This window comes from Canis lupus, unplaced genomic scaffold (assembly GCF_011100685.1).
Source record: "Canis lupus familiaris isolate Mischka breed German Shepherd unplaced genomic scaffold, alternate assembly UU_Cfam_GSD_1.0 chrUn_S1566H1755, whole genome shotgun sequence".
Taxonomy (NCBI): Eukaryota; Metazoa; Chordata; class Mammalia; order Carnivora; family Canidae; genus Canis; species Canis lupus.
Genome location: NW_023330406.1, coordinates 65,351 through 135,758, shown reverse-complemented (window position 1 = coordinate 135,758; position 70,408 = coordinate 65,351). Strand labels below are relative to the sequence as shown.

Sequence of the window (70,408 nt, the reverse complement as noted above, 5' to 3'; positions counted from 1 at the left end):
GGAACTTGAGGGTATTATGCTGAGTGAAGTAAGTCAGTCGGAGAAGGACTAACATTATTTTCTCATTCATTTGGGGAATATAAATAATAGTGAAAGGAATATAAGGGAAGGGAGAAGAAATGTGTGGGAAATATCAGAAGGGAGACAGAACGTAAAGACTGCTAACTCTGGGAAACGAACTAGGGGTGGTAGAAGGGGAGGAGGGTGGGGGGGGAGTGAATGGGTGACGGGCACTGGGGGTTATTCTGTATGTTAGTAAATTGAACACCAATAAAAAATAAATTAAAAAAAATTACTCAGCCATCAAAAAGAATAAAATATTGCCATTTGTGACAACATGGATGGAGCTAGGAATATTATGCTAAGAGAAATAAATCAGAGAAGGACAAATACCATATGATTTCACTCATGTGTAATTTAAGAAACAAAACAAATGAGCAAAAGGGGAAAAGAGAGGCAGATTAAGAAACGACTCAACTATAGAGAAGAACTAATGGTTTGGTGGGGGGAATAGGGGGATGGGTGAAAGATGATGGGGATTAAGGCGTGCACTTATTGTGACGAGCACCTGGTGTTGTATGGAACTGTTGAACCACTATATTGTACACCTGAAACTAACATTACACTGTGTTAACTAATTGGAATTTAAATTAAAACTTAAAAAATAAAAAATAAATTAATTAATTAATTAATTAATTAATGGACTACAAACTTCACTCCTCCCTATATAGACCCTATGTGTATGTATGTACGTATGTATATATGTATATATATACACACACACTCACCCACAATATATTGTATTCTTTTAAAATCCTCTGTACTTACCATAATGTACAGGGTTGGTTTTTTAGAAATATCACATGCATGAGAAAAATAATAATTCCAAAAATAAAATATACATACGTACAAATACATACACACGTACTTCAAAATAACTAAAGAAAATACCTCAGAATTCATTTAGTATGAGACATTTCTGTCTCATTTCGTTTGCAAAGGTGATTGTTTAGAATTCCATCTTGGGTGGGATGGGGGCAAGGTGAGGGAGGAGTAGGGATCCTCAAGCACCTGGCCCCACCAACTTACCTTGATAACTTTTTTTTTTTTTTAAGATTTTATTTATTTATTCATGATAGTCACAGAGGAGAGAGAGAGAGGCAGAGACACAGGCAGAGGGAGAAGCAGGCTCCATGCACCAGAGCCCGACATGGGATTCGGCCCCGGTCTCCAGGATCGCGCCCTGGGCCAAAAGGCAGCGCCAAAACCGCTGCCGCCACCCAGGGTTCCCCCTTGATAACTTTCAAATCATCCTGAACACCTACGAATTCGACCCTGAGATTGATTGATGATTGATTTTTATTTACTTTTTTTACTGGAGCTTCGATTTGCCAACATATAGTATAACACCCAGTGCTCATCCCGTCAAGTGCCCCCCCTCCCCCGGCAAGTGTCCGACCTGAGATTTTTTTTTTTAAAGATTTATTTATTTATTTATGATAGAGAAAGAGAGAGAGAGAGGCAGAGACACAGGAGGAGGGAGAAGCAGGCTCCATGCTGGGAGCCCCACGTGGGACTTGATCCCGGGACTCAGCCCTGGTCAGCCCTGGGTCAAAGGCAGGCGCCAAACCGCTGAGCCACCCCAGGGATCCCCCAAACTGAGATTTAAAGAGAGAACAGTCAGAACGCTACAGAGAGGAAGGGTTTTCGCTCCTAACAAGGTAGGGAGGTGGAAAAAAATAAAAAAGAATCATGTGGGGAGGGGCACCGGAGGAGCCGGGCTGAGGCCTGCAGCGGGGAAAGCCTCCCAGGCGGAAAGCACAGCCCCGGAGAAGCGGACAAGTGGGAGCTTTAAAATCCGCCCCGGATTCCTCCGGGATGGAAAGGCACTCAGCTGGGAACTCCGCCAGGACGTGGGGGGTGGGGACCTCCAGTCTCCGGGGTCACTGACAGAGGAAGTGTGCAGGGTCGAGTGCCCCCCACACCGGCCCAGCTCCGTAAAGGGCTGGAGCGCGCTGCGTGGGGCCTCGGGGAGAAGCCGGTGTGTCGGGAGGGGCTCCGGGAGCCAGAACTCCAGCAGCGCAGGCCCCGGACCCAGGGGACACAGCCGGGATCCTGCTCCCCCCGGGACAGGCCGAGGCGGAGAGGGCCCAGGACAGCAGAGGACACTCCTGCCCCTCCTGCCCCGGGAGCATCCAGGCCCCTGTGGACTGGGAGATGGCGGGAGTCACTGCAGGGGGCGCCCTCCAGGGCCAGGGAGACCTGGCCGCCGCCGGTGTGTTGTCCCTCCTGGTGTCACCCGGTGCCTGGGAGAGGCGTGGCCGCCAGGGGACACGGGCCTCACGGGAGGTCAGGTCGGCTCCCGTGACCCTGCACCCAGCAGGGGGCGGGGCAGCTCCCCAAGGTGCACACACCTGAGAATCGGCACAGCCCGCCCCTCCCCCAGAAGACCAGCTGGAAGGACAGGGGAAGAGCAAGTTCCCCACCCAGCAGCGCTGGAAAGCTCCAGGGGAAGTCGAGGGATCTACAGTATATAGAACTAGAGGGTACCCCTCTTCCCCGCCCCCCCCATGTTCCAGTACAACTCATTTTTATATCAGACTGTAAGTTTCCAATTTTCTTTCTCTTTTCCCACCTTAACTACAATATTTTGCCACCTTTTCATTTTTCAGGTTTCTTCCTTTTTGACTCATATTTTTACAATTACACGTCTTAGATAGATTTTCCACTTCTAGATTCCCTTCAACATACTCAACTTAATTTTGGGAGCTAGACGAGATATGTTTTGTGTGTGTTGTGTGCTTTTTTGTTTTCTCTACCTCATTTTGTTCTACAATGGCACAATACCTTCTAAAACAGGACGAGCATGCACCCAGAACCAAGTGGTATACCGTGCTGGTTCATTCTGTGAGACTCTATTCTCTCTTCGTTCCCATTCTGCCCCCCTTTTTATCTCATTTATGTTTTGGGGAACAATGTTGGGTCTCTCTACAAGTATTTCTGGTTTATAGAAATTTGGGACTCAGTATCTTCTAACATACAGAACTTAATACACCCAGGACCAAGAGGATCACCCCCTAGGACCCCTCAGGTAGACTACATTCTCCCTCCACTACAACTTCATCACCACCACCATGTCCCAGTCCCCCCCAACATTTTATTTTTCTACTTCTTTTTTTCTATTTCCCCTCTTTACCCTTGCTTTTTTTTCTCTTTTTTTCTTCCTTGGCATTCTTGGCCTTTTATTTTCTACTACTTTGTTTTAAAATTTGTTTTTCACTTTAGTGGTCATTTTGTGTTATTTTGTTCTTCTCTTCGTTTTCAATTTCATGTCATGGACCTTGTCAGAATCATCGAAGGATAAGAAACCTTGGGTGGCTCAGTGGTTTAGTGCCTGCCTTCAGCTCAAGGCATGATCCTGGAGTCCCAGGATCAAGTGCCACATCAGGCTCCCTGCATGGAGCCTGCTTCTCCCTCTGCCTGTGTCTCTGCCCCTCTCTCGGTGTCTCTCATGAATACATAAATGAAATGTTTAAAAACAATCATCTAAGGTGAAATTGACTTAGATTGTGGTTGATATTCTTGACTCAGCCCGTTCATACAGCCACTCTGCAGTGAGCAAAATGACTAGAAGGAAGATCTCACCACAAAAGAATCAGAAACAGTACTCTCTTCCACAGACTTATAGAATTTGAATTACAATTCGATGTCAGAAAGCCAATTCAAAAGCACAATTATAAAGCTAGTGGTGGCTCTGTAAAAAAGCAGAGAGTATTAAAGAAACTTCATGACTGCAGAATTTTGATCTACTTAGTCCAAAATTAAAAATTAATTAAATGAGATGCAATCCAAACTGAAGGTCCTAACAATGAGGGTTAATGAGTTAGAGGAAAGAGTGAGTGCCACAGAAGACAAGTTGATGGCAAAGAGGAAAGCTTAAGAGAAAAGAGAAAAACAATTAAAAGACCATGAGGAAAGGTTAAGGGAAATAATCGAGAGCCTCAGAAGGAAAAAATATACGCATAATTGGGGTTCCACAGGAGGGCCAGAGGGCCAGAAAGGATATTTGAACAAATCATACCTGTGAACTTCCCTAATTTTGGGGAGGGAAAAAAGGCATTCAGGTCCAGGAGATAGAGAGGTCCCCCACCAAGGGGAAGGGAAAAAAAGCAGAACTCGACATTTAATGATGAAACAAGCAAATTCCAAAGAAAAAGAAAGTCCTTAAAACAGCAAGAAACAGATTTCTAACTTATATGGGGAGAAATATTAGATTAACAGCAGACCTCTCCACAGAGATCTGGCAGGCCAGAAACAGCTGGCAGGAAATATTCAGGGTTCTACATGACAAGAACATGCAGCCAAGAATACTCTATCCAGTGAGCCTTTGGTTCAGAATAGGATAAAGAGCTTCTAAGATAGGCAGAAGCTGAAAGAATATGTGACCACCAAACCAGCTCTGCAAGTAATATTAATGGGGACCCTGTAAAAGAAAGAGGAAGCCCAAAGAAATAATCCACAAAAGCAGGGACTGAATAGACATTACAATGACAGTAAATCAACATCTTTCAATAGGTACTCTGAATGTGAATGGGCTAAATGATCCCATCAAAAAACGCAGGGTTTCAGACTGGATAAAAAAATCAAGACCCATCTATTTGCTGTCTACAAGAGACTCATTTTAGATATAAGGACACCTACAGCATGAAAATAAAAAGTTGGAGAACCATTTACCACTCACACAGTCTTCAAAAGAAAGCAGGGGTAGCCATCCTTATATCAGATAAATTAAAGTTTATCCCAAAGACTGCAGTTAAGAGATGAAGAGGGACACTATATCATACTTGAAGGGTCTATCCAACAAGAAGATCTAACAATCATGAATATTTATGCTTCTAATGTGGGAGCTTCCAAGTCTATCAATGAATTAATAACCAAAGTAGGGGCATACTTAGATAATAATACACTAGTAGTAGGAGACTTAAACACGGCACATTCTGCAAATGACAGATCTTCTAAGCACAACATCTCCAAAGAAACAAGAGCTTTAAATGATACACTACACCACATGGATTTCACAGATATTTACAGAACTTTACATCCAAAAGCAACTGAATACACAGTCTTCTCATGGAACTTTCTCAGAATAGGCCACCCGATACCAAAACATTGGGACTGTCCCCTGCATATTTTCAGACCACAATGCTTTGAAACTAGAACTCAATCACAAGAAGAAATCTGGAAGAAACTCAAACACAGGGAGGAGAAAGACCATCCTGCTGAAAGATGAATGGGTCAACCAGAAAATTAGAGAAGAAATAAAAAGATTCATGGAAACTAATGAAAATGAAGATACAACCATTCAAAATCCTTGGGATACAGCCAAAGCAATCCTAAGCGGGAAATGCATTGCAATACAAGCATCCCTCAAAAGATTGGAAAAAAACCTCAAAGACACAAGCTAACCTTGCACCTAAAGGAATTGGAGAAAGAACAGTAAATAAAACCTACACCAAGCAGAACAGAGAGAGTGAAGATTTGAGCAGAACTCAATGAAATAGAGACCAGAAGAACTGTGGAACAGATCAACAAAACCAGGAGTTGGTTCTTTGAAAGGAAGAATAAGATACGTAAACCATTAGCCAGCCTTTTAAAAAATAAAGGAGAAAAGACTCTAATTAATAAAATCACGAATGAAAAAGGAGAGATCACCACCAATACCAAGGAAAACCTAACCAAAGAGATAAAGGATTTATACCCTAACAACTACAGAACACTTCTGAAAGAAATCCAGGAAGACACAAAGAGATGGAAAAATATTCCATGCTCATGGATTGGAAGAATTAATATTGTCAAAATGTCTATGCTAACCCAGGGCGATTTACATTCAATGCTTTCCTATCCACATACCATGGACTTTCTTCACTTTCTTCAGAAAGCTGGAATAAATAATCTTAAGATTTGTGTGGAATCAGAAAAAACCCCGAACAGCTAGGGGAATATTGAAAAAGAAAACCAGAGCTGGGGACATCACAATGCCGGATTTCAAGTTGTCTTACAAAGCTTTGATCATCAAGACAGTGTGGTACTGGCACAAAACCAGACAAATAGATCAATAGAACAGAAGAGAGAATCCAGAAATGGGCCCTCGAATCCATGGTCAAGTTATATTTGACAAAGCAGCAAAGACTATCCACTGGAAAAAGGACACTCTCTTCAATAAATGGTGCTGGGGGGGATCCCTGGGTGGCGCAGTGGTTTGGCGCCTGCCTTTGGCCGAGGGCATGATCCTGGAGACCCGGGATTGAATCCCACATCAGGCTCCTGGTGCGTGGAGCCTGCTTCTCCCTCTGCCTATGTCTTTGCCTCCCTCTCTCTCTCTCTGTGACTATCATAAATAAATAAATAATAATAATAATAAAATAAATAAATAAAATAAATGGTGCTGGGAAAACTGGACAGCCACGTGCAGAAGAATGAGACTAGACCACTCTCTTGCACCACACGCAAAGATAAACTCAAAATGGAGGAAAGATCTAAACGTGAGACAGGAATCCATCAGAATCCTAGAGGAGGGATCCCTGGGTGGCGCAGTGGTTTGGCGCCTGCCTTTGGCCTAGGGCGCGATCCTGGAGACCCAGGATCGAATCCCACGTCGGGCTCCCGGTGCATGGAGCCTGCTTCTCCCTCTGCCTGTGTCTCTGCCTCATTCTCTCTCTCTCTCTCTGTGAGTATCACAAATAAATAAAAATTAAAAAAGAAAAAAAAAGAATCCTAGAGGAGAACACAGGCAACAGCCTTTGTAAACTCGGCCACTGCAGCTTCTTGCAAGATAGATCTATGAAGGCAAAGGGAAACAATAGCAAAAATAAACCATTGGGACCTCATCAAGATAAAAATCTTCTGCACAGCAAAAGAAACAGTCAACAAAACTAAAAGATAACCTACAGAATGGGAGAAGTTATTTGCAAATGACCTATCAGGTAAAGGGCTAGTATCCAAGATCTATAAAGAACTTAGTAAACTCAACAGCAAAGAAACAATCCAATCATGAAATGGGCAAAAGACATGAGCAGAAATTTCACCAAAAAAGACATACAAATGGCCAACGAGCACATGAGAAAACACTCCACATCAGTTGCCATCAGGCAAATACAAATCAAAAACAATGAGATACCACGTCACACCAGTGAGAATGGGGAAAATTAACAAGACAGGAAACAACAAATGTTGCAGAGGAGGTGGAGAAAGGGGAACCCTCTTGTACTGTTGGTGGGAATGTGAACTGGTGCAGCCACTATGGAAAACTGTGTGGAGGTTCCTCAAAGAGTTAAAAATAGAGCTACCCTATGACCCAGCAATAGCACCACTCGGGATTTACCCCAAAGATAGAGATGCAGTGAAAAACCGCGACACCTGCACCCCAATGTTTATAGCAGCATTTTCCAGAATAGCCAGACGGTGGATGCAGCCTGAGTATCCATCAAATGATGAATGGATATAGAAGATGTGGTCTATATATAAAATGGAATATTACTCAGTCCCTAGAAATGACAAATAACCAGCATTTGCTTCAATGTGCACGGAACTTCAATGTGCATGGAACAAACTAGGGGTGGTGGAAGGGGAGGAGGGCAGGGGGTGGGGGTGAATGGGTGACGGGCACTGAGGGGGGCACTTGACGGGATGAGCACTGGGTGTTATTCTGTATGTTGGTAAATTGAACACCAATAAAAAATAAATTTATTATAAAAAACAAGAAGTAAAGAAGAGCAATATAGTAAAGAAGTTGAAATCAAACAACTTCAACTTAATCTTAGAAGACGAAACTTGGAATTGAAGGGTGTAAAAAATAATTTGAATCAGGTAAATTTTTGGCAGTAATTGTATATTTCCATCAATATTATTTATGGTATCCCTTTGATATAATACATATTGTTAGGCTTCAAATAGATTAAACATTTCATTTTAACCTAATAGCAACCATGATCTTTGTAGCCACAATTACTACCTTATTGGAATTCTTGGCCTCTCACATATGCCCTATGTATATATTTTGAATGAAGGGATGGAAGGTAAAATGAGATAAATGTTATATTGATTTATTGATTTATGGAATTGTATTTATTTTTACACAGAGCATGGGCTGGGGGGAAAGGAGTAGAGGGAGAGGGAGGGAAATGAATCTCCAGCAGACTCTGGTTCTGAGTCTCATGATGTGAGTCTCCAGCCTCACCTGGTTCGGAGTCTCGTGATTGTGAGATCATGACCTGAGCCATAAAAAGAGTTGGACACTTAACCCACTGAGCCCCCAGGTGTCCCAGTTTTGAATTTTTTAATGTTGAAATATGAGCTAGATTTCCTTGAGATGCTGATGAAGCTAGTTAAATGTTTTACACAGAAATTTTATTTCACAATACTATGTCTACTTGTATTTTTACTCTATGGCACATTTTGCTGTCATTTAATTCAAAATTTGAATTATTCATTGAGGATGAAAAGCCTTGTTATAAAAAAGACCACTCTTGAACATTTTTTTTAAGTTCTCTTAAGCCTTTTGACTTTTTTTTTAATGATAAGATCCAAAATCCTAATGAAAATGTGTCTCTAGGTTATAGAAGAGCAAAATGATGTTCAGAGGCAGCTTTCATGAGAACAGAATGCCCAGAGTATTACATGATGGAATACTATTTTTTTTGTATATTTGTTATTGGAGTTCGATTTGCCAACATACAGCATAACACCCAGTGCTCACCTGTCAAATGCCCCCTCAGTGACCGTCACCCAGTCTCCCCACCCCCCGCCCACCTCCCCTTCCACTATCCCTTGTTCATTTCTCAGAGTTAGGAGTCTCTAATGTGTTGTCACCCTCTCTACTTTTTCCCACTGATTTTCTCTCCTTTCCCCTATAATCCTTTTCAGTATTTTTATAGTCCCCATAGAGTGAAACCATATGATGTTTGTCTGTCTATGATTGACTTACTTCACTCAGCTCTTCTTTACTTCTTAATTGCTCCTTAATATTTATATATAAAATTTCAGCACTTCTTCTTTTTTCTTTTTCTTGTTTTAAGGTCAATCTGCAAATGCATGTGTTCATTTTAAAATTTGTTTTGTTAGCAATAAAACTTTTATTTTATGATCTGGTTCCACATATGTTGGTTCATTATCCAAAGGAAATTTTTCTGTTCTCAATTTTTTTCCCTTTCTAGGGCTCATGTTTTTCAATTTATCACTTCAATATCTTCAAAAAGATATATAGTTTAAAAGAAGCAATGAGAAAGCATTTTGCAACTTAGTAAGTTTTAGTCAGTAATAACTCTGGGAGATGTTGTAAGCAAAGGAATTCTGAAATTATTTAAGAAAGGGTTCAAAATTGTCATTTTTTCTCCACAAAGTCATAATTACACTTCAATTAAGACAAATCATTTCATTACTAATTAAAAAGAGAAGTTGCTGTTTATCAACAACTTTATAAATTCACTAGAAATACATTTTTATTTCACAAAACATCACAGGTACCTCTAAAAATGATCTTCAGTGTAAGACAGCATCAGCAGATGTCGTTTACACACCATATACCTGCAGATGACTCTGATCCAGCACTAGACTAGGGAGCCTAAAATCTATTGCCCATGCTTTTTATGTTTCTTATTCTGTAATATTCTCAACCTTGTTGATCATTATGTATTTTATAAATCATTTGAAAACTCCTTTGAAAACATCACAGGATCCATATTAATTAAGTAAAGAATAGAGTAAGATGTGCTTTCAGCATAGACTTTTGAATTAATTTTCTTTATATATGTGAGAAATGTTAAAAAAAACTTAACCATTAATCATTTTTCCATTTTACTTTTTAACCCCTGCATATGTTAAGAATAAACCAATTTTTCTGTCTTGAGAAAAATTGGCCATTTCACACTCTGTTGGGGGGCATATAATATAAAATTTCCTGAGAACAATTTAAAAATATGGATCAGAGACCTCTACTAAATATTTTTATACATTAACACAATACTATATTAAAGAATTTATTCCAATTAACCAAGACTGTAGAAACAGAATTAAATAAAAGACATTCCTTATAGCATTAATTAAACTATAGGAAAATGGAAAACAACCAAAATTCAATTTGTTAAATAATGAGGTTTACATATGATGGACTTCTACATGGTCATTAAAATTATGCTTTAGAATATATATTAAATTATTAGAAGTATTCACTGTTAAAACCTTGCAGTATTATTTCAAAGAATCTCACACTTTACGACTTTTTTTTAAAAAAAAATTGGAGTTCAATTTGCCAACATACAGCATATCACCCAGTGCTCACCCCGTCAAGTGCCCCCCCTTAGTGCCCATCAGCCAGTCACCCCAGCCTCCACTCACCTCCCTTTCCACTACACCTTGTTCGTTTCCCAGAGTTACGTGTCTCTCATGTTCTGTCACCCTCACTGATATTTCCCTCTCATTTTCTCTCCTTTCCCCTTTATTCCCTTTCATTAATTTTTATATTCCCCAAATGAATGAGACCATATGTTTGTCCTTCTCTGATGGACTTATTTCACTCAGCATAATACCCTCCAGTTCCACCCACGTGGAAGCAAATGGTGGGTATTTGTCGTTTCTAATGGCTGAGGAATATTCCATTGTATATACATAGACCACTGCTTCTTTACCCATTCGTCTTCTGATACTTCACATTTCTAACGGAGTTTCCTTCCCTATAAAATCCCAGAAGGCAAATTAGCAATTACAAAACTTCTCCTACACATCTGCAGCATAAAAGTAAGTATTTCAAGGGGTTCCTGGCTGGCTCAGTTGACAGAGCATGTGACTCTTGATCTCACAGTTGTGAGTTCAAGCCCCACGCTGAGTGTGGAGTCTATTAAAAAAAAAAAAAGTAAATAGTTGAAATATTTCCTTAAAACCAAGATGTCATACCTTAAACTGTAGAGTTCTCATTCCCATTCCACTTTTTGATGCTCTAATTGAGATTTCATTTTTTTTGTTTCTGATAGCAACTTTTCTAGTCCATTGACCTTATATTCCACTTTTAAAATTTTTCTTGTAAGTTGTTCACAGTCTTTTCTTTTTAATTCTATTGATCTTTTGTATTTAAGAATTGCATTCTGGATCGTCAATACGCTAACAGAATCTACACCAGAGGAAAAACAAAAACAGAAATAAAATACAGGAGGCATCAGGGTGGGTCAGGTGGTAAAGCATCCAACTATTGGTTTTGACTGAGGTCATGATCTCACAGTTGTGGGATTGAACCTGGCACTGGGTGCTGCACTCAGCACAGAGTCTGCTTAAGGTTCTTTACCCCCTCGTTCCCTCCCTCTCTGTTCCTCTCCCCATCTCCTGCTCATGCTCTCTCACAAATTTATTCTTTTAAAAAGTAAAATAAAACAATAGGAGTATTTTTTGCATATAAGGGACCGAGCATGTTCACATTAACTCATTCATACATGAAATAAATATTGAGTAACTTCAACGTAAAGAGATTATACCAGGTGCCTGGGTGGCTCAATCGGTGGGTGTCTGCCTTCGGCTCAGGTCATGATCTTGGTGTCCTGGGATCAAGCCACATGGTGGGCTCCCTGCTTAGTAGGGAGTCTGCTTCTCCCTCTTCCTCTGCCTCTCTCCCTGCTCATGCTCTCTCTCTCAAATAAATAAATAAAATCTTATTATCAATAGAACTTTAAAATCTTTTAAAAAGAAAAGAAAACATGACCGAAACCTTTCTAAACTGAATGAAAACTATAATCCCACAGACCCACAAAGGATCTGGCTAGGAGAGAAGAAATGGAAGTAAACTATTGTAATTTAAAAAAAAGATTTTATTTATTTATTCATGAGAGACATGGAGAGAGAGAGAGGCAGAGACACAGGCAGAGTGAGAAGCAGGTTCCCTGAGATAGCCTGATGTGGGACTTGATACAAGGACCCTGGGATCACACCCTGAGCCAAAGGTAGATGCTCAACCACTAAGCTACTCACGTGTTCCCTATTGGAATTTTCTTAAACTACATATAATGTGGTATAACACTACAAGAAGGTGGACTGTGATGCTTGAGTCATATGCTTTAAACCCTAAAGCAATCACTAAAATAGCAAATCTTAAGAGTTATAGTAATAAACAAAGCCCATACATACACACATGTGTATATTTATATATATGTATAAATTGAACTCGTAAAAATTAGTTTATTAATCTAAAAGAAAGCAGAAAGCAAAGAAAATGGGAACAAAGCAGGTCAAACGGAAAGCAAACAGGATGAGAGATTTATATCTACTGTATCAATAATCAGAGTAAATGAAAATTGTCAAAAAATAAAAGAAAGAAAGAAAATGGTCTGAAAGCCTCGATTAAAAGGCACACTGTCAGAATGGATAAAAATGTAAGAGACAACCATAGGCTGCCTATAAAAAATTCAATTTATATGTAAAGACACACACACACAAAAATAAATAAATAAATAAATAAATAAATAAATAAATAAATAAATAAATAAATAAATAAATAAATAAATGTAAAGACACAAATTTGTGAAAAGGACAAAAAATAAGGATATACCACACTCACACTTGACAAAAGAAGGCTGAGCTTGAGTAGCAATATTAATGCCAGGCAAAATAGATTTCAAAGCAATATATATTCTCGTGATGTATAAGGTCATTTGTTAATGATGAAAGGGTCGACAAATAAGCATAACAAACCTAAGTGCTTATGAATCTATTAATAACATCAAAATACATAAGGCAAAAATCAACAGAACTGCAAAGAGAAACAGGCAAATTTACAATTTTAGTCTGAGATTTTAATAGGCAGAAAATCATCAAGGATATAGAAGACTTGACCACCACCATCTTTCTCAAGTATCCATGGAGCATTTACCAAAAGAGATTATATTCTGGGTCATAAAATAAACCTTAATAAAGGGAGTTAAGTCAAAAGGATTGAAGTCATGAAAGTGTGTTCTGTGACCACAAAGTGATCAAATTAGAAATGAAGAACAAACCTACCTCTGGAAAATACTCAAATACTTGCAAACTGATTAATAATGCACATCTAAATAACCCCTGGGTCTGGGTACCTAGGTGGCTCAATGGATTAAGTGTCTGCCTTTAGCTCAGGTCATGATCTCCGGGTCCTGGGATTGAGCCCCATGTTGGGCTTCCCACTCAGAGGGAAGGACGCTTACCCCTCTGGACCTCCCTTCGCCTATGCGCTCTCTTTCTCTCTCTCTCCTTCTCTTTCAAATACATAAAAATCTTTAAAAAACCCTTGGAATAAAGAAGTAATGAAAAAAGAAATTACAAAGTATCACATATTGAATGAAAATAAAAACATAATATGTTAAAAATTTCTGGAATCCTCCAAGAATAGCACTCATCTCACCATTTATAGCACTGAGGTATATATTAAAAAGAGAAGGAGGCGGGGCAAGATGGCAGAAAAGTAGGGTCCCGAAGTCACCAGTCCCCACCAACTTACCTAGATAACTTTCAAATCATCCTGAAAACCTATGAATTCGGCCTGAGATTTAAAGAGAGAAGAGCTGGAATGCTACAGTCAGAAGAGTTCGCGCTTCTATCAAGGTAGGAAGATGGAAAAACATAAAGAAATAAAAAAGCATCCAAGGGGGAGGAGCCCCCATGAGGAGCCAGGCAAAGGCCACGCAGCTAGTGCCCCCAGGACAGGAAAGCCCAGTCCTGGAGAAGCAGAAACTTTACCAATCTTCCTGGAAGGAAAGGCGCTTGCAGGGAGCTCGGGCAGGATCCCAGAAGGGGTACAGATGCCCTCAGGCTCCCAGGGGCACTAAAAGAGCAACTGCACTCTGGGGGAGATCCCTCCACACACTACGGGCTAAGCTCCCTAAAGGGCTGGACGCCGCACCCAGTGGGGCCCCGGGAGCAGCTCAGGTGGCGGCCACTGTGAGGCCCCGTGAATGTGATTCCAGCGGTGCAGGCCCCAGAGCCCAGGGCACCGGGGACACAGCCCAGGATCCGGCACTCCCCCCGGGACAGGTAGAGGCCGGGAGGACACAGGGCAGCAAGGACGCTCCTGCTGCCACGCGGCCCCGAGCTGTGCAGATCTATGCCCCCTGCCCCCGGACCACCCAGGCCCCTGCGGACTGGGAGCTGTGGTAGTTACTGCGGGAGCTGACTCAAGAGATGGAGAGCTGGCTGCCACCACTCTTGTTGTTCCTCCTGCTGTCACCTTGTACCTGGGACTGAACAGGAGCTTCACAGGATAAACAGCTTGCACTGAGCCCTGCACCTGGCAAGGGGCTGGGCAGCTCCCCCAGGTGCACACACCTGAGAATCACCACAGTGGGCCCCTCCCCCAGAAAACTAGCTGGAAGGACAGGGGAAAAAGCATTGACCAAGCAGCACTGGAAAGTCCCAGGGGAAGTCAAGGGATTTACAGTATATAGAATCAGAGGATACCTCCTCTTGCTTTTTGTTTTCTGTTTGTCCTCCCCCTTGCCCCCCTTTCCTCTCTTTTTCTCCTTTTTCCAGTACAACTTCTTTTTGGCCACTCTGCATTGAACAAAATGACTAGAAGGAAAAACTCACCTCAAAAGAAAGAATCAGAAACAGTCCTCTCTCCCACAGAGTTACAAAATCTGGATTACAATTCAATGTCAGAAAGCGAATTCAGAAACACAATTATAAAGCTACTGGTGGCTCTAGAAAAAAGCATAAAGGACTCAAGAGACTTTATGACTGCAGAATTTAGATCTCATCAGGCAGAAATTAAAAATCAATTAAATAAGATGCAATCCAAAATGGAGGTCCTAACAATGAGGGTTAAAGAGGTAGAAGAACCAGTGAGTGACATAGAAGACAAGTTGATGGCAAGGAAGGAAGCTGAGGAAAAAACGAGAAAAACAATTAAAGGGTCATGAGGAAAGGTTAAGGGAAACAAATGACAGACTCAGAAGGAAAAATCTAGTTTAATTTAGGGTTAATAGGGGTTCCAGAGGCCGCCGAAAGAGACAGAGGACCAGAAAGCATATTTGAACAAATCATAGCTGGGAACCTCTCTAACGTGGGAAGGGAAACAGGCAACCAGATCCAGGAGATAGAGAGATCGCCCCCTGAAATCAATAAAAACCACTCAACACCTCGATAGTTAACAGTGAAACTTGCAAATTCCAAAGATAAAGAAAAGATCCTTAAAGCAGCAAGAGACAAGAGATTCCTAACCTTTATGGAGAGAAGTATTAGGATAACAGCAGACCTCTCCACAGAGACCTAGCAGGCCAGAAAGGGCTGGCAGGATATAGTCAGGGTCCTAAATGAGAAGAACCTGCAGCCAAGAATACTTTATCCAGCAAGGCTCTCATTCACGATAAAAGGAGAGAGAAAGAACTTCCAAGACAGGCAGGAACTGAAAGAATATGTGACCACCAAACCAGTTCTGAAAGAAATATAAAGGGGGACTCTGTAAAAGAAAGAGGAAGTCCAAGGAAACAATCCACAAAAACAGGGACTGAATAGGTATCATGATGGCACTAAATTCATAACTTTCAAGAGTAACTCTGAACATGAATGGGCTTAATGACCCCATCAAAAGGCGCAGGGTTTCAGACTGGATAAAAAGAGCAAGACCCATCTATTTGCTGTCTATAAGAGACTCATTTTAGACCTAAGAACACCTACAGCCTGAAAATAAAAGGTTGGAGAACCCTTTACCATTCAAATGGTCCTCAAAAGAAACCAGGGATACCTATCCTTATATCATCTAAATTAAAGTTTATCCCAAAGACTGTAGTGAGAGATGAAGAGGGACACTATATCATACTTAAAGGATCTCTCAAACAAGAGGACCTAACAATCATGAGTATTTATGCCCCGAATGCGGGAGCTGCCAAGTATAACAGTCAATTAATAACCAAAATTAAGACATACTTAGCTAATAGTACACTAAAACGGGGAGATTTTAACATGTCGCTTTCTGTAAATGACACATCTTCTAAGCCCAATATCTCCAAAGAAACAAGAGGTTTCAATGATGCACTGCACCAGATGGATTTCACAGATATTTACAGAACTTTACAGACAAATGCAACTGAATACACGTTCTTCTCAAGTGCACAAGGAACTTTATCCAAAATAGACCACATACTGGGTCACAAATCAGGTCTCAACTGATAACAAAAATCTGAGATTGTCCCCAGCATATTTTCAGACCATAATGCTTTGAAACAGGACTAAATCACAAGAAGAATATTAGAAGAAATGGAAACATGTGGAGGTTAACTACCATCCTGGTAAAAGATGAAAGGGTCAACCAGAAAATTCAGGAAGAATTAAAAAGAGTCATGGAAACTAATGAGAATGAAGATACGACTGTTCAAAATCTTGGGATACAGCAATAGCACTCCTGAGGGGGAAATATATCGCAATATAAGCATCCCTCAAAAAACTGGAAAGAACCCATATGTAAAAGCTAATCTTGTATCTAAAGTTGCTGGAGAAAGAACAGCAAATAAAACCTACACCCGGCAGAAAAAGACAATTAATAGATTTGAGCAGAACTCAATGAAATAGAGAGTCGAAGAACTGTGAAACAGATCAACAAAACCAGGAGTTGGTTCTTTGAAAGAATAAGATACACGAACCATTAGCCAGCCTTATTTTTTAAAATTTTTATTTATTTATGATAGTCACACACACACACACACACACACACACACACACACACAGGCAGAGACATAGGCAGAGGGAGAAGCAGGCTCCATGCACCAGGAGCCCGACTTGGGATTCGATCCCGGGTCTCCAGGATCGCGACCTGGACCAAAGGCAGGCGCTAAACCGCTGCACCACCAAGGGATCCCCATTAGCCAGCCTTATTAAAAACAAGAGAGAAAAGACTCAAATTAGTCACAAATGAAAATGGAGAGATCACCACCAATACCACGGAAATACAAACGACTTTAAACACTTAGTATGAGCAGCTATACACGAATAAATTAGGCAATCTAGAAGAAATGGGACTCATTTCTGGAAAACCACAAACTAGCAAAACTGGAACAAGAAGAAATAGAAAGTCCAAAAAGGCCAAACACCAGGGAGGAAATTGAAGATATCATCAAAAACCTCCCAAGACACAAAAGTCCAGGGCCAGATAGCTTCCCAGGGGAATTCTATCAAACATTTGTAGAAGAAACAATACCTAGTCTACTAAAGCTGCTCCAAAAGATAGAAAGAGATGGAGTACTTCCAAACTCATTCTATGAGGCCAGCATCCCCTTAATTCCAAAACCCAAGACCCCACCAAAAAGGAGAGGTAGAGAGAATAACCCTGATGAACACAGATGCAAAAATGCTCAACAAGATAGTAGCCAATAGGATCCAAAAATACATTAGGAAGATTATTCACCATAACCCAGTAGGATTTATCCCCGGGATGCAAGGCTGGTTCACCACTCGTAAAGCAATCAATGTGATTGATCATATCAAGAAGAGAAAAAACAAGAACCATACGACCCTCTCAATAGAGGCAGAGAACGCATTTGACAAACTACAGCATCCATTCCTGATCAAACCTCTTCAGGGTGTAGGGATAGAGGGAACATTCCTCAGCATCTTAAAAGCCATCTATGAAAAGCCCACAGCAAATATTATTCTCAATGGGGAAGCACTGGGAGCCTTACCCCTAAGATCAGGAACAAGACACGGATGTCCACTCTCACCACTGCTATTCAACAGAGTACTAGAAGTCCTAGCCTCAGCAATCAGAAAACAAAAAGAAATAAAATGCATTCACACTGGCAAAGAAGTCAAATGCTCCCTCTTTGTGGTTGACATGATACTGTACATAGAAAACCCAAAAGACTCCACCCCAAGACTGCTAGAACTCATACAGCAATTCAGCAGTGTGGCAGGATACCAAATCAATGTCCAGAAATCAGGGGCATTTCTATACACTAACAATGAGACTGAAGAAAGAAATTAAGGGGTCAATCCAATTGACAACTGCACCCAAAACCATGAGATGCCTAGGAATAAACCTAACCAAAGAGGTAAAGGATCTCTACCCTCAAAAGTATAGAACACTTCTGAAGGAAATTGAGGAAGACACAAAGAGATGGAAAAATATGCCATGCTCATGGATTGGAAGAATGAATATTGGGAAAATGTCAATGGTACCCAGGGAAATTTATACATTTAATGCAATCCCTATCAAAATACCATGGACTTTCTTCAGAGAGTTGGAACAAATCATCGGAAGAGTTGTATGGAATCAGAAAAGACACCGAATAGCCAGGGGAATATTAAAAAAGAAAACCAGAGCTGGGGGCATCAAAGTGCCAGATTTCAGGGTGTACCACAAAGCTGTGATCATCAAGAGTGTGTGGTACTGGCACAAAAACAGACACCTAGGAAAATGAAAAAGAATAGAGAATCCAAAAAAAAAAAAAAAGAATAGAGAATCCAGAAATGGGCCCTCGACTCTATGGTCAAGTTATATTCGAAAAAGCAGGAAAGACTATCCACTGGAAAAAAGACAGTCTCTTCAATAAATGGTGCTGGGAAAACTGGACAGTCACGTGCATAACAATGAAACTAGACCATTCTCTTAAACTATACACAAAGAAAAACTCAAAATGGATGAAAGATCTAAATGTGAGACAGGAATCCATCAGAATCCTAGAGGAGAACACAGGCAACACCCTTTTTGAACTTGGCCACAGCAACTTCTTGCAAGATACATCCATGAAGGCAAGAGAAACCAAAGCAAAAATGAACAGCAAAATAAACAGTCAACAAAACTAAAAGACAGCCTCCAGAATGGAGAAGATATTGGCAAATGACCTATCAGATAAAGGGCTAGTATCCAAGATCTATAAAGAACTTAGTAAATTCAACAGCAAAGAAACAAACAATCCAATCATGAAATGGGCAAAAGACATGAACAGAATTTTCACAGAGGAAGACATAGACACGGCCAACAAGCACATGAGGAAATGCTCCGAATCAGGGGCCATCAGGGAAAAAGAAACAACAACCACAATGAGATACCACCTCACACCAGTAAGAATGGGGAAAATTAACAAGGCTGGAAACAACAAATGTTGGAGAGGATGCGGAGAAAAGGGAACCCTCTTACACTGTTGGTGGGAATGTGAACTGGTGCAGCCACTCTGGAGAACTGTGTGAAGATTCCTCTAAGACTTAAAAATAGATCTACCCTATGACCCAGCAGTTGCACTGCTGGGGATTTACCCAAAGATCCAGATGCAGTGAAACGCCGGGACACCTGTACCCCAATGTTTATAGCAGCAATGTATAGTAGCCAAACTGTGGAAAGAGCCTTGGTGTCCTTCGAAAGATGAAAGGATAAAGAAGATGTGATCTATGTATATGATGGATTATTACTCAGCCACTAGAAACGACAAATACCTACCATTTACTTCGACATGGATGGAACTGCAGGGTATTATGCTGAGTGAAGTAAGTCAATCGGAGAAGGACAAACATTATATGGTCTTATTCATTTGGGGAATATAAAAAATAGTGAAAGGGAATCAAGTGGAAAGGAGAGAAAATGAGTGAAAATATCAGGGACGGTGACAGAACATGAGAGACTCCTAATTCTCGGAAACAAACACGGCATGGTGGAAAGGGAGGTGGGCGAGGGGTTGGGGTGACTGGGTGATGGGCACTGAGGGGGGGCACTTGATGGGATGAGCACTGGGTGTTATGCTATCTGTTGGCAAATTGAACTCCAATTTAAAAAATAATAAGATATCAAAAACAAAAACAAAGATTTATCAACACTCGACAAATAAGAAATAAACCTAACTTTTTAAATGACAAAAATTTTGACAGCTCAATGAAGATATACAGATGTTAAATAAGCTCAACATTATCAGTTATTAGGGAAATGTATATTACAACCATAAATGTATATATTTATACACATATATATGTATTTATGTGTGTGTGTGTGTATACATATATACACCATACCCATCCATGGCTACGATTAAAAAACTGATCATACTAAGTACTGATAAATATAGATGGAGGAGTTAGAAACCCTCACACACTGCTGGTGGGTTTAGAAAATAGTACAATGACTTTAGAAAACAATTTGGCAGTTTCATAATAAGGCAATATGAAGAGACAGGAGACTTAAGAGTGATGGATATGTTAACTGTCTAAATTACAGTTATGGTTTCACATGTGTATATATATGACAAAACTATCAAATTATATACTTCATACACGTGCAGTTTACCTAACTAGGGCTGTTGGAGAAAGAAAGCCTCTATTATATGAAAAACCATCTAAGACAGTGGCTGAGACATGGATGGAAAGATGGATATGAAACCATACAAGATGAATGAAGCTAGTGGCCCTTGGTCTTTCACCTCATAGCATTAAGTACTAATAGCTAAGCTTTAAGCAAGGGGGTAACGTGATGAAATGTAAACTTTTAAAAATGTATAGCAATTATGGTTGCAGTGTACACCAAGATCCTGAGAGGTGGAATGGCAGGGAAAACAGTCCTGAGGTTAGCTCAGTAATCTAGGAGAAAAATAATGGTAACCTGACCTTGGGTGAAGACACAGAAGAGAAGCAGAGTTCACAAACACATCAAGTGTGCCATTCCCACGTGGACAACCACAATGGAAATTATAGTTCTTTGGCTGAGAGTATTCAATAGTTCTCTATTTTAATATAAAACATATTTCTGAGATGAGTAGCTCTATAACACCTCAGTGTTGTTTGGCGCAGCGCTAGACGAGATGTGCACATATTACTACAACCATATATATAGAAAAAGGCTTTATATTTATACGACGGCCCTACCTTTACAATCCATGCCAAGTTCAATGAGCAACAGGGAACTCTTATAATCAGAGTATTGCAACTTGCAATCCTCTGAAGCTGCTTCAGATGACTGAGTTAAGTCATCAAGATGCTCGTCATCAAGATGCTCCGCAGAATTCACTTGCTTTTTGACCTACAAATAAATAATACTATTTCAAAATGTCATCCAAATATTTATAAAATATACTAAGTGTAGAAAGATGATAAATATCCATCTCTTTATAAAAGCAAAAACATAGGTACTTTTTAAAAGAACTGATTTTTATCAAAAAGACCTTTATCAATAATTGGTGTTTCTGAATAATTTTTTCACAGCAGATGTATATACAACAAAGGAAAATTTTCATTTTTTCACTATGCGTTTCATAAAGTAACTTTTTTTACCATGGAATAATGTTTCTGATAAATATGAAATATCAAAATAATATAATAAAAATATATCATGAATGAAATAGAATTATAATATAATAAAAATATATCATAAATGAAATAGAATTATATATTTTGTTTGTCTACCTTGTTCTTTTCCTTAGATGTTTTCTTTGCAGGTCTAAAAAAGAGGAAGGATTCTTTTCAGGAAAATATTAAATACTTAAAATACAAAGAATATTTAAAGCATATCTAAGCAATATTAATAGCAATATTAACAAAGTATTAAATTTACATCAAAATTGCAAAAGTAAAGGAAAATCATAATGTTACATTATTTGATAGGGGTAAATATACCACATTTTTAAAAAATTTTTATTTATGATAGTCACACAGAGAGAGAGAGAGAGAGGCAGAGACACAGGCAGAGGGAGAAGCAGGCTCCATGCACCGGGAGCCCGACGTGGGATTCGATCCCAGGTATCCAGGATCACGCCCTGGGCCAAAGGCAGGCGCCAAACCGCTGCGCCACCCAGGGATCCCTATACCACATTTTTTGTTGTCATTTTCAATAAAAACAAGTTTTCACTAAATCAATTTGGAAAGTGCAAACTAAGTTTTTTTAATGACATAAGCCCTTTTTAAATAATCGTGATATTAGTGTTTTGAAGTTTTACTGTGCAACTACTATGCATTATTTGGGACAGTTTACATATCCTAAAGGGTTTTTAGGCCTTACACAAACCGTATGAAGTAGGCAATTATACTGGGTATCTTTTCACAGGAAGCAAATGAGGCACAGAAATTCTAAGGAACCTCCCCAAGCCCATACACCTGGTAGGAGCAGACCACCCAGAACTCAAGTCCAGGAAATGTCCCTTCCAAACATGTGTTTTAAAATATGTGGTAAAAGTAAGTTAAGTATTTCTAAGTAATGTGATACCAATTGAATCTATAGTATTATTCCATTTCTACCTATAATTATTCTAGAAATAATTTCTGAATCTTACATACATTTTTAATTTTTTATTTTTTTAAAAGATTTTATTTATTTATTCCTTCACTAGAGAGACACACAGAGAGAGACAGGCAGAGACATACAGAGGGAGAAACAGGCTCCCCCACAAGGAGCCTGGTGTCGGACCCCAGGATCACGCCCTGAGCCCAAGGCAAGACACTCAACTGCTGTGCGACCCCGGCATCCCACACACATTTTTTAATTAAAACACTTCATACCTAGGCAGTATTAAAAATCTACTTTCAATAAACTAAAGATTTAATTCGTCTAAAGAAGTTCATTAATGGGCATTCCTTTACTCATTCAAATGTTTATTCATGGATTCAACAATTACTCATGAAGCACACAATATGTGTCAATGACGCTGCCGGTACAGTAACCGTGGCTCTTGTAATTTAGAACTTTATAATCCAAAAGTAATAATCTATGATAGATGAATAGTTTTTCAATTGTAAATAAACATATTGTAAATAAACAAAACCATTCCCCTTTCCCCAGAACGTAAACAAATACTAACTTAATATAATCAGATACTCCAAAGCCCCTCACAAAATCATAGCTATTCATGATACTGTCAAAGGTACTGAATACCTTAAAACCTATCAAGAAATGATTAGTTCTATTCAGAATCGCCTATGTGTCTGTATATTTACTATTTTATATATATATATATTTTTTCAATCGATGAAGGATAGTATCTGAATATTCAACTATATGAGAATACTGCACGATGGAACTGATTCTAAATAAACAACCTCTTACCACAAAACTCATATCCTGATCTGGGGGTCCTGGGATCGAGTTCTGCTTTGGGCTCCCCACAGGAAACCTCCTTCTCCCTCTGCCTATGTCTCTGCCTCTCTCTCTGTCTCTCACAAATAAATACATGAAATCTTAAAAAAAAAAGTCACTCCTCCTCATCCTAACCTATCAAGTGGTGTTTTTGATATACTTGAGTATTTCTTCCCTCAGCCTGTACGACACTATATTACAGTGTTTTACCTATATAATAATCATAGTTAACATTCCTTCAGAGGGAAATAAAGAATTTATGGGATTTTACCTTCTTTCATCCTGATCCATTTCACTTAGACTGTTGTCATTACTCACTCGTAGTAGACTACCAGTTAGGGAATCGGCCTCCTCAAAGCCTGGTGTAATCACAGATGCTTTTGATGCCCACTTTACATTTTTATCTTTCTTTATTTCCATGATAGACAAACCAGGATCATTACTTAAAACAAAAATCCAATTAAAATATCCATTAGAAAGCCAATATTTTCTAATAATTTTACTGGTAAGGAATAAAAATATTCTTTTGTAAACATCTGTTACCCATCTGAATTCATTTATTAATTCATAGAACAGTATGAAGTGCAACCATATGCAAGGAAATACACATATACAATTATGATACAATGTCATTTGTGGGGACAAAACTGCCTGTGTAGGACCTGTGGAATCAAGTGCCCTTCACCAAGGCACGGGGGAAAAGTCTCATCTGCCCATGCATCGGGTAACAGGCATACGCACTACACTCCCAGCTATGGATCCGGCAAAAGCCCATAAGTTGGCGCCACCCTCACCCTCACAGCCACCATCTGGGAGCCCCTGGAAAACACTTAGATAATCACCCATGGGGGTAGAGAGTCTTCGTGGAAAACCAGCTTTCCTGCAGAGAAGTTCTAGCACATCACCAGAGCAAAACAATCAGGTTTGGACACATGCGAGCAGTAGTCATTAAAGACTAGAGGAGGTGACTGCTACTTCAAAGGCAAAGACAGCAATGCAAAAGGATATGACAAAATCAAGGAAATATGACACCAACAAAGGATTACAATAATCTTCCTGTAATCAATCTCAGACACGTGGAGATCTGTAATTTATCCAAGAAAGATTTCAAAATCTCATTCTTAAGGAAATTCAAGGAGCTACCAGAAAACACAAAAAGCCAATTCAGGGGTGCCTGGGTGGGTCAGGCAATTAAGTGTCTGATGCTTGATTTCATCTCAGGGTCATGAGATTGAGCCCTGCATCAGGCTTACACTCAGCACAGTGTCCCTCTCCCTCTGCTATTCCCCCCTAGCTCACACACTTTCTCTCGCTAAAATAAATGAATAAAATCTTTAAAAAACAGTTAATTCAATAAAATGAGGAATACACTACATAAACAAAATGAGAAGTTTAACGAATAGCTGGAAGGGCTTAGTCAGTTTAAGTGTCTGACTTGGTTTTGGCTCAGGTCATGATCTCAAGGTCGTGGAATCACCCCCAGGTCTGCTTGAGATCCTCTCTCCATCTCTTTCTCTCTCTCCCCACTTGCTCGCTCTTTGTTTCTTTCTCTTTCTTTCTTTCTTTCTTTCTTTCTCTCTCTCTCTCTCTCTCTCTGTCAAATAAATACATTTTTAAAAATAATTTTAAAGGGACAAAGAAAAAGAAAATGTTTTGGTAACTTGTGCATACTTTTAGCCTAGTATCTAATCCTAATACAAAAAGCTGATTTACCAACAGAAAATTATATTTTTTTTTCATGGACTAAATGCATGCAAGAAAATATTATGAGCATATAGCTATGTAAATTTACAAAAAGACTGAATTTTCCCATAGGAGATTATCAATACTGAAAAAAAAAAACAAAACCAGCAATTACTGTTTTAAAACTGCCATACAGGGATCCCTGGGTGGCGCAGCGGTTTGGCGCCTGCCTTTGGCCCAGGGCGCGATCCTGGAGACCCGGGATCGAATCCCACATCGGGCTCCCGGTGCATGGAGCCTGCTTCTCCCTCTGCCTTTGTCTCTGCCTCTCTCTCTCTCTCTGTGACTATCATAAATAAATAAAAATTTAAAAAAAATAAAAATAAAAAAAAAATAAAACTGCCATACAGATAACTCTTCTAGTTAAACTAAACATCCAAAAAAGATGGATCTTCCTGAAAGCAATTATTAAACAATTCTTCTCGACCCAAATTTCAGAAGTAAATCTGTAATTATGGATACAAAATAGCTTTCATTTTGAAAACAGTTAATAGAAGCAACTTTTAAATAGAAAACAACTGGTTAAAGACACCTCAAAGTTATGCTGGCGGGGGAATGCTAACATGCAGCCATGGTAAAGAGAACCTATCAGAACCAGTTTTAAATGTTTGTAATGATCAATGCCATCTGTCCTCACTCACTAGCCAACCAATGTCAGCTTCTCCCTCATGAAGTATAGCCAATGTGGGACAAAATCACTCCAATACGCATGCCTTGAGTGCCAACCAATCAATAACAGTCTTACCCAAATTACCATGGTGCTTCAGATGATGACAAACCACTTAATTCTCTGAAAGTCTCCCAAGTCTTAAACTCCACTTTTCCTGAAACTGTATATAGAAAGTGAAGACTACTCTGTCAGAAAAGACTGTAAGTGGCCAGCATAGCTCCCTCTTATTAGTCAGCAGTAAATTCCGACTTCACCTTTATATTTCAGATATTGAGGGCTCATATCCTCTGGCAAAAATGTTTAAAGTCCTATAATAATTTACCACCACATTTCATTTTCCTTAATGATACATAAATGAAGTTTGCTCTTCCTTTGTTCCATTCTACTATAATTAAAACTAACATAAATACCAGTAAAAGAATAAGTAGCAAGTAACCACAAGATTAGGCCCAAGTAATCCACAAAATGCAGATAATGGACAGGTTAAATTGTCAGAATGGACCCATGCCAGCCGTTCTTTCTGTTTAAGTGAGAATTGGTATTATGTTAAAAACAATACACACGGTTTAGTTAAACTCCATTCACTCAACAAACATTTATTGAATAGCACTATATATGCTAGAATGTTCTCTAAGCACTGAGGACACGGCCATGAACAGAAAAAACCCTACTCACGAGGATAGTAAACATAGTAACAATAAACTACCTAGGCAAACTACACAGTATGAGAGGAGAAAAACTAAAGCAGAGAAATCAAATTTCAATGTGTTGTAGCAGAAGGGGTGGTCGAAATACTAGTCAGGATAAACCAAGAAGGGCCTTGCTGAGAAAGTGACCTTGAAGCAAAAACCAGGGAGAAAAAGAGGGAGCAAGGAGTAAGCCATGAGGATACCTGAGAGAAAAGCACTCCACAGAGAGTTTATAGCAAGTACAGAGGTATGCCTGAAGTGTTTATAATGAGGGTGGGGGATAAGAATAGTGAGAAATTCAAGTGTGGCTGAACAGAAGGAAAGGGATAGAAAGTAGTTCAAATCAGAGAGACAGAGGGAGGAAAGGATAGGGAGGGACCCGAGATGAACAAGTCACATAAGGCCTTGTAGCTATTAGAAAGAACTTGAGTGAATGGGAGGCCATTAGGTTTTGAGCAGAGGAGGACATAATCTGACTTATGTTTTAATAGATCCACTGTGTTTAGAATTAATGGAAAGTGAATTTTCGAAGATTATATAATATGAAGTCACTATTGAAAAATTTGATGTGGTGCATGTTGAAATATATGCTCTTTAAAATGGAAGAATAAGGGGCGCCTGGTTGGCTCAGTCGGTAAAGCGTCTGCCTTCGGCTCAGGTCATGACCCTGGAGTCCCGGGATCAGCCCCACTTCAGGCTCCCCGCTTCTCCCTCTGCCTCTGCCGCTCCCTGCACTCACACACTCTCTCTCTCAAATAAATAATCTTAAAAACATTTTTAAAGGAAAAATAATAGCCTGTATGCAAAGTGCCTGAAAAAGAAGATTCACTGCATTAACCACCTCTTGGTTTATAGCATAGGGATCAAATGTTTATACAGAATATGGGACAAGTTGCCATGTGAAATCTCTTCGTAATAATATTCAGATCAATTTGAGAGTCCAACATTTGAGCACTCGTGCATTGGGAACCAAAACCAAAAACCTAATAATTAGCAGTTTTGTTGGTAATAAGGTAGAGTGCCAGTGTAGCAGGTAACTTTTGCAACTCAGCAGATATTAAAAGTATTCTAAAGTTATTGTAAGACATCAAACCAAACACTTTAAATATACTTTGGGGGATCCCTGGGTGGCTCGGCAGTTTAGCGCCTGCCTCCAGCCCAGGGTGTGATCCTGGAGTCCCGGGATCAAGTCCCACATCAGGCTCCCTGCATGGAGCCTGCTTCTCCCTCTGCCTGTGTCTCTGCCTGCCTCTCTCTCTCTCTCTCTCTCTCTGTCTCTCATGAATAAATAAAAATAAAAATTAGAAATTTTAAATTTGTTAAACAATCAAAACCCTGCAGACCTAAATTCATTTTCTCAGATAGTTACATGCTGCATTATTTTATAGGTGTGAAAACTTACTTCCTTATGGATGGAGAGTTAGACTCCCTCCAAGTTTTTGATAGATAATCTTAACATATATATGTAACATGTTTATGTAAGTATTCTTAATATATGTCATATTTTATAAATATAATAATATATAATAAATGTTCTTAGAATATGTGTGTCTAAGTGTTGACACAAGTCATGTTTTCCTATAGGATCTACTCCTGGCAATGAAGCCGTTGGGATATAGGGACAGCATATGTGAAATTTGAAATGCACTGCTACATCACTCTTCAGAAAGGATTTGTCAATTTTCTTCCTCTCTCTCTCTTTTAAATATTTTTATTTATTTATTCAGGAGAGACACAGAGTGAGGCAGAGACATGGGCAGATGGAGAAGCAGGCTCCTCATGGGAAGCCTGATGCAGGACTCGATCCCACGACCCCGAGATCACAACCTGAGCCAAAGGCAGACGTTCAACCACTTAGCCACTCAGGTGCAACGGATCTGACAATTTTCACCTAACAACAGTGTATGAGAATGACTTTTTCCTTACATTTGCTAACCTAGGTTATTTTTTTTTTTAGTTAAATATTTATCACTATGCCTGCAAAACAATTTGATACCTTACCGGTCTTTGCCTTTTTCTGTTTAGCACCCTGGGTGGAATATCTCTACTAAAAATATAAAATGTGTTAAACATGAACATTAGCTCCAAACAGAATTTGTTTTATAGAAAAATAATAATTATCTACTGTTTAAATATTGCCATAGGCTTACCTATCAGAATCTTCATTCTGCGTAGTAGGAAACAGGTGGTTATCAGTTTCTCCAGTCTTTCTTTGTTGAATTAGTCCAGCAGCAGGAGCAGCAGCAGCAGCAGCAGCAACAGCAAGAGCAGTACCAAGAACAGGAGCAGCAACAGCAGCAGCAGCATCATATATGTTTTCTGCTCCTTCCATTTTATTACTCGTGTGCTGCTTCCTTTCTTTTCCAGTCTTGAATGGAAATTTGATAGTTACAACTTCATTCATTAAAAAGAACTTTTTTCATTAATTGTATCATTTGACTCTTTAATGTAATTTTAATCAATAAAACTATCTTGCACTTAACTTTATCATTACATGTAATTGCAATTTTTGGAAATTCTGCTTCATTTCTGTTGGAATAGAACAACATAATTTTCCAGAATTCCAAAAAGGACTTTCTTAATTTTGTGTTCATATCTACACTTTGCCACCTAACATTCCCAACTTCTCCCCATCTGACCAGCAGATATAAAGAAATAAAAAGACACAAAAATCTGTCCTCTTCCGTCTTTACCATCTGGATTTTGCTTACACCAACAGATTCAAAGGATGTGACATTGTGATGCTCCAGGAACAAAGACGAAGCTTTCCATTTCTGCACTGAGCTATTCTTTCCCCAACTGCCTTTTATAATTCTTTTTTCATTTGGATCCCAGGGCTATCAAAAAAGTCACAGTGTTCATTAAAATATGTGAACCAAAGTTCACCACAACATAAAAGGAGCAAAACTGATATTAGTGTAGAATTTTGGGAAATGAGTAATGCTCCCCAAATTTCATATTCCATAACCATAAAATTTTATAGCTAGAGGGTATAAAAGTAATTATCAACTTTAATCCCATTTTCTATTGATAATGGGAATAAAACCAAAAAAGGTTACATGATTTGTCCAAAGTTCCTAAAGTGGCATTACCTAGCATCAAAGAGATGATACAATTCCTTGATGCTGAATCAAATAAATGACCCAACAAGTTTATTAATCAGCTATGCTAAAAGTGTGACTTTGGCACAGTAATTTAATACCTTAATTGGGGATGAGGCGCTTAGCTAATTTTTATTTTAAAGGAGGATATCTCTAGATTTTGTTTATTTTTCACCTCAAACATCAGTTTTCTCCCTTAGAGTCAAATACTGAAGGTTTGCTGAAAATCTATGCTACCTACATGATAAAAGTCGTATGTGTCAAAATATATCATACTTTATTAAACAAAATGTAAAGGTTTGATTCAATAAAAACACCTGAGAATGATGATTAAACAAACACATATATGTGTATACACACACACACACACGTGGTCACCTGGGTGGCTCAGTCAGTTAAACATCTGCCTTTGGCTCAGGTCATGATCCCCGGGATCTGGGATCAAGACCCGTGCATCAGGCTTCCTGCTCCGCCAGGAGCGTGCTTCTCCCTTTCCCTCCTACACCTGCTCCCGTTTGTGTTCTCTCTCTCAGTGTCAAATAAAATCTAAAAAAAAAAAAAAAAAATTTTTTTTTTTTTTTAATGTAGAGGAGATGCCTGAGTGGCACAGTTAGTTGGGCCTCCAGCTCTTGATTGCAGTTCAGGTCATGATCTCCTGGTCATGGGATTGAGCTCCGCTTCAGGCTCCACGCTCACTGGGGAGTTTGCTTCTCTCCCTTTCTCTCTCCCTCTACCCCCTTCACCCTGCTCACACACTCAAATAAATAAGTAAATAAATAAGTAAGTAAGTAAATAAATAAATCCTAAAAGAAAAAAAGGAGTCTGTTTTTAAAAACATGGGAGAAAAAAACTGGTGATAATGCAAATATTTGTTCTTAAAAATATCTCAAAAAGTGGTCGTGTTGGAATTTGAAGTTCCAAGAGTTTGAGGAAAGCAGAGAAGACTACACATACTGAAGCAATAAACAAAAGCAATAAATAGATTGATTTAGATGAAATATTTGTTTATATCCCTTCCCTTAGTTATTGCTTCTTTTCCATGGTATGTATTCATTTATTTTAAAGATTTTATTTATTTATTCATCAGGGACACACACAGAGAAGCAGAGACACAGGCAGAGGGGGAAGCAGTCTCCATGCAGGGAACCTGATGTGGGACTCAATCCCAGATCCCGGGATCATACCCTGAGCCAAAGGCAGACACTCAACAGGTGAGCCACCCACCCAGGCATCCTAACTTCTTCTCCATTTTATTGTTTATAGAAGTGCAACTTATATTTAAGCCAATAGATAAAAATCCTAGATATTATGATATATTTTTTAAAGATCTATGTATTTTAGAGAACAAGACTGATAGCATGAGAGAGGCACAGCGGGAGAGAGAAACTCAAGCAGACTCCATGCTGAGCACAGAGCCTGACGTGGGGCTCCTCTTCACAACCCTGACATCACAACCCAAGCCAAAAACAAGACTAGGACTCTCAACTGACCGTGCCCCCCAGGCACCCCAAGATAATCGCATTTTTAAAGCAATTTTCTCTACGGTTACTCTGGTTCATGAGGTCACAGGGTGCATAGCGAAAAGAGCTTCCCAGTTCACACGCCACTTGGGAAACTGAAAAGAAACTTAAGGAACACAAATCTTATGTTTTCCTGCATTCCTATCATTTAGATAGCAGAAATAATATTATTTCTGAACACAATTATATATTCAGATGACCCCATTTTATACATGAGCTTTTTTCTTAAGTGGAAAATCAAAATGGCTCAGATAATTGACAAAGACAAAAAAATCAAAAGAGCAGCAGCAAAGTGAATCTCTCTACCTCTTTTTGAAGTTCAACTTTCTCTTTTTCCAAAGCCAGGAGTTCTACTTGTAACATGCCTTTCTCATTCTTAAACCTTTGCAGATTTTGCATATCTTGCTGTAATTCTTCTTTTTGATATACTTTTGATGTTCTGAAAGGACGTGGTGAAGAACTCACATTTTCTAATGCAGGTTCCGTACTTTTATAGTTATTAGTACTGTCATTATCTGCATCTAATGGCTTCTGGAAAGAGTCTTGTATTGGTTTTGTTTTCTTTTAAGTGTTTGTAATAGCAGAAGTATCATGCCTTTTCTTCTGAATCATTTGTTTCGCCACATTGGAGTGGGCAAGCCGCAAATCAAAAAGGCTTTCTGGGTCACTATACGGAGGGATATATCCAGTGTCTAATTTACTATTGGTGGTATTTTGGTTCAAACTTTTGGCCATCTGCATGTCAAACTCTTGGTCTTCTTTCACTTCAAATGTAACTAGTGGGTTCCTTACTTTTTTATTTTCTGGATCGCTATCAAGACTCTCATTTTTGTTAAAAACATGCTCACCTGGTTTGTTATCATTTTCATGGGAAGAAAGCTTAGAAGATGACTGGCAAGCATAGTCTGGGGACCCAGAGTATGAATGAGAGAGAATAGCATTTTCGAGACTAGGCTCTTTTTGTTCAGGAAAGGCCTGAGGTACTACAGAGACAGACACTCCCAATTCATCTTTTTCCTCACAATCAAGTGTAACTTTTGTCACATTAGGAGGTATTTCCTTTAAGTCTGCTTCTTTAGAATTACCACGTAGTGCTTCTAACTTAGGATGAGTAATAATTTGGTACTTTTCACAAGTTTTACCAATCTTCTGCTTTAACTCTCTGCTCATGCGTTTCACATTATTTTTCCAATCTAATTTGCCTTGTTTCATCTGTATCTCCTCATACTTCTTGTGCACACGAGGATGTTCTGAATGTACAGATCTATCACCCTGTCTATCACATTCCATATTCATTTCTGGTTCTCGAGCCGTATTTTGCAGTTGCACAAGTGGAATGTTAATTTGCTTGGTTTGGCTTTCAGATGTCTTTTCAGCCAGGATACATGTTTGTAAAATAACTTTATCCTTAGGTAATCAAATACGGACAAAGAAAAATAGAAAATAATTAAAATTTAGTTATTAGCTGTTCCTAAGTCACTGGATTATAACTAAGAAGTGAGGACAGAAGAAAAGCATAAATCCATTCACTTATATTTTGTCAGGTTTTTCTTAACTAAACAATTCAATACAGTTACATCTATCAAAAAATGAATCAGATGATTTTTAATGTTACAAACTTAAAAACACTTTATTCCCTTGTATCTTAAAGAGTGAGCCCCGACAATGCATTTCAGGAGTTTTTACAAGTTTGAAACCTAGATAATAGGCAAACTACATTTTTGGGGGGCAAATATCAATTAACATCAAAGAAAAATAAATTCCTATATTTTAATTTAAATTATATACTATGATAGTGTTAGACATCGCTATAGATTATCTGCTTGTATCCAGCTCTAATATATTGTAATGTCCACTGAGAGTGGATAAGAAAAATATTAATAATATGGATTTCCTGTGCTGAAATAACTGAAAGAGTTATTGTTTATAATCCAACTACAAAGGTCCCATCCTGGAAGGTGTGATTCTACATAGGCGATCGTGCTGATTTCATGACCCCATTCTCTCAAGTCAACTACACAGAGATCACAAAGCAGAATAAATCTTTAATCTTGGCATTTGTAACTGGAAATAGAGAACTAGACACTTTGAACCACTGAGAATAATCACTCCTTGTACATGAGTCTAAGTCAGTAGTCATCATTGTTATACTGCTCATAATTTCAACTGCTTAAACATGACTCAATATTTGATGCTACCTTCTTTATCATGTAAAGAAGTTACAAAAATAGAAGAAGCGAAGAATATTTAGAATTATTTTTGTCTCAAAAGATTTTTTTTTGCCTAAATTCCAAGGATGAAGTTTAGCTAAACTTAGTTACTAAAAATCATAGCATTTTAAGTTTTGTAACTCGTAAAATTTTATAAAAACTAAATATTAAATTACACTCTATTGACTTCAATATATCCACTCAAAGAGTTTCACTTGAAACATGTAATATTAGAAAAGCAGGGAAAACAATATAAAATCAGAAATTTAAATTTAAAGCTTCACATACCTGGGGGTGGTTATTTTCACTTTTATCAGGCCTTTCTTGCTCTTGCTTTTGCTGTGATGCCACTTCTAAGTCTGGTTCTGACGACAAATCTATATATTTAGTTAAAATGGACTACTTAGAATGGTTAGATAAAAGCTATTACCTCTATAAAAATAGAAAATATCATTTATCACTGAAGAGTTTAAATTCATCTTTAGCTGAATATTTAAGAAATACTTCTAATTATCTAAAATATCAACAAACCATTTGAGAAATACTAAACGTCGCCAGGTTAAAGGCACACAAACATCTCCAAGATTCATTCACAAATTCATCCACTAACACCCATGAACAAAACAATCAGAAACAAAAGTTTAAAATCCAGTAGAAACATATAAAATCACAAGAGATTATTCTCTACTTTGTAACAGTACCTCTTAAACAACACCTGAAGCTTCAACCACAATGTTATTCATCATTTCCAAAATTATTAGTACTTTTCATGTCTTTATCAGTGTATATCCTCTGGGAAACACTGGACATACATCCTATGGGTGTATGTGCCCAATAAGTAAACGTTTCTGAAATTATTTTCCTCTACTACTTGACAAATTTCCTTGCATCTTTTAGGACTCAGACTGCTGTGTAAAGTCATCCTTGATTATGGCTATCCTTTCTCAGATAAAAATGCATCTCTTTCTTTGGGGTTACCTTAATACCTTACAGCTTTTTCTAGTGCACCTTCACCACCTGAACTGTAAACTACTTCTTTATGTGTCTAGTTCTTTTGCTCCTACATTGTAGGGGACAATCTCGATGAGAGAGAGAGAGAGAGAGAGAGAGAGAGAGAGAATCTAGAGCGGGCTCCACCCCCAGTGCTGAGCTCCACCCGGGGCTCCATCTCACAAGTCTGAGATATGACTGGAACTGAAATCAAGAGTTGGACACTCAACCGAATGAACCGCCCAGGCATCCCTGTAGGGGACAATCTCTTAAATCATCTTTCAGTCTTCATGTTACTTAGTACTTATAAAAGTAAACAGTCTTTATGTTACTTAGTACTACTTACTGAGTTCCCACTAAGTGATAGATAGGGGACCGGGTTTAAAGAAGCATGTAGATGTAAGGTGTCAGGAATAGCTTTCCTAGACATAATGCCTAAAGTGAGACTGCAACAGTGACGTCAGACAGATTCAAAGGGATTAGAGGGCAGAAAATGGGGAGAGCATGCAAGGCTGTAGTAAGACAAGGGAGAGAAGCACACAACAGGGTAAATATTTGTCTAAAATAGAGAGATTACAGAGGAAGACATCACTAGCAGTTCAGGATACCAGAGACAAGGGCAGATGGTATAAAGGGCTAAAGATGAAGACTTAGGCAGAAGTCAAGATTATGAAAGCTCTGTATGTAATTTTAAGATGCCTGGACATAAATATGTTTTCAACAGTGGTTCACGGTCGTATATGCATTTGAGACAGATCACTCTAAATACTGTGGGGAGGGATGAGTGTGAGGGGTACTGTGATCAAAGACAGGAGATGAATTAGAAAGTGTAATGCAAAACAAAGATGATACACACCTGAACTGACAGAATGGTTCCAGAAATATTCAGAATATAAAATCATCAGTGCTCAGTACAGAATAAATCTGTATTAAGTGAATCAACAACAATCTTGGCATCAAGGGAAAAGAGATATATTTTACATGAACTGTTTTATGTTGCTTGCATGTACTTTGTAATCGTTTTTGTTTCACATTTTCCTGTGGTATAGGAGCCTATAGGTGTTTTCTTTTTAAAGTCCTGTTTCTTGGATCTACCAAGCTCACAAAGAAGTAACAGCAAACAAGTCACTTGTATAGATCAATACACTTGGATTTACAGCCTATACTCACTACTCCTGGAGATAACTGAAAATCTTTAGAAAATGAGTTAATTCTAGAAGAAAGAAAATAACAAAACTACAGGGGTGAAAAAATATTATACGATATGTTAGTACAGACGTGATCATATGACTGATAAAGGACACTGGATTAACTGATACATTAAGTAGAACACATGTTAGATGTGGTTAATCAACTGAAAATCTTAGTAGAATTAGAACTGACTTTCCATATATTCTTTTTAAATGATATTTGATACTTAAAACCAATATTCCTTGGAACTCTTTACTCATTTAAAATAATAAAACAGGGATCCCTGGGTGGCGCAGTGGTTTAGCGCCTGCCTTTGGCCCAGGGTGGGATCCTGGAGACCCGGGATCGAGTCCCACGTCGGGCTCCCGGTGCATGGAGCCTGCTTCTCCCTCTGCCTGTGTCTCTGCCTCTCTCTCTCTTTCTCTGTGACTATCATAAATAAATTAAAAAAAAATTAAAATAATAAAACAGCACCTGGGTTGTTCAGCCAGTTAAGTATCCAACTCTTGATTTCAGCTTGGGTCATGATCTCAGGGTTGTGAGAGACTGAGTCCCGCAGTGGGCTCCGTGCTGAGTGTGGATCCTGCTTGGGATTCTCTTTCTCCTTCTGCCCATCCCTCCCTCCTTACTTTCTGACACTCTCTAAAAAAGTAAAATAAACATAATCAAACAAGGAGATGGACTATGCCTACACAGCTGAGAAGAGGACACTATGTAGTAAATTCTCAATGATTCCAATTACTGCTGGGAAAGTCAACTCCAAAATAAAGTCATAGAGAATATAGGAAATATTTTAATATTCTGTTTGGGAAGGTGCTTTTGTTTGTTACAGTGAATATAGTGTGACCAATACTTATGAATTTAGAGCTATAAAAATAAAGCTAAGAAACTACGTTGTGAGTAAACAATCTTTACATCTCTACCTAGTTTTCCCAACTGGTCCCCAAATTCTAAATCTAATCCCGCTACCCACTCTCAAGTGAAAGCTGAATACGAGCCTAAAAGAAATTATTTCCTCCTAATTCTCTTTCTTATTTATATGTGGCTTTGGTTAGAGGAAGAATGCAAAAATGTCTTGCTGAAAGATGCTCTGTTTGGTGGTAGGTTGCATGAAAGGAGTAAACACAAAGTAAATTTTACCACAAAATTATTTTTGAAAAATCAGAACTATGGTGAAATCATGAGGACACTGAACTCTCTCTGATTCTTTACCTTTTTTGCTCTGTTTTCTAGTAGCAGTGATTCACACAGGCCATGGAGCATAGAATTCTCTAACTGAAACATAGCTCCAATATTAATATTTTATCTATTAAGGTCATCTGTCCAAATTCTGTGGATGCTGACTCATTTTTGATCATTGGTTGTGATACAAATGGGCATTTATTATCAACTTTCAAATCCCCAGTTCTTTGACAAGTCTCATTACTGAGGGACAAACTAGAATCACAATCAGAAAAATCTGAAAACAAAGTTTCCTTTATTAGAATGTAAACAACCATACAAACTTAACAAATCTGTACAAATTCTTTTGTTAGAGAAACAGCCACAAGGCCTGCTCTTCTCCCAGACACACTACTTACTACTCATTCGTAGCTAATTATATTTTATATGTCCTATACTTGGCATTCACACAGATGAATTTAACTCTCTCTCATTTTCTTTTTTATTCTCTGTTATTACACAGTTTAATTCACTCACCAAGCTCTATTACATATTCTATATTCCATAAAAGCTCTGTCCATTAATAATTAAGAGTCTTCAAGGTCTGAATGTTTTTAGTAACAAAACTGATGTCTAATCATTTATTTTATGTTTAAATATGCATTTTGTGTTCTAAAGACGTGAGATTTAAAAAACTTGTGATGAATGGTACTACTTTAATAATAATGAGATGGTCTCTCCTCAATGCACCAACATCCTCAGAATTTAATTTTTGGACAAATATCATATTTATATGAGAAATCAAAGACTTGGGTAATATAATCCTTTCCATGTAAAAACAAAATAAGTCTCAGTCCACACTGAGATCCAAAAACTACAGCGCCATGAAACAGAAAATGAATATATAACAAAACTATTGTCCCTTTGTAAACAAGATTGGTCTGATTTAAACCTTTTAAGACAAGGGAAACAAAAAAGCAAGAAATGCAGAAATGAAACTTTAATGCCCATTTCATCACAAGGGCCCCTTTATCATTTTGCATCCATGAACTCTGTACATGGTTTAAATCAGTTCTCCCATGTCATCTGAGAATCCCCAGAGTCCCAAGATCCATCGATTCACAAAATCCAAGAGGTGAAAACTATCTTCACAAGCATACTAAATGCTATTTGACATTTCCACTCTCATTTCCTTATTAAGTGTACAATAAAGTTTTCTAAAGATAAAATGTGTGATAGCATTGCAACTCGCATGATCAGCGGATCACAGCTCTAATGGCTAACAACATGAGATTGTGTATCCTTGTGTTTTAAATGTTTTAATTTCTAAGATTGTAAATATCAACAGATATAACCCACTTAAGCAGACGTTCTTTGGAATTCTCAATAATTTTTAAATAGTAGAAAAGGACCCTAGGCCGAAAAGGTTCAGAATTACTTTTTTAAAAGATTGTGTCTACCAAATATTAAGATACAACTAATTCCGTCCCACATTTCTAATAATCAAAGTCACCACACACACACACACAATCAGAACAAGTGTTTGGCTTAAAATGATCAATATAACAACACAAAGATGAAATGAAGTTTTAACTTCATTTAACACAACTGACATGTTAGCAAGTGAAGCTTTACTCTGGGTAAAAGTCAGAATTCAAATAAGTATGGTGAACACCAGAAAAATCTTAGAGTCTAATAATTAACTTCTGGGAACCCCTTAGAAGTAAAGGAATTCCAAACCAGGGACATTAGGATTTCAAAACTTAAAAGTAGAAACTTGAACTAAAGCTTACATTTTTAAAATCTCTTTTTCTTATGCTTGTAAATATCTTTTGTTCAAACGTGGATATCAGCAATGACATCTACCTTATTTATGTCACATCCTTCGATTAAATTTGTCTCACATACACACACACACACACACACACACACACACACAAAGAAGAATTTGGTATAAGAAGACGATGGGCATTTCAACAGTTTAGTGCACATCTTTCCACAGGTATATTTGTACTGTAAAATTTACCTGATCTGGGTGTTTATCACTCGTTGCGACTGCTTCATTAGGAACAGAATCTTTCACTTTAGTGGTAGACTGGATGGGTATTGAAACAATATGATTAAAACAATGTGCATTTCATACAATCTGTAGTTAAAAATTCAAAATAAAAATACAAAAGCTTTACCTCCCAGTGAAGAAGATCTTTTCCAGGAGAATCTAAAACACAAAAGGGACATGTAGTTAATTATACGTAAATATGAAAGCCAACTATACATTCATGCAGTTAGGATTAAGCTGAATCCTCATGCTTGGCTTTGAAAGTGATTACATTAGGCTTTGGTCTTGATTCTAGAGACAGGAAGGTGGATTAAGACAGCAACAAGACAGAAATAGGAACCCATTATAAATACTATAAAAAATAGAAATATATGTTCAACATAACATGCAGTTAGGATTCCAAAAGTAAGATGATGTTTCAAATGAAATAACTAAAACAGAAATCACTAAACGTTGCACATATACCAACGTGAACATGCTGATTGATGGGGGAGAAAAGCAATCTTTAATCAGAGGAACAAATGAGGACTCTGAGAGGATAAACGTGAAAGCTGAAGGCAACAGCACATCCTGATTGCAGTACAGCAGAATCATCGATACCATTCTACTACAAGTATTTGCCATGTTCTTCAATTTGTCCCGTAATTTAGGCAGTACGCAGTTATGATGAATGCATAATTTATTGAATGCGTAATTTATTTGTCACCAAAAACAGTGTTATGAATTGATCAGCCTGGATATACTTGTAGGATAATAGTCAATAAAAGTATTCGTTTTTGTCTATACCCATGTGGGCCACTGGTATGCCTACATTTCTTGTATCCTCTAGTTTAGCCATGTTAAAGTTTCTTGACCCATGCACGCAAGAAGGTATATAAAACACATCTAAGAAATAATGTATAAGCTTTCAATATGGAACCATGACTATCAAACTGAAAAAAAAATCAATTTAATTGCCACCGAATTTTTAGATACTAAAAATCTTTTGTATTTCAAAATCAGTGTCATATTTATTGATAGTAACAATTTTAGCATTTAAGGAATGGACCCTATGATTTCTTTATTTTCCAAAATTAGTTTGATTTGGTAGACTATGTCAGTCTTGAAAAGGTTTCTTTGAAACAGCTATCATCCCCCAAAATGAGCTATCTGAAAAAAAGAACACCCATGCTTCCATATTCAAATTAATCTCATTTGAATAATGAATATTGAAGCAACATATATCTTTGAGGTCCAATAGATTTGAGGAAGACGAATGGTGGCTATATTTTATCCCAAGTCTAGCACTCCATTTGCTCTCAGTATTCTTTGTGGAGCAGCTGTGATCTAATCTGTTTCAGTAGAAATAAACTCAAGGTATCTAAAAAGTGAGTTCTCGGGCAGCCCCGGTGGACCAAGGGTTGGTGCCACCATCGGCCCAGGGTGTGATGCTGGAGACCCAGGATCCAGCCCCACGTTGGGATCCCTGTATGGAGCCTGCTTCTCCCTCTGCCTGTGTCTCTGCCTCTCTCTATGTCTGTCATAAAAAAAAAGTGAATTCTCTAGAGTTTCCTCACCAACTCCAAAATTCCCTAGCTAAGACTTCTTTCATTTTTCCCTCTTTCCCTTCACTATCCCCTGTCTTCAAAAGTAATTTCTGGGGGCACCTGGGTGGCCCCAGTCAGTTGTGAGTCTAGCTCTTGATTTCAGCTCAGGTCATGATCTCGGTGTCCTGGGATTAAGTCCCATGGTGGGCTCCTCACTCAGCAGGGAGTCTGCTTAAGGACTCTCTCTCCCTCTCCCTTTGCCCCCTCCCTGCTCGCTCACTCTCTAACATAAATAAATAAATCTTTTTAAAAAGTAATTCATGATCTATGGTCTTGATTTTTTTTTGCTTTTACAACCATTTTATGGATTTTCTCCACCACTTCTTTCCTCTTTGTTTAGCAATAGTATCTTACATCTATGCCTTCTATTTCTGTATCTCCTGCTCCCCTCTGGTTATAAACATGTTCAGAAATAAAAACAAAATAATGCTTTTTCTTGACCTTGTTATGTCTTGAACTACTATCCAACAGCTCTTCCAGATTTCTCTACAGGAAAGTCTATACCCATGCTACTGAGCACATGACCCAAGGACCACAGACACTGGCATCACCTGAGAGGTCAAAATGCACATTCCAGACCTGATGTTCAGTGTGCATTTTTAACAAGGTCTCGGGCGATTCCCTACAATTTGAGAAATCCTGGGTCATACTGAACGCTGCCGCTGTATTACTTTACCTTAACCTTCTAGGAAAAAGCCTCAAGTTCATCACTATCAATTCTGAAAGTGAAGACGTATTAAAAGTCATAAATGTTCTAACGGACTTTTTATCAGGGCTAAAGCTTCCTTGATCTCCACCTAATTGACCCTGCTCTCTTTTTCCTTCCAATTCTTTTTCTTTTTTTTGCACGAAATGATACTAACTTATGAAGTACCACCATTTTATATGACATTGAGGTACACATTTATTTAAAAGATGTTTTCATTTATTTGACACAGAGAGCGCTTGCACAAGCAGGCAGAGCAGCAGACAAACGGAGAGGGAAAAGCAGGCTCCCAGCTCAGCACGGCTCCATCCCAGGTCCCGGGGATCATGGCCCAAGGCAAAAGCAGACCTTCAATTGACTGAGCCACCCAGGCACCCCTAACATACATACATTTATAGCTGACTAGGACATAGCTCTGCATAATCAGCTAGGTCAATCCATAATGTCTTCCCAACAGCGAGAAAAACTGTTAAGAGTGGGAAAATTTTGGTATACTACTCTGACAAGTTTTGGTACTGGAAGCTCACCTGATATCCCCACATTTCAAATAATTTGCTCCTCCTTTTATTTTTTTAAAGATTTTATTTATTTATTCATGAGAGACACAGAGAGACAGACAGACAGAGAGAGACAGAGACAGAGAGAGGCAGAGACACAGGCAGAGAGAGAAGCAGGCTCCATGCAGGGAACCTGATGTGGGATCCCGGGACTCCAGGATCATGCCCTGGGCTGAAGGCAGGCACCAAACCACTGAACTACCCAGGGATACCCTGCTCTTCCTCCTAAAAAAATTCTCTCATTTGACCACCTTCCACTATAAAGCGTTGCTTATATTCCTCCATTTACTCCCTGTACTCTCTGCCATTCTCATCATTCCCTCTTTGCTCTTTTCCAACTATTTCCAGGCATTCCTTAGGTCTTGGAATACCTGGAAATGGAACCAGTAATTTAGCTCCTTTAGCCGTACTCTCAATTTAATCTGCAGCTGACACCTGATAAAATATAGAACTCACCTCCTTTTTTCATCTTTCTCCTTTCTATGCATGTAATAGGTGATTTTCTTTGGAAATTAGGATACATGAGAATTTCTGTTTTAAATCAACATTCTGTCAAATGACTTTTTATAAAATACAATTCTTACCTTCTACTTGTTCACTGAATATACTTTGCCCTTGTTGATCTGCAGCTCCAGGTAAACAATCAACAGATTTCTTTGGAAGTCTTGCAGAAATACTCTGTTAAAATTAACATCAATAATGAGTTGCATAAAGATTTCCAAATCCTTTTCTAAGAAAATATTCAAATGTTCTACTTTAATCACAATCATACAAATAAGAAAAGCATGTATTGAAAACCAACACATTTAAAAACCTCATCTATGCTATCTCAATTAAGTGCACCTTTTCATCTTCATTTGGCCATTAACTCTAACTGAACATGGAAGGCCAGAGTAAATATTTTCACAGACAAGAAGACTGACTTATAAGTACATTTCAACAAGGAAATAACAAAACACCTAACTCTACGTTGTATTTTCCACCAGGATAAAAGGACAGTAAAACTATTGAAACAAATTCTTTAATAAGTACATTTGCTATAAATTTAAACTGTTCCTAATGGCAGAAAGTTTTTTAGACTTAAAATAAGATACTTGGCATGATAAGAAACCTCGGAGTACATCATGTTGAGTATAAACAGAACACTGTGGTAGCTGCTGCTTCATTTAGATAAACAAAGGCTTGGAATTTTCATTGGTAGGAAAAAATGGTTGAATGAAATGGCAAAGTAGGAAGAAAAACTTTTCTTGAAATTATGTCTAAATAATATCAAAAGATTTTAGATATAGGTATGAAATGCTTCAAAAAGTATAGTAAGCTTTCAGAAAGGAAGAATAAGAACATTCATTGAGGGCAACCCTGCTGGGACCCCTCTCACTCCTAAGAGCTTTCTCTGTATCTTTACTGAATAAACTTCTTTCATTTTACTCACACACACAAAAAGAACATTTACTGATTAATCACCTAAACGGTACCAGGCATTTGTTTTAGTACACAGTTTCTTTTCTACACACAAAAATAACAATGATTATAACAATGGAGTGGGTCTTCCTGCTTCCCGGTCATTTCTAAGACATTAGAGTAAAAGGAACAGATGTGTTCCATGGTCTCTCTGTCCAGAATGTCCTTCTTCAAGACATTCTTGCGACTGATCCTTCCCACCCGTCACTTGGCAGCTCTGGCACACTCAGAGAGACTTTTTCTCACTACCAAAATTCCACTCCCATTCGCATCCCCATCCTAACTACAAATGCCTCCAATATTCCCTAAACTAACGTTTCCATTTTTTTTTTTTACATGAAATGCTTACAGTGACTTATAATGGATCAGAGTTTCCTTATTTTTCTGCTCCTACCACTACAACCTGTACAGCCTGGTCATAGTTAGTATTCAGTAACATAAATGTATTTAAGGTCGAAACACTGAAAATCATCTCACTGAGGGGGTGCCTGGGTGGCTCAGTCAGTTGAGCATCTAAATCTTGATCTCAACACAGGTCATGGGTCTCAGGGTCGTGAGATCGAACCCCACATTGGACTCTGTGTTGAGCATGAAGCAAAGTTAGGATTCTCTCTCTCCCTCTCCCTCTGCCTCTGCTCCTCCCCGCCCGCTCACATGTGTGTGTGCACTCTCTCTCTCTCTCTAAAACATAATCATCATCCTCATCTCACTGAGAAGGTCTAAGTACCAAATCTTGAAGAATGCAAGGGCTGAGGGTGTTGATGGCCAGACAGTCAAATATCCACAAATGACTTTTGATTCCCCCAAAACTTAGCTACTCATCTCTTATTTCCTACTTTAAGAGCAATTAGACTTAAAAATAGGAAACGTATATATGAAAAACCAAAACATTTCAATAAAAGACTCATATATATGCTCTCTAGATCTAAGCTACTTCTTAACCCTCATTTGGCCACTGAGCATGGAAGGTCAAGTAAATTATAACCTGATGTTGACCTTACCAATAACCGAAAGGCAATGAACAAGCTTTGTATATTATATGTACTATACACTGTATCCTTAAAATATAAAGAAAAGGTTATTAAGAAAATCATAAGGAAGATAAAATATATTAAGAAAATACTTATCGAGAAGCATCTGTAAGTGGACACACAGTTCAAGCCCATCTTGCTCAAGGGCCAACTGTACACCTACACAATGTCTCTAATCACAGGCTACTGAAACTTAACATACCCCAAATTACAAATACACCTGTCCACTCTAACTTTCCCATTCTTTTCTTAACACTTGCTATTTTACTGTCCTTCAGAAATCTTCACATTTAAAAACCATGCCCTCTATATTTAGTAAGTCACTCAAATACTGCTGTGATCATTTTTTGTCTCATATTTCTAGAGCATTCTTTACAGCTCACAAAGTGGGTGATCACCTTTGTTACCACATTTGGTCATGACACACACCCAAGGGGTAAGTATTAGTATCATTTTTATGAATGAGGTCACTGACATTCAAACAGGTTAAACAAGTTTTTCTGAGATCCCACAGCAAGTAAGTGACAGAACCAGGATGGTAGCACATCTTTTGACTTCAAATACAGTGCTCACACCATTGTAGAGCAGCTGCCTCTACTAAGACATAGGCCCGTTTTACCTTCTTCCATAGGTGTCACCATAGAATAGGTCATCATTACTTTATACTATGTTACTATAAGTAGGGCAGCCACAAAGATACTCAATGCATGCTATTTTAACTATCCCAAATGTTTTTACCTTTTAAAGTACCACTAAATCATGGGGACCTCGATGGCTGAGTCAGTTCTGGGATCAAGTCCCAAGTCATCAGCCTCCCTGCTGAGGGGGGAGCCTGCTTCTTCCTCTCCCTTTGTCTCTTACCCCGCTCATGCATGTGTACTCTCTCTTAAATAAATAAATGAATGAATGAATGAATGAATGAATGAATGAATAAATAAATAAATAAATAAACTCTTTACAAAAATAAATGAACAACGTACCACTAAACCACATTGTTATTATACTCCCACTGCTCCTTGTAGATCTACCTGACAATCCAAATACAATACTTTTAGGGTGCCTGGATGTCTCCGTTGGTTGAGCATCCAATACTTGGTGTCAACTCAGGTCATGATCTCATGGTCATGGAATCAAGCCCTGTGATGGGCCCTGCACTCAGACTGAAGTCCGCTTCAGATTCTGTCTCCTTCTCCCTCCCACTCACTCTCTCAATAAATAAATAAATACATAAAAGCTTTTAATAAATCTTTACATATATAGTTAATATATAAATTATGATACTATACATTATGCATAATACACAAACTATATATAAATGTGTTTTATATATAAAATAGAATATGGAAATTATATGATACACATATATGCTAATAAATTTAATGTATAAACATAATATATATGATTTATACTTCTAAAAAACTATAATCCAAACTCTGTCTAGATTACATTAGAAGTTTTGCACATCCATACACACCACAGAATCATACATTTCACCATAGGTTGACCTAGAGTTTTTCTTTAGCTTTTTAGATAACTTTAAAACCCAAACTTGGGATATCTGGGTGGCTCAGTGATTGAGCATCTGTCTTCAGCTCTGGACGTGAACCCAGAGTCCTGGGATTGGGTTCCGCGTGGGGCTCCCTGTGTGGATCCTGCTTCTCCCTCTGCCTGTGTCTCTGCCTCTCTGTGTGTCTCTCATGAGTAAATGGATGAAATATAGAAATAAAAAAAGATTCCTTAACACAATTTTTAAAAAGATTTTATTTATTCATGAGAAACACACACACACACACACACACACACACACACAGAGGCAGAGACACAGGCAGAGGGAGAAGCAGGCTCCCCATAGGGATCCCAATGTGGGACTCAATCCCTGGACCCTGGGACTGTGCCCGGAGCAGAAAGCAGATGCTCAACCACTGAGCCACCCAGGCGTCCTGATTCCTTAACACTTCTAAGCTCAGTTTTCTGCCATACTACCACACACCTTTCACTAAGTTAAGCTTGCAAATTAGCAGAACTCTATTACTATATTTATCACATAATTATCAATTACAGGTAAAAGGTATAAGGAATTTATTTTTATGGGCAAATGCAGACATGATATTTATTTTTATTTTTTATTTTTTTAAAGAATTATTTATTTATTTATCTATGAGAGACACACACACACAGAGAGGCAGAGACATAGGCAGAGGGAGAGGGAGAAGCAGGCTCCATGCAGGGAGCCTGATGTGGGACTCGATCCCGGGTCTTCAGGATCACACCCCGGGCTCCAGGCGGCGCTAAACCACTGCACCACTGGGGCTGCCCAGACATGATATTTTAAAATAATAAGACGGTACCTCAGAATCCCAAGGTGAACTATCTTCTCCTCGTCCTAAAGCTGATATCCTATCTGTAAAATATAGTCACAAATACATTAATGAGAACATGTATTACTATGAATTCTAAACACATATACAAGCGCATCCACATTCACAAATATTTCAATAAAATAAAAGTAATAGGAGATAAGATTTTCAGAGGGATGAAACATTTTCAGGAAGAAAAAGTTCACAGTAGTTTGCGATACTTAGATAGTAAAAGAAAAATAACTTCGTGAAATGAAGTGGATAACATATTTGGATCTACATACTTTCATATTGTTTTTTACTAGCACGTAAGCATAGAAAAAAACTCATAGAGGTTCACTAACTTACCACTCATATGATTTTTGTGTGCTCTATCAGCAGAAGTCAAATTGTCATTAACTGCTTGCTCTTGTGGAGGACTTTCAATAATATCAATACCATTGTCCTTTTTTCCAATTGCCGGCTTCGTTGCTCCTTCCTATAAGAACACCACCACCACCACCACCACACACACACACACACACACACACACAAAACAGCTTCAGAAAACATCATATTAATCCACCTACTCTCTCACTCCTCAAAAAGACAAATATATACTGTATCTGTCAAGTCATAGGCACTATCCTGGGAGAAGCTGGAAATATAAATAAAAGAGGGAGTCTGCCTTATATGCTACTAGGGGGACAGATGGACAAAAACAAATAAGAACAGAAGAGGATCATTGTCTAGTTCTAGAAGTGAAGTGAATAGAGTTCAGTGAAGGCACAAGGAGAAAAATGTTGTATATGGGAAGCTCAGGAAATGCTGCAAAGATAAGGCTTATATCTTGAAAGACAAAGTATACAAGGAGTGTGTGAAGGGCATTCTAGCAAAGGTAGAACGATCAAAAGGATGAAGTAGGAAATAACATAGTAAGTGACAGTAGCTCAGAATGTGGCAAAACTAGGACACAATTATTGGGAATGGGATAAAGAGATATAATTGGAAAATCAGGACTGAACTGAAAAAGACAGAGTCATGCTAAGATATGAACTTTCTCCTTCAGGTATTGGGGAATCCACTAAATAAGCAGGAGTTACATCATCACATATATATTTTAGAAATGTCACTCTAGTACCAATGTAAAGATGAACATAAAGGAACCAAAAGAGAAGAGTATTTCAAAATTATAGATGAGAAAGTGAATTATGGTAATAAGAGGTGAAAAATTGTTAAGCAGGTAAAGATACTGCATGTGGTGGAGTGACTGGATGTGGTTTTTAAGATTTATTTATTTACTTTTGGAGAGAATGAGAGAGTGTGTGCCCATGCAGAGGGAGGGACAGAGGAAGAGGAAGAGAATCCTCAAGCAACCTCTCCACTCTGCACAGAGCCAGACACAGGGCTCAATACCGGGACCATGAGATCATGACCTGAACCAACATTAAGAGTCAGATGCTTAACCAAGGGAGCCACCCCAGTCACCTGGATGTGATGTCACCTAATTTTAGGGAAGTTTAGAGTCCAGGATTTTTTTTCTGCTTCAGTGTTCCAATGGTGCTTTATATTACGGTGGGGAAAACAAATGACAAAGCAGATTTAAAAGTCAGGAAGAGCAAAGAGTCAGAAATAATGTCTTCAGTCTGGGACTTCATCAAATCTGAAGCACCCAGGGGACTTATTAAGAAAGTTTTAGATAAATACATTTGGAGTAGAAAAAAATGACAATACTCAGGAAAACCACATGATGTTAAAAAGTCATCTATAAAACATACTAACCTGATATAATTAATGTCAACCTACACAAAACTCTGAAATTTTCAAAATAAAAATAAAAGAAGGAAAAAAAATAAAACAAAATAAAAGAAGGTGGGAAAAACCATGGGATTCAGTACTTCACTTATATACTTCAACATTACTTTCTAGAACAGAAAAAATACTTTTATTAATATACACAAGTAATGAGCACCTGGATGGCTCAGTTGGCTAAGCCAACTTGATTTCGGCTAAGGTCATGATGTCAGGATTGTGACATTGAGATTTACATCAGACTCTACACTCAGCAGGGATCCTGCTTCTCTCTTTCTCTCTGCCCCTCTCCCCACTTCTGAGATAAATAAATCTTTAGAAAAATGCATATATACGTGGGCATGTATTCATTTCTGCACTTTTAAGATAGATACTGAATCCCAGGTTTCCAGGATCAGGTCCTGGACTGAAGGCGGCGCTAAACCACTGAGTCACCCAGGCTGCAACAATATTCCTTATAAAAAAATGAAACTTAAAAGCTAAGATTTAAGTTGTAGAAGAGAAATATTTTAGGGATTACAGAATTTTAAGGCACTTTATGAGAAAAATATAAAACCCCACTTTAAAATTCACATGGTTTCTTATTCCACTGTGAATAGCATACTAATAGCTTTAATTTCCTATCTACACATATAGGATGGTACTTAAAGGCTGGAGAAAGAATCTAATATTAAAATATTAATAATCATGATCATCCAAATTAAAGGTTTAAAGTCTCCAAAGTCATGAATGATTATCAAGCAGGACATAATATTCCATATTCACGGGAGAGAAGAAAAGGCCTTAAACAATCAAATCACTTGTATTTCTGAGTTTCAGATACGAAAGAATTCACAGGTTAAATTTAACAATTTTTGGTGGCACCGGGCTGGCTCACTCACAAGAGTGTGTGACTCGTAATCTCAGCATCTGAGTTTAAGCCCAGCATTGGGTATAGAGATTACTTAAAACAAAATTTAATCTAAAAAATACAAAACAGCGAGTGAAGCCGAGGGGAGCCGACAGCTCCTGAGAAGGCGAGGGGTGTGTGTGCATCCGCCTCTTACTCCTCTCCCTGCAGCCCTCCCTCGAGGCTGGCAACACCTGGGCCCCTCCGCCACCCGCCTGCCTGGGTGGCCTGTCGGGACCTCGCGCCCTGCCCTCGTGGTCGGCGCCACCGCCCCTGCCCCTCATCCCATCTAGGCGCTGCGGCCAGTCCCGCCCCTCCGGCGCCCACGGCCGGGCCCATGTGCAGCAGTGGCAGCGGCGGGGGCAGGGATCGCTTGGGACTCCCCTTCACTGGGTGCGCGGCCCACCCCGTCGCGGGCCTGCCACCTCCCCGCCCCAGGAAGCAGAATGTGATGAACACGGTGAAGGGAAAGGCGCTGGGAGTGGCTGAGTACCTGACCCAGGTCCTCAAGGAATCAAAATTTAAGGAAACTGGTGTTGTCACCCCAGAAGAGATAACTTTCAAATCATCCTGAAAACCTACCAATTCGGTCTGAGATTTAAAGAGAGAACTGAAGTGACACAGTGAGAAAACTCTGCCCTTCTATCAAGTACAACTTGTTTATGGCCACTCTGCACTGAGCAAAATGACTAGAAGGAAAAACTCACCTAAAAAGAAAGAATCAGACACATTCCTCTCCCCCACAGTGTTACAAAATTTGAATTACAATTCAATGTCAGAGAGCCAATAAAGAAGCACAATTATAAAGCTACTGGTGGCTCAAGAAAAAAAGCATAAAGGATTCAAGAGACTTCATGACTGCAGAATTTCGATCTCATCAGGCCGAAATTAAAAATCAATTAAATGAGATGCAATCCAAACTGGAGGTCCTAACGATGGATAACGACGTAGAAGAATGAGTGAGTGACATAGAAGACAAGTTGATGGGATCCCTGGGTGGCACAGAGGTTTGGCGCCTGCCTTTGGCCCAGGGCGCGATCCTGGAGACCCGGGATCGAATCCCACGTCGGGCTCCTGGTGTGTGGAGCCTGCTTCTCCCTCTGCCGGTGTCTCTGCCTCTCTCTCTCTCTCTGTGTGTGACTATCATAAATAAATAAAAATTTAAAAAAAAAGACAAGTTGATGCCAAGGAAGGAAACGGAGGAAAAAAGAGAAAAACAATTAAAAGATCCTGAGGACAGGTTAAGGAAAATAAATGACAGCCACAGAAGGAAAAATCTACATTTAATTGGGGTTCCAGAGGGTGCAGAAAGGGACAGAGGTCCAGAAAGTGTGTTTGAACAAAACCTAGCTGAGAAGTTCCCTAACTTGGGGAGGGAAACAGGCATTCAGATCCAGGAGATAGAGAGATCACCACCTAAAATCAATAAAACCTGCTCAACACCTTGACATTTAATAGTGAAGCTTGCAATTCCAAAGATAAAGAGAAGATCCTTAAAGCAGCAAGACACAAGAGATCCCTAACCTGTATGGGGAGAAGTATTAGGATAACAGCAGACCTCTCCACAGAGACCTGGCAGGCCAGAAAGGGCTGGCAGGATACAGTCATGGTCCTAAATGAGAAGAACATGCAGCTGAGAATACTCTATCCCCATCAAGGCTCCCATTTACAATTGAAGGAGAGATAAAGAGCTTCCAAGATAGGCAGGAACTGAAAGAATATGTGACCACGAAAGCAGCTCTGCAAGAAATACTAAGGAGGACTCTGTAAAAGAAAGAGGAAGTCCAAGGAAACAATCCGTAAAAGCAGAGACTGAACAGGTATCATGATGACACTAAACTCGTATCTATAGTAACTCTGAACGTGAATGGGCTTAATGACCCCATCAAAAGGCGCAGGGTTTCAGACTGGATAAAAGAGCAAGACCCATCGATTTCCTGTCTACGAGAGACTCATTTTAGACCTAAGGACACCTACAGCCTGAAAATAAAAGGTTGAAGAACCATTTAACATTCAAATGGTCCTCAAAAGAAAGCAGGGGTAGCTATCCTTACATCAGCTAAATTAAAGTTTATCCCAAAGACTGTAGTGAGAGATGAAGAGGGACATTATATCATACTAAAAGGATCTCTCCAAAAAGAGGACCTAACAATCAGGATATTTATGCCCTGAAAGCGGGAGCTGCCAAGTATATCACTCAATTAATAACGAAAGTTCAGATATACTGATATTAATACACTTATATGTGGAGACTTGACTATAGTGCTTTCTGCAATCGACAGATCTTCTAAGAACAACATCTCCAAAGAAACAAGCGCTTTAAATGATACACTGGACCAGATGGATTTCACAGATATTTACAGAACTTCACATCCAGATGCAACTGAATACACATTCTTCTCAAGTGCACATGGAACTTTCTCCAGAATAGGCCACATACTGTGTCACAAATCAGGTCTTAAACGATACCAAAAGATTGGGATTGCCCCCTGCATATTTTCAGACCATAATGCTTTGAAACTAGAACTAAACCACAAGAAGAAATATGGAAGGATTTCAAACACGTGGAGGTTAACGACAATCCTGCTAAACGATTAAAGGGTCAACCAGGAAATTAGAGAAGAATAAAAAGATTCCTGGAAACTAGTGAGAATGAAGATACAACCGTTCAAAATCTTTGGGAACAGCAAAAGCAGTCCTGAGGGGGAAATACATCGCAAGACCGGCATCCGTCCCCAAACTGGAAAGAACTCAATGCAAAAGCTAACCTTGCACCTAAAGGAGCTGGAGAAGGAACAGCAACTGAAACCTTCAACCAGCAGAAGAAGACAATTAATAAAGATTCGAGCAGAACTCAATGAGATAGAGACCAGAAGAACTGTGGAAAAGATCAACAAAAACCAGGAGTTGGTTCTTTGAAAGAATTAATAAGACAGATAAACTATTAGCCAAACTTATTAAAAAGAAGAGAGAGAAGACCCAAATTAATAAAATCATGAACGAGAGAGGAGGGATCACCACCAACACCAAGGAAATACAAACGATTTTGAAAACTTAGTATGAGCAGCTTTACGCCAATAAATTAGGCAATCGAGAAGAAATGGGTGCATTCCTGGAAAACCACAAACTACAAAACTGCAACAGGAAGACATAGAAAAGCTGAACAGGCCAATAACCAGGGACGAAACTGAAGCAGTCATCAAAAACCTACCAAGACACAAAAGTCCGGGGCCAGATGGCTTCCCAGGGGAATTCTATCAAACGTTTAAAGAACAAACCATACCTATTCCACTAAAGCTGTTATGAAAGATAGAAAGGGATGGAGTACTTCCAAAGTCGTTCTATGAGGCCAGCATCACCTTAATTGCAAAACCAGACACAGACCCCACCAAAAAGGAGAATTATAGACCAATACCCTGATGAACACGGATGCAAAAATTCTCAACAATATACTAGCCAACAGGATCCGACAATACATTAAGAAGATGATTCACCATGACCCAGTGGGATTTATCCCCAGGATGCAAGGCTGCTTCAACACTTGTAAAGCAATCAATGTGATTCATCACATCAGCAAGAGAAAGAACCAAGAACCACATGATCCTCCCAATAGATGCAGAGAAAGCATTTGACAAAATACAGCATCCATTCCTGATCAAAACTCTTCACAATGTAAGGATAGAGGGAACATTCCTCAGCATCTTAAAAGCCATCTACGAAAATATCGTTCTCAATGGGGAAACACAGGGAGCCTGTCCCCTAAGATCAGGAACAAGACAGGGATGTCCACTCTCACCACTGCTATTCAACAGAGTACTAGAAGTCCTAGCCTCAGCAATCAGGCAACAAAAAGAAACAAAAGACATTCAAAGTGGCAAAGAGGAAGTCAAACTCTCCCTCTTTGCAGATGACATGATACTGTGCATAGAAAACCCAAAAGAGGGCAGCCTGGGTGGCTCAGCGGTTTAGCGCCTCCTTCGTCCCAGCGCCTGGTCCTGGGGACCCGGGATCGAGTCCCGCTTCCGGCTCCCTATGTGGAGCCTGCTTCTCCCTCTGCCTGTGTCTCTGACTCTCTCTCTCACTGTATCTCATAAATAAATGAATAAATAAAATCTTAAAAAAAAAAGACAGAAAAAGAAAACCCAAAAGACTCCACCCCAAGATTGCTAGAAATCATACAGCAATTTGGGATTGTGGCAGGATACAAAATCAATGCCCAGAAATCAGGTGCATTTCTATACACGAACAATGAGACTGAAGAAAGAGAAATGAAGGAGTCAATCCCAATTACAATTGCACCCAGGAGCATAAGATACCTAGGAATATGCATAACCAAAGAGGTAAAGTGTCTCCACCCTCAAAACTACAGAACACTTCAGAAGGAAATTGAGGAAGACCCAAAGAGATGGAAAAATATGCCATGCTCATAGATTGGAAAAATTTCAATGCTACCCAGGGCAATTTACACATTTAATGCAATCCCTATCAACATACTATGGACCTTCTTCAGAGAGTTGGAACAAATCATCTTAAGATTTGTGTGAAATCGGGACCCCTGGGTGGCGCAGCGGTTTGGCGCCTGCCTTTGCCCCAGGGCATGATCCTGGAGACCCGGGATCGAATCCCACATCGGGCTCCCGGTGCATGGAGCCTGCTTCTCCCTCTGCCTGTGTCTCTGCCTCTCTCTCTCTCTCTCTCTGTATCTGTCATAAATAAAAAAAATAAAAAAAAATTGTGTGAAATCAGAAAAGACCCCAAATAGCTAGGGGAATATTAAAAAAGAAAACCATAGCTGGGGGCATCACAATGCCAGATTTCAGGATGTACTACAAAGCTGTGGTCATCAAGACAGTGTGGTACTGGCATAAAAACAGACACATAGATCAATGGAACAGAATGCAGAATCCACAAGTGGACTCTCAAATTTATGGTCAACTAATATTCAACAAAGCAGGAAAGACTATCTACTGGAAAAAAGACAGTCTCTTCAATAAATGGTGCTGGGAAAATTGGACAGCCACATGCAGAAGAATGAAACTGGACCACTTTATTACACCATACACAAAGATAAACTCAAAATGGATGAAAGATCTAAATGTGAGACAGGAATCCATCAGAATCCTAGAGGAGAACACAGGCAACACCCTTTTTGAACTTGGCCACGGCAACTTCTTGCAAGATACATCCCTGAAGGGAAGAGAAAGCAAAGCAAAAATGAATTATTGGGACTTCATCAAGGTAAGAAGCTTCTGCATAGCAAAAGAAACAGTCAAGAAAACTAAAAGGCACCCTACAGAATGGAAGAAGTTATTTGCAAATGACCTATCAGATAAAGGGCTAGTATCCAAGATCTATAAAGAACTTAGTAAACTCAACAGCAAAGAAACAAACAATCCAATCATGCTATGGGCAAAAGACATGGACAGAAATTTCACAGAGGAAGACACAGACATGGCCAACAAGCACATGAGAAAATACTCCGGATCACTGGCCATCAGGGAAATATAAATCAAAACCAGAATGAGGTATCATCTTCCACCAGTGAGAATGGGCAAAATTAACAAGGCAGGAAACAACAAATGTTGGAGAGGATGTGGAGAAAGGGGAACCCTCTTGCACTGTTGGTAGCAATCTGAACGGGTACAGCCACCCTGGAAAACTGTGTGGAGGTTTCTCAAAGAGTTAACAATAGAACTGCCCTATGACCCAGCAATTGCACTTCTGAGGATTTACCCAAAGGTACAGATGCAGTGAAACGCAGGACACCTGCACCCCAATATTTATAGCAGCAATGTCCACAATAGCCAAACTGTGGAAGGAGCCTCGGTGCCCATCGAAAGATGAATGGATAAAGAAGATGTGGTCTATGTATACAATGGAATATTACTCAGCCATTAGAAATGACAAATACCCACCATTTGCTTTGAGGTGGATGGAACTGGAGGGTATTATGCTGAGCAAAATAAGTCAATTTGAGAAGAACAAACATTATATGTTCTCATTCATTTGGGGAATATAAGAATTGGTGAAAGGGAACATAGGGAGAGGAGAAAAAATGAGTGAAAATATCAGTGAGAGTGACAGAATATGAGAGACACCTAACTCTGGGAAATGAATAGGGGTAGTGGAAAGGGAGGTGGGGGGGTTGGGGTGACTGGGTGATGGGCACTGAGGGGGTCACTTGGCAGGATGAGCATTGGGTGTTATGCTAAATGTTGGCAAATGAACTCCAATAAAAAAAAGTTAAAAAAAAACATAAAATGACAAGAGGCAAGCCACTTTATATTTTAAGAGTAAATAATACACAACACTAAACTCAGAGCAGGAAAATTAATTTTACAAGAGAGTACTTTACCTTGGTACCAGAACTTAAGTCCTCATGTTTTGAAGGCCTTGAATCATCAGTATCAGCTTTGCGGGTACGACTTTACAGCAAAAATAGAAAACAAAGACAAGTTCATTTCTTTAAAAAGAAAAATCGAGTAAAAGTCAGCTGTTTATTAATGAAGTTTCTTGACATACGAAAATTTAGCCTCGTTTTGGTTAAGCTTTTATTTTTAATTCTAGTATCCTTAACATACAGTGTTACATTAGTTTCATATATACAATATAATGATTTGGTAATTCCATACATCACCCAGTGCTCATCATGACTAGTGCATTCCTTAATTCCCATCTCCTATTTCACCCATTCCCCTACCAACATCCCCCCTGGTAACCATCAGTTTGTTCTCTATAGCAGTCTTCTTCTTGGTAAATCTGTCTTTTCTGTCTCCTTCGCTCATTTTTATTTTGTTTCTTACATGTTACTTAGGAGTGAAATCATATTTGTCTTTCTCTGACTTACACTGCTTAGCGTAATATGCTCTAGCTCTCACCATGCAAATGACAAGATGTCATTCTTTTCAATGGCTGAACAATATTCCATTGTGTGTATGTGTGTGTATATATATATGTATATAACCACTTTTTATTCACTAATCCATCAACATGCACACTTAGGCTGATGATTGCAAATAATGCTGTAGTAAAAACATGAGGTGCATGTATCCCTTTGAATTGGTGTGTTTGTCATATCTGGGTAAATACGTAGGAGTGCAACTCTTGGATTGTTAGTTTTGTTTTTAACTTTTTGAGGAACCGCCATACGGTTTCCCATGGTGGCTGTCCCAGTTTGCACTTCCACCAAAAGTGCAACAGGGTTCCTTTTTCTCCACATCCTCACCTACACTTGTTTCTTGTGGTTTTGATTTTAGCCATTCTGACAGGTGTGCAGCGCTATCTCATTGTAGTTTTGATTTGCATTTCCCTGATGACGTGTGATGCTGATCATCTTTTTATATATCTGTTGGCCAACTGGACATCTTCTTTGGAAAAATGTCTGATACATTCTGATCATTCTTGACCTGGATTGTGTTTTGGGTGTTGAGATGTATCAGTTCTTTAGATTCTTATACTAACCTTTATCAGATATGTCATATGCAAATGTCTTCTCCCATTCTGTAAGGTTGCCTTTTAGTTTTGTGGATTGATTCCTTCACTGCAAAAGCTTTTGATTTTGATGTAGCCCCAACAGTTTATTTTGCTTTTATTGCTCTTGCCTCAGGAGACATAAAAACAAACAAACAAACAAAAAAAACCTGGCTACAGCTAATACCAGAGAGATCATTGCCTGTGCTCTCTTCAAGGATAAAATGGTTTCATGTGATATATTTATATCTTTAAACCATTTTGAATTTATTTTTGTAAATGGTGAAAGAAAGTGGTCCTGTTTCAATCTTTTATATACCCATTCAGTTTTCCTAGCATCATTTATTGAAGGAGACTGCCTTTTCAAACCATTGGATATTCTTTCTTGCTTTGTCAAAGATTAATTAACCATATCATTATAGTTTATTTCTGGATTTTCTATACTATTCTACTGATATTTGTATCCATTTAATGCCAATACTATGCCGTTTTGATTACTACAGCTTTGTAATATAACTTGAAATCTAGCATAGAGATATCTCCAGTTATGTTTTTCTTTTTCCAATATTGCTTTGGCTATTTGAGGTCTTCAGTGGTTCCATATAAATTTAGTGTTGTTTGCTCTAGTTCTGTGAAACATGTCGATGGATTTTAGTAGGCATTGCATTAAATTTGTAGATTGCTTTGGGTCCTATACACAGTTTAACAATAGGTGCTCTTCCAATCTATGAGATGGAATTCTTTCCATGTCTTTGTGTCATCCTCAGTTGCTTTCACCAATGTTTTCAGAATACAGGTCTTTCAAAATTTGGCCTCTGTGTTATTTTTTTAACACGTTATTTATTTATTTATTTATTTATTTATTTATTTATTTATTTATTTATTTATTATTTATTTATTTGAGAGAGAGAGAGAGAGTGTGTGTGTGTGCACAGTAGGCAGAGAGGCAGGTGGAGGGAGGGGAAAGAAGCAGGGCCCCTGCTGAGCAGAGAGCCCTATATGTGGCTCTATCCCAGTACCCTGACATCATGACCCAAGCCAAAGGCAGTCGCTTATCCGACTGAGCCAGCCAGGCGCCCCTTGGCCTCTGTTTTTAAAAAGGGTTTATCTATTTTGCTTTCACCTCTCCTAACCTGTGAAATGCCCAGTAAAGGCCCAGTTTTAGTTCCCATAACTAAGTGTGACAGGTGAGGAATTCTCTGAAATGTCTGACAGCTAACTGGACAAAAGTTAACCACCATGAATTATCACCTTCCACCTGTCAGAATGGCTAGAATCAAAAACACACACTAAAAAATATTGGTGAGGATGCAGAGACTAAGGAATACTCGTGAGCTGGTGATGAGGATAGAAATTGGGGCAGCCACTGTAAAAAACAAAATGGAGTTTCCTTGAAGAAGTACCAATAGAAATACCACATGATCCAGTAATCCACTACTGGGTACTTACTTATCCCCAAAAAAAGAAAACACTAATTTGAAAAGACATATGTACCCCAATGTTTACTGCAGCATTATTTACAACAGCCAAGATATGAAAGTAACCCATGTCCATCAACAGATGTATAACACACACACACACACACACACAGAGCAATATTACTCAGCCATAAAAAAGAATGAAACCTTACCATTTGCAACAATGTGGATTACCTGGAGGGTATTAAGCCAAGTGAAATAAGTCAGAGCAAAATAGAAAATTACTGTATGATTTCATTTATATGTAGAATCAAAAAAGCAGAACAAATGAACAAACAACCAAAAAGCAGAACCAGACCCATAAGTACAGAGAATTCTGTACTGCCAGAAGGGAAGTGGGTGGGGGACAGAAAAAATGGGTGAAGGAAAGTGGGAGGTTCAGCATTCCAGTTATGGTAAGTCACAGGGATAAAAGTACAGCATAGGGAATATAGTCAATAGTATTGTAACAGCAATATGCAGTAACACATGGTAGCTACACTTGTGGTAAGCATGGGGTAACAACACAGACCTGCTGAATCACTATGTTGTACACATGAAACCAACATAACGGTGTGTCAACTATACTTAAATTTTGAAAAGGAACTATCTACAGATGTTAAAGAACAAATTTATATGTTATTACTTGGAATACTATTCCTGAAGAGATTAAAAGATTAAAAATTATAAAATCCAAGTTTCACAAGTCCTGCCTTATTTACGTCCACATAAACTAGCAAGACCTTAAAAATCATCAAGGGCACTCAGATACCCAAGAAGAGAGACTGCTATAAAAATAGTCCTGATATCTGTGCCTCTATTTCCCCACACACTGCCTAATATTTTCTTTTTGTGAGCTCCCACTCCTGGATCACTCCTCTGCAGGGCTCAGTGGCACTCTCCAACGTTTAAGTCTTTAGCCTGCCAAGGCACAGATTCCCAAAACAAGGAAAGGCTCAAATGACCAAGAATAGGAGCCATTTCCTGCTCCTGGAGAACCAGCTAAATGGAGTCTGAGTCATCCATGCAGTCATCTCAATGTAGGCACCTTACCAACTACCCAAATGAAGCTCCGTTATTGATCTGACAGCTAGTACTACCCCACCAAAACCTACACATACATGGGAAGGGCATCAGAGAATTACGAAAAGAGGTGGAGCGATCACAAGACCCTGTGACCTTGGGCCATACATTTACATAGTTCAGAATCTCCATTCCCCCCATTATTTGAAAGGATCTAACCCGCCTTCTGTAAGGTGGGGTAGAAGTCGATGATGTCCCATTCCTATTTGCTGTAAATACTCTTGCCAGTGGCTCAACTTATTTTAATGTTTCTCAACAGAAACTCTGAAGTAGGGCAGCCGGATAGCCCAGCGGTTTAGTGCCACCTTCAGCCCAGGGCATGATCCTGGAGACCCAAGGTTCGAGTCCCAAGTCAGGCTCCCTGCATGGAGCCTGCTTCTCCCTCTGCTTGTATCTCTGTCTCTCTCTCTCTCTCTCTCTCTCTTTCTCTCTGTGTGTCTCATGAATAAATAAGTAAAATCTTTTTCTTTTTTTAAAGGAAAAGAAACCCTGAAGTATGCTAGTTCCTTCAATTAAACCAACAAAAAGAGGGATCCCTGGGTGGTGCAGCGCTTTAGTGCCTGCCTTTGGCCCAGGGCACGATCCTGGAGACCCGGGATCGAATCCCATGTTGGGCTCCCGGTGCATGGAGCCTGCTTCTCCCTCTGCCTGTGTCTCTGCCTCTCTCTCTCTCTCTCTCTCTCTCTCTCTCTCTCTGTGTGTGACTATCATAAATAAATAAAAATTAAAATAAATAAATAAATAAATAAATAAATAAATAAATAAACCAACAAAAAGAAATGCTGCTCAGGACTCTCTTGAACGCTCTATTTTAATATGCTTTTATAAACAACAACCAATATCTTGTGTTCTTTCTTTGTGTAATTGACCTTTGTCTATCTTGTCATAAACTCCAATATTCTGTCATCATTTCTAAAACTCTTTTTCCTATTCAACCCAGTGTGGTTCTTCTTGAAACATGCCCTCTCCTGCTAATTCCCATCTCGTGTACACTAGACCCACTCCCTATCTTTATATTATGAAATCAAAGATGAGAGAAAAGGGAAAAAATCTAAATTTAAATCTCATTTCTGTCAGTTATCAAATTCAAGTAAGTCACTTTAATCCCTTTTGAGTTTCAAATTCTCCACTTCAACAACCACTTGGTAAGGATGTTAAACATGGGTTACAGCATCAGAGAGTATTTTGATTAACACATCTCTAAGATTCTTTAAAACCCTGAAATTCTATCTGCTTTTCATTTTGTCTTTAGAAAAATGGAGAATCCTTAGCTGCAGAAATGATAAAAAGTAATGGAATAAAAGAAACAGCAAGAAAATTGGAGAAGAAAGTTTAAAAAAAATCAAGAAAAGAGTATAGAAAGGACTTGGATAAAAGCAAAAAAGTCTACAAAAAAAGAAAAAGCTTCACAGAACTTATCAAGGGTGCCAGCCTAAAGGGAAAATTAGACTGAGAAGTCAGTAAATAGACAACTGTTTAGAAATACCCTCTAAATAGATGATAAATTTAATTAACGTTACATGGTCTATACCTAGATTACATATCCTTCACTTTCAGAAATATCATTCATCTCAAGGAGAGCAGACGTCACTATATCTAAGAGCTTGCCTGATTAGGGCTTGCTTATGTAAAAGCTATGGTACTGTGGCCATAGGTAACTGAGATCCACTCCAAAATCTTTGACAGTAAAAACAAGAAACTAGTTACCACTGCAATAATTACCTCTAGCTATCACTAGTTGTGTCAAATATATTAGGAAAATGCTTGGACTTGCCTGGTTCTTAAGAAAACTCTAAATCAGAGTTAACATGTAATGAAATTTGACATTCTGGGATGATCTAAGATCTGTATCTTAATTCCAGTGCTGCTGAGGGGCAAAACATGTATGTGGGAGCCACGCAGGCTAACATTCAAATCATGGGTCTGCTACTCATTAACTATGGAATCCTGGGTCAGTTTATCCATCTCCCTGAACTACAGCTGACTAGTTAATAAAAAGTAGGCTATAACAGCACAGCTCCTTGGTGAAACTATTGCAATGACTAATAAGTAATAAGTAAGACGTATTAAGCACATAATACAGTGTCTAGCCCAGAAGACAACACTCAACAAATCCTTTCCTCTCCACTTCCTTGGTTAACACATCATTTTAAAAAAATCCATAAAAGTCCTACCTGCTTAAAGAGACTTCTTCAGACTTCTTAGCCACTAGTAAAGAAAGCAGGAAAATACATTTTAAGTCAACAATAGAAAAATACAGAATATTAAAACTGTAAGACAGATGATGACTTGTTCAAAAGTATTCCTTTGGGACCACACCTGGAAACCACACTACAGTGGATATTAATTGTACTATTGGTAGGCAGTTAATGCATTAAGAAATCTCATTTTCTCCTCTATATTTACCAATGCAAGAAAGAATTCTAGTTATCAGGATGTGGTACATACAAGTGGATGTTTCTAATGACCATTATTGTAACCAAACCAAACCCTATGAGACTGACAGGAAATGGTATCATTAGCAGAATCATTATCATAAAGTGACAATGGCAAACTTAAATAGCATGATTTTCCTGGACTTCCACTACTAGGAGCAGTTAAAACAGACTATACATATTTAGCTTGAACACAACGGAACCTCTCCAGCTCCTCAGTGGAGACTGCTAAGTTCAGGATGAAACGCCTCATCACAAAGTTCGGCTCGGCTCCGGTCACAATCTTGGGGTCCTGGGTGCAGACCCTCAGGGAGTCTGCTTTTCTCTCTCCCTCTGTCCTTCCACCTCGCTTGTGCTATCTTTCAAATAAATAAATAAACTCTTCTCAAAACCTTTTCTAGAGAAAGACATAAGGCCTAGAAAAAGAACGTTTTATTTTTTTTATTTTTTTTAAATATTTTTTTCTTTATTTATTTATGATAGTCACACAGAGAGAGAGAGAGAGAGAGAGAGGCAGAGACATAGGCAGAGGGAGAAGCAGGCTCCATGCACCGGGAGCCCGACGTGGGACTCGATCCCGGGTCTCCAGGATCGCGCCCTGGGCCAAAGGCAGGCGCCAAACCGCTGCGCCACCCAGGGATCCCAAGAACAACATTTTTTTTTTTTTTAAAGATTTATTTATTTATTTATTCATGATAGACACACAGAGAGAGAGAGAGAGACTGAGGCAGAGACACAGGCAGAGGGAGAAGCAGGCTCCATGCCCGGAGTCTGACGTGGGACTCGATCCCGGGACTCCAGGATCACGCCCTGGGCCAAAGGCAGGTGCACCAAGGGGGGGGGCACTTGTCGGGATGAGCACTGGGTGCTGTGCTCTTTGTTGGCAAACTGAACTCCAACTAAAAAAATTTTTAAAAAGAGGGATCCCTGGGTGGCGCAGCGGTTTGGCGCCTGCCTTTGGCCCAGGGCGCGATCCTGGAGACCCGGGATCGAATCCCATGTCGGGCTCCCGGTGCATGGAGCCTGCTTCTCCCTCTGCCTGTGTCTCTCTCTCTCTCTCTCTCTCTCTCTCTCTCTCTCTGTGACTATCATTAATAAAAAAAATCTTTAAAAAAAAATTTTAAAAAAGACAAAACTAAAAGATAAAATAAGTACATAAACCCAGAGTGTGAGGTGAAAAAATAAATAAATAAAAAAGCTTAATTAAAAAAAAGGAAGGCAGGAAGGAAGAAGTATTATGGTAAGCCTGGGGGGCTCAGTGGGTCAAGCATCTCTCTCTGGTTATGGTCACGATCCCACTCCTGACATCAAGCCCCATGCATCAGGCTACCTGGCTCAGTGGGAAGGCCTCTTCTTCCCCTACCTCTGCCTTTCCTCCCTTCTCATGTTTGCTCTCTCTCATATAAATACAATCTTCAAAAATTAAAAGTGTTGTTATTTAAAGCAGAAGCTTAGACAGTTATTTCAAAATATTTTCATCCAGGAAATGCTTGAGCTTCCAAATATGAAAAATCGACCCTATCTATGGCACACAACAGTGTTTCTGCAAGGGCAGCGACTGAAGGTAATACACGTCAAAGAAAGCACAGGGAGACTGGCAAGTGTGGTCATCACCAGCTCCCCATGCACACCTACCACCCCACTGAGGAAATACATAGGCTGAGCAGGAGCTACTCTCCGGAATGGGAGGCCTCACCGTGGTACCTGGCTGGCAGAGTGGCTACCAGCACAAGCAGATACCACCTGTAGGATGTCATGACCTGATCCCCCTGCTCTCATCTTCTGAACCTTAGGGCCTAGAGCGCCCAAGGCCTATTACAACCTGCTGCTTTCTCCTCCCATTTACATTCACCCAAGCTACTCCTCTGGGTCACGGTCTCCTACTCATCCCCAGAAGCATCCATTTCCTAAGACCCTGCACAGCTTTCGGCCTCCATCATCACCACACTCCCCTCTAGGCCTTCAATCCTTTGTGGGCTCTGAGGGCACCATCTACGCCCAGGCACTAAGGGGAAGATTTTCTTTCTGGGGTGGAAGGGTAGCTAGCAGACAGAATGTTGCCTTTCTTTATGCATTACTTTTCTCTTTCCCTCCCCCTGCCTTGGTTTAGGAGTTGTTTCCATGATGACAGGACCTGCTGTATAAAATTCAATGTCGATGTCTTCATATATGTATGTACCTATGTACAAATATATGTACATATACATGTAAAAAAACCTTTTGCAGCTATATTTATTTATTTACTTACTTAGTTATTTATTTATAATGTCAAATACGTTGTAAAAAACAGTTGACCTGTACCTTGTTTTTGGCCTCTATCTCTCCTTTGTTAAAAAGCAGCTTCTGTGCTATTAAGATATTCCCCTCAAAGGCCGCATAATGGAGAGCGGTGTTTCCCTTGAAGTCCTTAGCATTTGGATCAGCACCTTTTTTGAGCAGAATATCTACACATGCCTCTTCTTGGCACTGGACAGCCTGTCAGCATTACAACGAGAAACAGAATGTAAATTCTGAGAACTTAAGGAAACATGCCACAAGTTTCACCAATGAGTTATGTTTAAATGCAACAAATGTTCATTCCAAGGACTTCAATCCAATCCATCTCAGGCAGACATAGCTGTGACCACCCACCTTCACTAGAGCTGTCCTGTTTTCTCCATCACGGAGGTTGACATCGCATTTCCAAGCGAGCAGGTACTTCACCACATCTACACGGCCAATGGCACAGGCCAAGTGGAGAGCAGTCCTGTGAGCATGAAAGGACTTGTCAGGAAATTACAGTGTACCTTTCCAAAAATTGCGAATTAATTCATGGAATTGTAAATGTTAAATACTATGTTATTCTCATGACTCCAAAACAAAGAATTAGTTTACTTTGGAAGAAAGTACAATATTTATTAGTGATTCTTCACCGCTCTATTAAAAGAGCAGCCTATCTGTTTAGGAAGAGCATGACCTCAGGAGGCAGCTCAACCTGGGTTTCATTCCTACTTAACTCTGTTGCTTCACTGTGACCACTTAGCCTTATCGCAATTTCCTCATCCACAAAATGGGCATAAAAATAGTTATCGCAGGTCGCCTGTCTGGCTCACTCTGAAGAGCATGTCACTCGATCTCGGGAGCCAGGGGTTCGAGACCCCTGTTGGTTATAGAGGTTACGAAACAATAGTAATAATAAATAAAATAAAAGGTAGTTATCTCACAAGACCTCTTGTCGTGATCTTTAAATGAGGATCCATGCAAAGTGTTTAGAATACTAGTTCCTAGCACAAATATTATTATAACTATTACTACAACTTACAAAGACCCACTACAATTAGGTAAAATGATCCAATTATGCCTACTTTGCAGCTACGTTTAAGGATGAGCAAGAATACTCTATTTCAATGATTCCAAGATGCTCATTTTGTCACCTTTTAATATCTCTGACATCGGAATCCAATTTCTAATTCAAAATGTCTAAAACAAACCAAAACAAAAACACAAAATGTCTTAAAACTATAACTGGCATGATTTTTAAACATTTCTTCTTGGTACATAAATAGTGGGGCATCATACAATCTACGGTGTGCCTTAAGTGAAATAATGACATATACAACAGGTCTGTTGCACTTCTAGTCCTATGCTTGGAATTACATTGTTCAAGAACTAAAATAATTTTCAGTAGTTGAAAGCATTTTGAGAAAGGAATAAAAGAACAAAAGAATTTTTTTAAAGCAACCCTTACTTTGATTTTCAAGGAAATTTAAGCCAAAAGAAACTCAGGATTCAAATAAACAGGGAGAGCTCTTTTATTTTTTGGGGGGTCGTGGGAAGCTCATTTTATTAAGCATTTTAATTAATAGAAAATGTTTAGATTCATATAAATCAAGTATTTCCAATTACCAATATTAGTATTTAATATTATTGAAATGTCAAAAGGGCAGGTAAAGGTAATCTTTTACAATTTCTGATTCAGAAATCTTTTTTTGACAGGAAGTTCCAAGGAAAAGCTTCACGTGAGATTAAGTCCTAATACTTCCATTTAAAATTTCTCACCTAGGGGCACACGGGTGGCTCAGTTGATTAGGTGTCCAACTTTTGGTTTTAGCTCAGGATGATCTCAAGGTCATTAAGACAGAGGCCCACATTAGGCTCCATGCTCAGGGTGGATTTTGCTTGAGATCCATGCTTTCTTTCTGTTCCTCCCCTCTCCCATGACCCTCTCTCTCTCTCTCTCTTTTTAGAATAAATACATCTTTTATCATTTGCAAAATAAAATAAAATCTCTCATCTTAGGAGTGCCTGGCTGGCTCAGTCCGTAGAGCATGTGTCCTTAAATGTCCAGCCCCATGTTGGGTAGAGAGATTACTTACAAATGAAAGCCTTAAAATCTAAATAATACATAAAATTTCTCATCTTGCTCTAACTGGGCAACATGGAGTCTTTATTTTTTTTTTATTTTTTTATTTTTTAAGATTTTATTTATTTATTCATAGAGACAGAGAGAGGGAGAGGCAGAGACACAGGCAGAGGAAGAAGCAGGCATCATACAGAGAGCCTGACGTGGGACTCGATCCAGGGTCTCCAGGATCACGCCCTGATCCGCAGGCGGCGCTAAACCGCTGCGCCACTAGGGCTGCCCGTCTTTATTTTTTAAGATTTATTTATTCATGAGAGACACAGAGAGAAAGCAGAGACATAGGGAGAAGCAGGTGCCTCACGGAGAGCCCAATGTGGGACTCGATCCCAGAACTCTGGGATCACGCCCTGAGCCAAAGACAGATGCTCAACCACTGAGTCACCCAGGAGTCCCTGAAGTCTTTTTAAAATTGAAAAGATCCTGAGTATACTATGTCTGCTACATAACCTGCGTTCAGGTTTGTCTGAGAAATAAATGGACTGAAAGAATACATAAATTCATTAGGAGAATATAATAGTGAAAGGGAATAGAAGGGAAGGGAGAAGAAATGGGTAGGAAATATCAGAAAAAGAGACAGAACATGAAGACTCCTAACTCTGGAAAACGAACTAGGGGTGGTGGAAGGGGAGGTGGGCAGGGGGTGGGGGTGAATGGGTGACCGGCACTGAGGGGGGCACTTGACGGGATGAGTACTGGGTGTTATTCTGTATGTTGGCAAATTGAACACCAATAAAAAAATAAATTTATTATTAAAAAAATTCATTTGGAGAGTTCTATAGTTTTTAAAGATTTATCTATTTCTTGGAAAAAGAGAGAATGCATGAGTGCGGTGAAGGGCAGAGGGAGAGGGAGACAATCTCAAGCAGCCTCCCCATTGAACATGGAGCCCGGCGGGGGGCTCAACCCCACAATCCTAAGATCATGACCAGAGCCAAAATCAAGAGTCTAATGCTCAACAAACAGCCACCAAGGCACCAGGAAAGTTCAATATTTTTAAAGAAAACTTTTGTGAAGTAAACTAATACTTTTGAAAGAGCAAGAACATTTATATTTGCTATTTTTAAATTTTTTTTCAGAAGAGATACAACAAAAAATTCTATAAGGTTTTGAAATACCATTTATATCTTTTATTTTTTATTTTCATAAGGATTTAACCAAAATAAAATTATTAACCATTTACTTATTACATGTTATAGAGCTGCACATAATAAAACCATATGTATAGGTCATCCCCCATGGCACAGCAGTTTAGGGCCACCTGCAGCCCGGGGTGTGATCCTGAGATCCAGGATTGAGTCCCACGTCGGGCTCCCTGTAATGGAGCCTGCTTCTCCCTCTGCCTGTGTCTCTGCCTCTCTCTCTCTCTCTGTGTCTCTCATGAATAAATAATATTTAAAAATAAATAAATAAATAAAATAAAACCATATGTATATATTTAATGTATGCATAATACAACCTACAACACAGATAAAAATATTCCCCTTAGTTCTGAAGAGGCTAAAAGTTGTCAGAAAATACCAATCCCCACCCATCAATTTTTTTTAAATAGAAAGAGGGGAACTTAGGTTCAATCAGTTAGGCATCTGCCTTCTGTTCAAGTCATAGAGCGGGGGTCCTGGGATCGAGCCCTACATCATCAGGCTCCCTGCTCCACGGGTTTCTGCTTGTCCCCCTGCCCCTCCCTGCTGCTTGTTTGCCTGGTCTCTCTCTCAAATGAATCGATAAAATCTCTTTAAAGTAAATAAGTAGAAACTATTTTTTGTCTACACAAGATTCATATTCTTGTTCTCCTGGATTAGTTCATTGATAATAAACCTTTCTTAGAATTTTTATATATCTTTCCTATAGAAATCACAGATTTTAAGAAAATGAAAAATCCACTTAGAATCCAAATGTTTGAAGATAACTAATTTTATATTTGCACATCTTTTTGACTAACTCAAAACCATTGTCTGCTTATGTGTTTGTATCATAAAAACAATTTTTCTCTCATTTAATGATCCAAAGTACAGCTTCGCATGTTAATGTGTATCAATTATCTCTGCCACATTCAGTGGTCACATAGTAGTCCAGCCTATGGATACACTGCCATTTACGTATACAGGCCATTAAGTGACTCCTTAATACACTGCTATTGTAAATAGTGCTGAGAATAGCATATTGTATATTATTTATTTCTAATTGTTTCCTAAATATATTTTACATCAATAAGCTTCATGGCTCAAGGAAATACTTATTTTTCAATGTGGTACTTAACCACCAAACTATCTGAAAAGTCCAAAACAACTTAGATTTTAAGCAGTAGTATAAGTAACATCATTCCTTATCTTCACAAAGCTTGAGATGGAAAATGGGATTTTATGCCTCTTTTTAAAAAATATTTTATTTGAAATTAAGAACACCAGCAGAGGGGAGGGGGAAAGAGAAAAGCAGACTCCCCACCGAGCAGGGAGCCTCACCGGGGGCTAAGTCCCAGGACCCAGAGATCATGACCCTGAGAGGTCAAAAGAGGCCAACTGACTCAGCCATCCAGGGGCCCCTATCTCATTCCTTTAATAACTTCCCTGTAAAACGAAGATGTTCTTTTTCTCCTAAACATATGTTGTAAATATTTTGCAAGTACATTCTCTTTTATTTTGTTAATATTACTTTCTGATTCAGAGGTGTTTTTTATGTGGCTGAATCAACCTCCAGAATTTTTGGTTTTTTTAAATATTTTTTATTTATTTATGATACTCACAGATAGAGAGAGAGGCAGAGACATAGGCAGAGGGAGAAGCAGGCTCCATGCCCCGGGAGCCCGACGTGGGATTCGATCCCGGGTCTCCAGGATCGCGCCCCAGGCCAAAGGCAGGCACCAAACCGCTGCGCCACCCAGGGATCCCAGAATTTTTGCTTTTAATGTCATGAGCCCCCTCTACTGCCCGCCCCGCCTCCTCCTGCCCGCCTCAAAAGCCCTGCTACCTGTTCTTCCTGTCCCTTTCCTTTATGTCACATAAAGCGAAATGCAGCAACTCCTCTACGTCCTGCAATTTTTTTGGATCATCAGCGACCACAGCTCTGTGGATTTCCCTGAGATCTTGATACTTGATGTGGTATCCGGGGCCGGGGCTGTGGAAGCTGGAAACAATCATAGGCGGTGAGCGGTCGCTCAGAGGCCTGAGGTTGGAGCCGAAGCGCTGCAGGCCCCACCCATCCTGCGCTGCAGATCTCTTTTTCATAACGAAGCCGAGGCTTCGGTGACACAGGTTTCACCGCCTCTAGTGCGAGACACTCATCGTCAGCAATAAGGCAAGTGGGCCTCGCCTCAACGTCTCAGGGACTAAGCCCAACGACTTAGAATCTTCCTACGCAGAACCAGTGTAACCTAGCAACGCTGCTAAATGCGAATGCGCCTGCGCACCTCAGAAGCTGGCATCCCTGCGCATGCGCACAGAGGGCAGTGGCCAAGGGTGCCCAAAGCATATGTGCGAGGAGGCCCAAGCCTCTCAAATCTCTGAGATCCCCTGAGAGTGGGGCTGGCTTCCCTTCAGAAGTTGGTCGGATGGCTGAACATTTGTGGACATTTGCAAAAGCCTCCAGGGTGTGGAAATGTAGTCTTCTGGGCCCATGAGTGGCTCAGTGGTTGAGCATCTTGCCTTTGGTTTCGGTCATGATCCCGGGGTCCTAGGATCAAGTCTTGCATCGCACACCCCACAGGGAGCCTGCTTCTCCCTCTGCCTATGTCTCTGCCTCTCTCTGTATGTCTCATTTGAAAATAAATATAATCTTGAAAAAAAATGTATCTCAAAGTAACTTCATAGAACTGAGAAGGAATAATTCTAACTATAAGAAGTGATTAAAGGGATCCCTGGGTGGCACAGCGGTTTAGCGCCTGCCTTTGGCCCAGGGCACGATCCTGGAGACACGGGATAGAATCCCACGTTGGGCTCCCGGTGCATGGGGCCTGCTTCTCCCTCTGCCTGTGTCTCTGCCTCTCTGTGTGTGTGTGACTATCATAAATAAATTTTTTAAAAAATTTAAAAAAAAATGAGACTATAGGAGGCGGGCCAAGATGGTAGAAGAGTAGGGTCCCCAAGTCACCTGTCCCCACCAAATTACCCAGATAACCTTCAAGTCATCCTGAAAATATACAAATTCAGCCTGAGATTTAAAGAATGCTACAGTGAGAAGAGTTCACGCTTCTATCAAGGCAGGAGGATGGGGGGAAAGGGGAAAAAATTAATAAAGAAACAAAAGGCATCCAAGGGGGAGGGGCCCGTGAGGAGCCGGTTTAAGGCCGGGGCGAGTGCCCCCAGGACAAGAAAGCCCCGTCCGGGAGAAGTAGAAGCTTCACCAATCTTCCCAGGACGAAAGGCACTCGCAGGGAGTTCAAGCAGGACCCCAGGAGGGCGGGGGTGCCCTCAGGCTCCCTGGGACACTAACAGACACCTGCGCCCTGGGGAGAGTACACGGAGCTCACTAAAGGGCTGCAGTGCACCTGGCTGGACCCGGGAGCAGCTCGGGGGGGCTCAGGCGGAGGCTCCATGCAGAGGGAGCTGTGCGGCCCAGGAGCACTAATTCAACAGCGCAGGCCCGGGAGCACAGGGCGCCGGGGACACAGCCCAGGATCCGGCCTCCCCCCTGGGACAGGCAGAGGAAAGAAGGGCCCAGGACAGTGAGGAGGCTCCTGTCCCAAGCAGAGCAGATCAGCGGCCCTGCCCCCGGGGCGTCCAGGCCCCTGCCAACTGACCATATTTAAGACATACTTAGATAATACACTTATACTTGACTTCAATCTAGCGCTTTCTACATTCGATAGGTCT

The 70,408-nt window shown here is 39.4% G+C and overlaps 3 protein-coding genes across 3 annotated transcripts; all 3 read right to left on the bottom strand.

The window, feature by feature from the left end:
* Positions 1-8,888: 8,888 nt before the first annotated feature.
* On the bottom strand, positions 8,889-31,325 carry LOC119875637 (ankyrin repeat domain-containing protein 7-like). The gene is made up of 7 exons (XM_038589009.1): positions 31,074-31,325; positions 28,297-28,514; positions 23,316-23,486; positions 21,382-21,415; positions 20,845-20,998; positions 10,948-11,161; positions 8,889-9,080 (listed from the first exon to the last, which is right to left on the bottom strand). The coding sequence occupies exons 1-6, from the start codon at positions 31,164-31,166 to the stop codon at positions 10,965-10,967; spliced, it is 867 nt and encodes a 288-aa protein (XP_038444937.1). The 5' UTR covers positions 31,167-31,325; the 3' UTR covers positions 8,889-9,080; positions 10,948-10,964.
* A 6-nt stretch (positions 31,326-31,331) lies between these two features.
* On the bottom strand, positions 31,332-33,356 carry LOC119878380 (coiled-coil domain-containing protein 144B-like). Its single transcript, XM_038589007.1, has 2 exons — positions 33,266-33,356; positions 31,332-32,174 (listed from the first exon to the last, which is right to left on the bottom strand). The coding sequence occupies exon 2, from the start codon at positions 32,061-32,063 to the stop codon at positions 31,332-31,334; it is 732 nt and encodes a 243-aa protein (XP_038444935.1). The 5' UTR covers positions 32,064-32,174; positions 33,266-33,356.
* Positions 33,357-41,512: 8,156 nt separating this feature from the next.
* LOC119878379 (putative ankyrin repeat domain-containing protein 20A5) lies at positions 41,513-69,148 on the bottom strand. Its single transcript, XM_038589006.1, has 5 exons — positions 68,568-69,148; positions 63,833-63,947; positions 63,503-63,676; positions 41,812-41,905; positions 41,513-41,598 (listed from the first exon to the last, which is right to left on the bottom strand). Exons 1-5 carry the CDS (start codon positions 68,822-68,824, stop codon positions 41,513-41,515), a joined length of 726 nt encoding a protein of 241 aa, XP_038444934.1. The 5' UTR covers positions 68,825-69,148.
* Positions 69,149-70,408: the final 1,260 nt, after the last annotated feature.

What these genes read in the sequence shown, in the direction of transcription:
- LOC119875637 (XM_038589009.1), bottom strand. Translation starts at nt 31,166, where the DNA reads ATGCAAAATCTGCAAAGGTTTAAGAATGAGAAAGGCATGTTACAAGTA. An exon ending in AAGTTGAACTTCAAAAAGAG is followed by an intron (nt 28,515 to 31,073) that starts GTAGAGAGATTC and finishes TTTCCATTCAAG; the next exon opens with ACTGGAAAAGAAAGGAAGCA. An exon ending in ATGGATCAGGATGAAAGAAG is followed by an intron (nt 21,416 to 23,315) that starts GTAAAATCCCAT and finishes CCTCTTTTTTAG; the next exon opens with ACCTGCAAAGAAAACATCTA.
- LOC119878380 (XM_038589007.1), bottom strand. Translation starts at nt 32,063, where the DNA reads ATGAATATGGAATGTGATAGACAGGGTGATAGATCTGTACATTCAGAA.
- LOC119878379 (XM_038589006.1), bottom strand. Translation starts at nt 68,824, where the DNA reads ATGAAAAAGAGATCTGCAGCGCAGGATGGGTGGGGCCTGCAGCGCTTC. An exon ending in AGATAGAGGCCAAAAACAAG is followed by an intron (nt 41,906 to 63,502) that starts GTACAGGTCAAC and finishes TAATTTTAACAG; the next exon opens with AGTATTTCTGCAAGACTTCC. An exon ending in ATTCAGTGAACAAGTAGAAG is followed by an intron (nt 41,599 to 41,811) that starts GTAAGAATTGTA and finishes TTCCATTTCCAG; the next exon opens with GTATTCCAAGACCTAAGGAA.